This window comes from Notamacropus eugenii, chromosome 3 (assembly GCF_028372415.1).
Source record: "Notamacropus eugenii isolate mMacEug1 chromosome 3, mMacEug1.pri_v2, whole genome shotgun sequence".
NCBI lineage: Eukaryota > Metazoa > Chordata > Mammalia > Diprotodontia > Macropodidae > Notamacropus > Notamacropus eugenii.
The window spans coordinates 19,834,061-19,906,149 of NC_092874.1; the positions used below are offsets into that span (position 1 = coordinate 19,834,061).

Below are 72,089 nucleotides of genomic sequence, written 5' to 3' on the forward strand. Positions count from 1 at the left end.
CATGACTATTATGGAAGTCCTTTGCATAACTACACTTACACAGCCTATATTGAATTGCTTGCCTTCTCGGTGGGGATGAGTGGGGAGGGAGGGAGGGAGAGAAGTTGGAACTTAAAGTTTTAGGAATGAATGTTGAGAATTGTTTTTGCATACATCTAGGAAATAAGAAACATAGGTAATGGGGTATAGAAATCTATCTTGCCCTACAAGAAAAGAGAGAAGATGGAGGGGGGATAAGGAAAGGAAGGGATGTGATAGAAGGGAGGGCATATTGTGGAAAGGAGTAATTAGAATGTAAAGTGTTACGGGGTGGGGGAAGGGGGGAGATTGGGAGAAAATTTGCAACTCAAAATTTTGTGGAAATGAAGTTGAAAACTAAAAATAAATAAATAAACATTAAAAAAACCCCACTAACTAGAGAAATGCAAAAAAAGAGTAAGCTATGTAATTAAAAAAAATTAAAAACACTTTTGCAAAAAGAATCTTGTGTGTTTAAAAAATGTGAGGGAATAAAAATCAATAAAAATCAAATTTGATAAGTTGGAAGGACTCTCCTCTCCCCTAGCTCCCCACCTAGAAATCCCAGTGAAGATCTGGTCTTTCTAAATGTCTCAGAATAGGTAGTATTTCCATAATGCTTAAAGGTCTGCAAAGCTCTTTAAATATATGATCTCATTTGCTCCTCACAACTTTATAAGGTTATTCATTTTATGGATAAGGAAACTGAGGCTGAAGAGGATTATGAGACTTGTTAAGTAAGTGTCTGATGCAGAATTTGAACTCAGGTCTTCCTGCTTCCATTACCAGCACTCTATCCATTGTACCACTTAACTGCCATCCTGAAAAGGGGAGAAAGCAGCCGAGGGAAGAGCAAAAGATGGCCAAAGATTTATGAAGTGTGATCCCTGCCCTCATGGAGCTAACCTGACTATGTGAGTTGCTGCTTTCAAAGAAAAAAATATTCCTGGTTACTTGCTAAAATTGCTGGTAGAGCAAGAGTGTGCTTGGACCCATTGATAACTTTTCAGTGGGAGTATTTACACTTCCCAAACTGGCAAACAAGAAACTCCGAACTTGACTTGGTGGATTGTCTAGAATTCTAGGGATGGGGAACCTTCAGCCTTGAGGCCACAAGTGAGCTTCTAGGGCCTCAGGTGCAGCCCTTTGATTAAATCCAAACTTCCAAATCCCCTTAATAAAAGGATTTGTTCTGTAAAACTTGGACTTAGTCAAATAGCCAAGGACCTAGAAGGCTACATGTGGCCTCAAGGGAACAGGTTCCCCACTCCTGAACTCTAGACTTAACAAAGTGATGGAAAAAATGTTAATGATTCGGATAAATTTAATAGTGTGGTGCTTGGATTTTTTTTTCTTCGGAGAACCAGTTGTTAAACATGGGTGCCCCAGGGCAAATTATTAAGATGGAGGAGAGGGGAAGTATTCAGCAGCACAGAGGACAGCTTACTGGCTTTTGAAGGACCCTCTTTTTACAGATGAGGAAACTAAGGCTCAGGGAGGCCAATCAGTGCCAGCTGTACTGGGGCTAACAGAGAATCCCTTCTAATGTCTTTCTGACCAGTTGTCAGATGCCCTTAGCATCCCTGGGCCACGAACTCCCAATGTGGCTGCTGCTGCCGCTTCTTGTTTCTGTTGCCGCTGCTTGGTTTTGCTTCTACTGTTGAGGCCACACAGCTTCTACCGGTGCTGCCATCCCCACCCCAGCGAAGTCATGGCCTGTACTCCACCATCTCACCTCTGGCCCTTCTCTGAGACTTTGGAGAGTTTGTTATTTCACCAGTGCACAGATCTAAGACCTTCCACCCCCATCCATGCATGCACACCCATTCAAATCTTTCCATGAATGTGGCAATTTCTTAAGCTGGAGTCTATGAACTTGACTTTTTAATAAATATTTTGATAACCCTATTCCCATATCATTGTTGTCTATAAATTTTGTAATTTTATTCACTTAAAAACATGATTCTGTGGAGTCCACAGGTTTTACCAGACTGTCGAGGAGCTCTGTGACATAATAATGAAAACAACAACATTAAATAGAATTTGGAGCACCTACTATGCACCAGGCATTGCGGGAAACACCTTACAAATATTATCCCTTTGGATCCTCACAACTATCTTGGGAGGTAGATCCCATTATGATCCTCATTTTAAAGCTCAAGAAACTGAGGCACGCAGAATTTCAGTGACTTGCCCAAGGCTAGGAAGTGTCTGAGGCCAGATTTGAATTCAGGTCTTCCTGACTCCATGCCCAGGGCTCCATGCACTGCAGAATTCCCTAACACACACACACACACACACACACGGTAAATGTAAGCATGCAGGGTGAGTTCTTCCTGAGGAGAAATGAACCACACCCCCCAGTATGCAGGGCTAGGGCTCCCCGTGGGAGCACCCTGTGGGAGTCCCCTTCTCCTCCCTAGGAGCAAGGAAAAGAGAGGAACCCTCAGGCTTTCCTGTCCCCATTTAAGCTCTCCCCCTGCTAGTTCGCTCGTGGACACCGTGCATGCTCTCAGTCCTTTAGCCAATTAACAACAAGTGTGCTCAGATCACGGACCAATGTCAAGGGTGGGATGCTCTCTCCAGCAAGTTTCCACTGAGAAGAGGTGGAAAAACGAGATAGCTTGTGTCTCACTCCTCAATTCCCAGCTGTTCTCTGGGGGGGCCTCATGAGAGCTCTGCGGTTTAAAAGCCCTCACCTTTACCTGACCCTAGACTGTTCACGTGAAAACCGAGCTTACACCCCAACACCTTATTATGGTAGGTGCTTAATAAACACATTTGTTGGATAGAATTGATTTGGACAGAGTGGAATGGTTTGTGAACATACAATACTAGTGACTACCTTATCCCAAGCCCAGGGCTTGAAGCTGGGAAAAAGAAAATTACCATGACCTTTCTGACAATCCAACAAGGACTACATTTCACCAACCAGGAAGGTGAATAATCCTTGAGGACTGGGGCTATTTTTCATTTTTTACTTCTTTATTTTCAGCACCCAGCACAGTCCCTTACAAACAGTAGGTGTCTAATAGTTGCTTGTTGAATTGGATTTAATCAAATGGAAAAGTTTTGGTCAGGTGCTTTTTTTTTTAACATGATTTGTGGGGGCTGATATTGGCTTCGTTAAGGGAGCAAATCAGTCAGGTAGAGTTGTGGAAAGAACAAAGTCTTCGCCTCCTTAGCCCAAGAGAGTGAACTGGAGCAATGGAGGAAAGCCTCATGAAGGCAAGTTAAGGTCAACGTGAAACAAAATTTTCTCATGATTGTTGTGGTTTGGTCATTTTTCACTCCTGTCTGACTCTTCATGACTCCATTTGGGGTTTCCAAATGGGGGCGCAAAACCTCTTAAACAATTGATATATTTCAACAAAAGACAGGACTCAGGAGTTCCCATGTCTCAGCTTTTTCCTTCTTTCCTCTCTTCCTTACTTCTTTTCTTTCTTTTCCTCTTTCTCTTCTTCCTTCCTTCCTTCTTTCCTTCTTTAACAGGTAGGTGATGCGGTGGATAGAGACCTGGATTTGAAGTTAAGAAGGCCTGAGTTCAAATTCTGCCTCAGGGTTTACTAGCTGTGTGACCCTAGGCAAGACACTTTACCTCTGTCTGCGTCAGTTTCCTCATCTGTAAAACTGACATACTTATCAAGTGCCTACCTCCCAAGTTTGTAGTCAGGATGAAATGAGGCAGCACATGTAAAGTGTTTTGTGAGCCTTAACTAATGCCAACTCCTTATCTCCTTGGAGTTGAGCTACGGTCCACTATTCAACCCTGCCTCCCCAATTCTGTGTCCTCAGACCTCTGCCTGCTGTGATGCCTGGAGCTGGACCCCATCCTAGCCAAGCCATGTCTGGTGGGCCATGCCAGACCAGATGCTTTACTCTTGGGAGCTGAGGGGATCAGAGGAGCTTTGACTCTGTCAGTTGGACTGATCCCTCCTCCACACTGCTACCTCGCCTTGGCTCCTAAAGGCTTTGATTCACAATTCACTGCTTGTGGAGCAGTCAGACACAGGGGTCTCTACTAGTCTTTGAAGCTGTCTAGCCATTACCTAGATGGAGAAGTCTGATGAACGCAACCTCACTTTACTGTCCTATGTACAGGAACACTCAGCAGGATCAAAGACCAGTGAGGTTTCTATTTTCAAAGGCATTTTGCCCAATTTTCTCGTGCTGTCTGCAAAAGGAAACTTTAAAGGTCCCACCTACCTGTACTCATGACTTTGTTTATTTACGTTTCCAGTCTCATTTGGAGACCTGAATAGTCCCTTTTATAATGCAGAAGTTACAAGCATGTCACAGCCTGAGATGGGGCAGTACGCTTTGGATGTCTGGACAGATGCCTCAGTAGAATGTTAGTGTACTGAGGCATGGGGAAGTAGAGGAGTGGCTGGCCCCAAGTTCCCCAAGGGCACTTGAAAAAGATGGTGGTGTCATAGTGGACCACATGTCAAATAAGAATGAACAATCTGCTGTCCTTAAGAAGGAAAATAAGCCATACCAATAGGAATGTAAAACAAGAGATACAGTATATATGAAGTATATATAGCATATATACTTACATATAGATGAAGTACATATATACACACATATATAGATATCTATAAACATAGACATATGTACTCATATGCATATATGTAAGGCTATACTATGCTTATTTCCCTGTCTTCTGTTTTTCTGAAGGTGGACAGCATCTTCCTTTGTAAGTCCAAATAGTTCTATGTTTTTCTAAATCAACCAGCTCATCATTTCCTATACCACCACAATATTCCAACCCAGTCTCATCCTATCTGAGAGACTGTTTATGAAATTTTTCCCTCAATTTTCTACATTCCTTCTATTCTTGGCTATATAGGTTTTATTTATACAAGAAAATTTTTATTTAAAATAATCAAAATTATTCTTTTTGTACTTCAACAATGCTCTCACCTCCTAATGTGGTTTAAGGTCTGATTCTGCTGAATCTACTTCCTTTACATTTCTTTCTCCTAGTTTCTTTGAAGTTTTTGACTTTTGGTTCTTCCAAATGAACTCTGTTATGGTTTTTTTCCTAACTCGGTTAAATACTATTTTAGTAAACTAATTGGGACATTGAATAAATATATTAGGTAAAACTGTCATTTAAAAAATTATATTGACTTTACCTACCCATGAACAATAAATATTCCTTCAATTATCTAGATCTGAGTTTATTTGTATAAAAAGTGTTTTGTGTTTGTGTTTATATGGTTCCTGTATCTGTTTTGGGAGGTATACAGGTATTTTATATTGTCTAGGTATTTTAAATGGCCTAAAACAATATTGAATAATATTGCAATACATAATGTAGTTTCTCTATTTTTCACTTTTGTTTAAATCTATTTAAACTTTAACTTTATCTGAGATCATGATTACTATCTCTTCTTTTTTAAATATTGAATTCCACTCCTCCCCCCTATTTTTTTATGTCTATCTCTCTTTTTATAATGTTTCCTGAAAACAATATACTATTGAATTCAAAATTTTTATATATGAGATAAGCCTGAGTAGGGGTTCTTAATTTTTTGTGTGTGTCATGGACCCTTTTGACAGTCAGGTGAAACTGAAAGGTCCCTTCTCAGAATGTTTTTCTTTTTAAATCATATTTGAAGGAAATGCTAATTTTCAATTAGAGGTTAATGAAAATAAAGATGTAATTTTTCTCATCCAAATTCATGGACCCCTGAAGTCTGTCCATGAGGAGAGCTATGGACTTTTAATTAAGAATACCTGCTCTCAAGGAAAGCTAAAACTGAAAAACAGGATCCTTTGTCTAGTATTCCATAAGGGCATCATTAGATGGTGAGAAACAGAGGCGATGTGGTGTAGTGAACAGACTTGGAGTAAGTCAGGAAAACTTGGGTTCAAATTCTATCTCTGATCCTTTCCATTTCTTTGGCTTTGAGCAGACCTCCAGTCTCCCTGAGCCTCAAGCAGTCCTATAAGCCCTGGCTACTAAGTTATGCATGAGTTTCCGTCTGACATCACAGACTCTTTTGACAGCTGAGTCGTGCAGTGGGTAGAGCACTTGATGTGGAGTCAGGAAGATCTAATTCCAGATCCTGCCTCAGAAATATATTAGCTCTGTGACTGGATAAGTCACATCACCATTCTCTGACTCCATTTCCTTATCCATATAATCAGGATAAAAATAGCGTCTGCTTCACAGGGTTGTTGTGAAGATCCAATCCTAAAGTTCTAAATGAATGCTCGCTTTCATTAGGTCTTCTTATATTATCCAACAAGTACTCTGCATTGTATACCCTCTATCACCTTGGCAAACACCTTGAATGAGTGTACATCTCCCAGTTTTATTCTTCACTCTATAATCAGGTTCATAGACCTACACTTGGAAGGGACCTAAGAGGCCACCAGGTCCATTCCCCTCGTTTTTCAGATGAGAAAGCAGAGATGTTGAGTGACCTTGCCCAAAATCACAGAGTTTGTAAATATCAGGGTCAGAATTTGAACCCAGATCCTCTGATCCCAAGTCCAGGACTCCTTTCATTGTACCATGAATGGATCATCCAAGTTATTTCTGTTGACTTCTATTGTGTGATTCTGCCTTGCAGGTAGCATTTTGCTCTTCTGAAATAGATTCCACTTAAAAATAATAAACCCAACTAAATCTTGTTTTTCCTATACATTTTGGTCAGTTGCATGACAATAAAGGTAAGGTCTGCTGACAAATGTAACTGGGCTAGGTAAACTTTCTTGTTCCCCTCTCAAATCTCACTGAGGAGGCCCTTGATGCTTATATGGGTTATTTTCTTAAAGATTTTATAGCAATGGGAAATAAGGTGGTGGTTATATTTTTCCAATTTGCCTTTTTCTGGAAAGGGCATCTTCATGATTCTTTCCAGGAGTTTGATATCTTCCCCCCTTTCAACTATCTAGACAACAAAAATAGTCAGATTCCAATATCCCTCCCCTAAAGTGGTCCTGAATCTCTTTTCTTTGTTATTCCCTATGCCAGAGTCCCAGAGCCTTCTACCTCCACCAAAAAGAAAGTATTTGATTTGTATTATTAGCATTAGTAGCATCTGTATCTGATTTCAGTCGCAATCCCAGCTTGGCCATAAATAAACTATGTGACTTTGGACAAGTCTCTTCCCTTTTCTGGGTCCCAGTTTCCTCATATGTAAAATAAGGGGTTTGTCTAGGTGACTTCCGAGTTCTCCCCCAGCTTCTATAAATTCTAGACTCTTGTCCAAAGCAGACCCTAGTGATGTCAGGAACTTAACTTGTCTCATGATGTGTGGTGCCATTCCCTTATATTAACTGAGTCGTGATGCGGTGAGTAGCTGTCCGAGCACACGAGGAATTGGACAACAGCTTTGTCCTTGGTACATATAGGACCAAATTCCAGAATCATTCCCATCAATTTCCCACCTGGCCACAAGGGGGCAGGGCGAAGCAAGTATTCACCACTTAATATACCTTAAGTGAAAATGGTGTCAGAATTCTAAAAAAGACAGACTGGATGGAAGACAGAGACCCCGTGAGAAGCATATGCAGTCCAGTCCTGAGGAGTTCACCTGAGTCTGGGCTTCCGTGAACATAAACGGAGGTTTTATTTTTCTAGTATGATGCTTAATAAAAATTAATAATTATGGGTCCTTTTCTATCCCATTCTCCTTACTCAGCAGAAAGAAAACTGTCTCTTGAGGCAGTATCAAAATTCAAATCCTTTCCCCCTCCCTCCAATATTATTATCCATGCGGCCTTGGAAAAGTCATTTTGATTCTTTTAATTCATCTGTAAGATGAGGGAGTTGGGCTACATGGCCTCTAAGATCTCTTCCAGTCTTAAAATCTATGATCTCTGACTTCTGTAGAGTCATACAACTAGTAGGTATTAGGGGATGGGGTTTGAACTCAGGTCTATATACACTGTACCATGTTGTTGTTTAGCTGTTTTTCAGTCATGTCCAAGTCTTTGTGACCCCATTTGGGGTTTTCTTGGCAAGGATACTGGAGAGGCTTACCATGTCCTTCTCCAAGACCCTCATTTTACAGATGAGGAAACTGAGGCAAACAGAGTTAAGTAAATTAAGGGTCACACAGCTAGTAAGTATCTGAAGCCAGATTTGAGCTCAGAAAGATGAGTCTTTCTGACTCCAGGCCCAGAGCTCTATCCACCATGCTGCTCTATTAAATTATATAGCATGTGCATGTATCTTACAAATTCATCTTAAAATTTTATCACACAAAATATTATAAATGTAATATCATCAGGTGATATAGTTTCTAGTATGTTTGCATCAAGATGGAATGCTAGATTTGGATTCAAATTTGGCTTCAGGTACTTAGTAGCTATGTGACCATCTACTAATCACTTAACCTCTCTGAATATTAGCAGCTCTCCAATACTCATCTAGAAACAAAGGGCTATCTTCATTTTCATAAAGTCCAGGAAAATGACCAATTTTTGACATTTGTATTTTGATAGCTAGATCTTGGAACAGGTAAAAGAACAAGGAAAATGTATAGCTCCTCTGCTGGTCCCTTGATCATGACATAATTGAAGCCTGGATAATGCAGGAGAATGTTATGGAAAAGTTTACTTTCTGCAGGCAAACCAGACAGACTCATAGAGGAAAAACTTTCTTTCCAAACTCTTTAGTGAGACATCATTGGATTTCTATCACATCCCATTATCTTTATATTCCTAACACAAATGAATTTCAAGTGCTTTATTGATGACAGCACTGAAAATAGATTTCCCCTGGAATTTGCTCTCTAAAGATAAGATCTGGCAGGAGATTAAAACAAACTGAGCTATTTTAGAGAAAAAGGACCAGCTGCATGCAAGGATTGATCATGCCACAGGGTGGCACCAGATTCCCATTGCATGAAAAGAAAACTTCTCCCATATCATAGTGGACATTTACAAAGAACCTTAAGGTCTACAAGGTGTTTCCCATTCCAGATATCATTTGATCTTCACCACAATCTGGTGAGGGCAGCAGTACGAGGCTCACATCTGCTCTAATGGTATAATCTCTTAGTGGATTTGATAAAGGGAGGAAATACTCAAGAAAACAGGGAGATGCTAAAGCTTTGGAGGGTGAAATGTTCTCTCTCTAACTGGAAGGATCCAGCCCCCTGAAAACCTTAGAAATCGACATTATGGGTTTCCGAAGGCTATCGTCTTAGGGAGGACCACCTGGGGCATTTGAAAATATTGAGTGATTGCTCTAAAGTTGCACAGAATCAGAAGAAAGAGAAGGAAGAGAAGAGACCATTGTAGAATTTTTTACATATATTATTTGATTCCCACAACCCTAAGAAGATGGTACTTTAAAATAGTTTCCCCCATTTTGCAGATGAAGAAACCAAGGCACAGAGGTGAAGCTGTGTCCATGGTCTTATGACCAAAAGTGCAGTGTATTATTCATCTGGAGGTAGTATGTGGGAAAGGCAGAGGAGAAGCAGTCCAGAGAGATCTCAGGCTCATTGGGTTTGAAGCTGAAAAGGACCATGAGATCCTTTAGACCAACTCTCTAATTTTATAGAAGAAGATACAGAGGGCCAGAGAAGGAAGGGGACTTTGCCAAGGTCACATAGGCAGTAAGTGACAAAGCTGGAATTTGCTTCCAAATTCAAGGCTCCCCCTTGTAGAGGTCTCTTCCCCTGACTGGGCCTTAGTTTACCTATTTTTCAATGAGTTAAGAGTTGGACTAGGTGACCTTTGGGGACCCTTCTTTTCTGACTATATTCAGATGCTGAATATAGTCAGAAAAGAAGGGTCCTAAAGGGTACCCTTGGGATGGCCATAGTCGCTGCTCAGACAAGAGCTTGTTCATTACCTATTCTTTACCACGCTTCTCCAAAATAGGACAGTTCAGTGAGTGCCTGATTTTTCCACTTGAGAACTAGAGCCCAAGGTTTTGAGATCTCAGCAGGGAACCCCCTTTGTAGGCTTTTCTAGGACTAGAGGAATTTAGTGTCTCATTATAAGAGAGTTCAGTGGAGATTATTTCTTTCCTGGGTGTCTTTGAGGAGTGTGTTGAACTGAACTCCCTAGCCTCATTATGATAATGGAACACCAAGGGAAACTATCAAGTTTCCAGAGGCCTTGGACACATTTGGGATATTAATAACTAATATTTATATTATGTTGTGAGCTTGATAAAGCACTTTCAATAATCATATGGGATTGGTGATTCCAGTATCACTGCCATCATTTTACTGATGGCAGAGAAGCCGAGAAGACTTTCAGAGAAGTGTAGGGGTTTGCCCCGGGTCCCAGTTCTAATAAGAGTAGGGAGATGTGTGCATACCTGTGCTAGATTGATGCAACCTCTCCATGTGGAGGATCCTGGGACATGACTTCCAGTAGAATTATGACAGTATGTAAGGGAAGTGTCTGGAAAAGACTGTGAAGCATATGAAGACATTCTCTAACTGACTCTGATTGGCTAACTAGACCCCAGCATCTTTCATATAGGAAGGTGGCCTCAGGAGAGCATGTTGCTGAGGTCTGTGTACATGCCAGACCCTCATTCCAAGGCTAAAAAATGACAAGAATCAGGACTGAGAACTGGGTCTTCTGAATCCAAACCTCTTGCTGTATGTCCTCTACTAAGCACAGTGCTTAGCACATAATAAGTACTTAATAAATGTTCTTTCATCCATTCATTCATCCACCTATCCACCCATTCATCCATCTGTCCATCTATTCATCCATGCATGCATCCATCCATCCACTCATCCATCCATCCATCCACTCATCCATCCATCCATCCACTCATCCATTCATCCATCCACCAATTCATATATTTATTCCCATATATGACGCCACTTCTGATGTCAGCACATTTTGTCTTTAGGACCCTACTACTTTTCCTCTCAGACTTTTCTCTCTTTGTCCAGCTCCCCTCCCCTCCCCAGCCCAATGCCATGTTCCTTCTAAGAAAATAATCAGCAGCTATCTTAGGTTCCTAGCATAAAGAGCTAGAGGGGATCTTGAGAGAACATCTAGACCAACCCTCTAATCTTGCAAATGAAGGGACATCTAAGTGACCTACCCAAATCCTATAGGGAGGGAGGAGGGTGAAGTGATTTTCCAACCTGGCTCCAAAGGCAGGCTTCTCCCACTCCCACCCCACCTCTCTTTGCACCACAAGGCACCAAACTAAGGCCTTATCTGTTTGAAGGCACCGACGCTGTCCCTGCCCTCAAAGAGCTTCCATTCCGCTGAGGAAGACAACACACACATAAGGAAGTATGTTGTTATTTGTTGTTTAGTCATTTCAGTCTTATCCAACTCTCTGTTACCCATTTGGGGTTTTCTTGGCACAGATACTGCAGTGGTTTGCCCTTTCCTTCTCCAGTTCATTTTACAGATGAGGAAACTGAATCAGACAGCATGAAGTGGCTTGCCCACAGTCACACAGTTAAGTGCCTGAAGTCAGATTTGAACTCAGGTCTTCCTGACTCCAGGTCTGACACTCTATCTGCTAGGCCAGGCACCATGTAGCTTCTCTAAATAAGTGTGTAAATATATTAAAAATAAATCCAAGGAATGTTTCATCTAGGTACCACCTAGGCACAGTTTTGAAGAAAACAAGACATTTTAAGAGGCAAAGGGGAGACAGGAGTGGGGGGCATTTCAGACAGGGGACAGCCACACACAAATGCCAGAAGTAACTATAATTTTTATCTGTAAAGAAAATTATTCAAACCCTGTTGATGACTCAGTAAATAAATCGTAAGTCAGAAATCCTTAAGTTTTTTGTGTCCTAGACCCGCCCTTGGCAATCTAGAGACACCCATGTAGTCTTTTCTAAGAGTAATGTTTTTAAATACAGAAAAAAATACACAGGATTACAAAGAAAAATGATCATACTGAAATACAGCTATAGAAATGTTTAAAAAACAAATTTATGGACACCAGGCTAAGTGAGAGGTGCCCAGGATCTCATAACTTATGAACGTCAGAGATAAGCTTTGGACCCAGGCCATCTTGATGCTTTTTATAATAACTAGATAATGGGCCCAAATGCCCTTTGGACTGTGTAGACAAGATCCCCCTCTCTTTTTGTCATGTCCCTGCCCCCTCCTTCACTCCCCCTCCAGTTGCTCCTGCCACCTTCACTATGGTCTCCATGGAACATTATGTCTAACAAGGAGACAAAACAAACTGAATGAACTTTTTAGAAATTGAATCATTCATGTAGGAGATTTTTATCTCTGTAATTTCCTTTTCCTTACCTTTCCATAAACGATCTTTGCTCTCTGATTTTAAACTATAGATTTCTGACCAAAGAAATCAACTCTTGAAATCCATATTGAGAGAAGAGAAAAGGCAAAGGGGAGAGAGACAGAGACAGACAGAGACAGAGAACGAAAGAGAAGGGAGGGAGGGAGGGAGGGAGGGAGAGAGAGAGAGAGAGAAAGAGAGAGAGAGAGAGAGAGAGAGAGAGAGAGAGAGAGAGAGAGAGAGAGAGAGAGAGAGAGAGAGAGAGAGAGAAATGGGAGCTGAGGGGAAGAAGGAGAGGTCAGGAAATCAGAGAAAAAGAAGCTGATATTTTGATCATTGAGCCATCCCCACACACCCCAGCTATTGACATTCCAGCTTTCTGCACACTCACTCCTGTGACTGCAGAGATGTCCAGCATGCCCGTTTTGGCTTTAGTCATTGTTAGGGCCTGAGACAGTAACTGCATTAAGAGAGACAGCCTGGTATAGTGGACAGGACACTTCACTCAGGTTTCAAACTGCCTTTGAGATTTATTGTGTGACCTTGGGCAAGTCACATTACTTCTGTCTGTCTCAGTTTCCTCATCTGTAAAATAGAGATAATAATAGCACCTACCTAGTTGTTGTGAGGACCAAATGCATCATTTGTAAAGTACTTTTCAAACTTAAAATCACTACAGAAATGCTGTTATGTTATGTCATTGCTAAATACTCCCCTCTCAGATACTAAAAGAAAAGGTAAGTTAGTCAAATCTCTAGTTATAAGAAATGACTTTATTTCTCTTTCGCTGTGCACATGTTTTTCCCCCTTAGACATTCTAAGCTCTAGGATGTATTTACAGAGGTCTTTGCCTTCCTGCACCTCAAATAGTGCCTTGAAAGTAATGTGTACTTAAGAAATGTTGGTTGATTGATTGTCCTTTGTATCCTCAGAACCTTGGAGAGTTCTTGGCTTCCACTAGATTCAAATAGTTCTTAGATTTTGAGCTGTAAGGGACCTCCAAGGCTATCTTGTCTAGTCCTCTCATTTTAGAGAGACAGAAGCTAAGATCCAGAAAGATGAAATGACTCATAGGACTCATATGATCTAGAGCTGAGGTTCAAAGAACCAGTTTGGAACCTTCAGGAGCCCACCGTTAAATTTTCATTGAGATCATTTGCACCTCAGAGATTACTTAAGTTATAAATCAGGGCTTAATTTATTTTTTCATTTTATAGACTTAAGAAAGTGAATGATAAATTGTTAATAATATGGACTAAACTTAAAAATGTATCATGTATACATTTTTTCCTTTCGAGCTGGTTGTTGAATATTTACCAGTACACCGTTGCTTATAGGTCATGTGGTTCAACCCCTTCATTTTTCAGATCAGGAAACTGAGGCCCTACAATTTAAATAACTTGCCCAAGGTCACAAGGCAGTATCAAAAGTAGGATTTGAACCCAAATGCTCTGATTTCAAAACAAGTGTTCATTGAATTGGATTGGATTTTATGTATTTACAGTGAGGTTTTAGCCCAGAGAGCTTGGTGTAATTGGGAACTCAGGACATTTGTGGAATAGCACAGACCCTTGAAAAGTATAAGGACACAGGAAAACCCAGTAAGAGCTTCTGTCTTGGGATTGCTTTGTTCATGACAAGGGAAAGGTCAAGGTCAAGGGAAGCCCTCCCAGCAGCTCCCAGAGCAAGCTGAGTCAAAAACCCAATTCTTCAGGACAAAGAAAGTAACCCTTTGGACCCAGAAGGTTCTGTTTCTGGTCAGGACCAGCTTGCTTAAGGCAGCAGAGGCTCAGCAGCAGGACGTCTGCCTGGAAATGAATGTTCTTGACCACAGCAACTTCACAAAAACTGTCTGCTAAAGCAGAGAAGAGCTGTGTCTGGCACGGGAGAGGCCAGGAGGTCCTTGAAATAGTGAAGATTCTTCTTCAATGATGCCATACAACGAAATGACCAGTAGAGGGCAATACCAACCGCACAAAGCAGAAAGCAAACATCACTTTCCAAAGGAAGGGGCTCTTAAGTAAATGAACAGCAATGGCTCACATTAATATAGTCCTTTAAGATCTGAAAAATGCTTTAGATAGATTATCTCATTTGGTCCTCAGTCCTGCCACGTAGATTCTATTATTATCGTCCCTATCTTACAGACAATGAGACAAGTTGGGAGAGGGTAAATGACTTGCCCAGGGTCACACAGCTAGTAAGGGATCTGAGTCAGGATTAGGATTCAGGACTTTTTGATTCCAAGGCCAGTGTTCTATTCACCATGACACTTAGCCACCACTGTATGGAAGAGTCCCAGGTAGAGGGGGCAGTCAGGAAGGTATCCTCAATCTTTTTTCCTGACTGAACAATCCAATCCAATAAGTATTTATTCCATGCCTGCTACGTGTAAGCCACAGTGTTAGATGTAGGGGATACAGAGACAAAATTGAAAAACAGTCCCTGTACTCAAGGAACTCTCTTTCCATTGGGGGATCCAGTGTGTTTGGATGAAATAAAGAAAAGATTCATGATTCATCTAAGATTTCCTGGATGCCCCAGGTGTCTGCTTATCTGCATGTATTTTGTATCTCCCGGGAGAATACAAGCTGCAAAGAGGGCAGAGACGTTTGTTTTGGCTTTTCAATCACAACATGGTTTCTGGCACATAGAAAGCCCTTAGTAAATGCTTGTTGAATGAATGAAGGAGAATGAAGATAGTCTTGTGAAATCCATTTTGACAGTGAGGGAACTGAGCACGCCAACCATTTCTCCAGCTGGAAGCTAAATCTAGCCATTGGGTTTAGGGTCACTCAGAAAATTATTTTGAAAGCCTACAGATGGTCCACAGAGGTGGTGGTGTGAAGAGCAGCCTTTCTCCTTCGAAGAAAGTCCTTGGGGAATTCTTTTCACTACGGCATCTAGGAAGCACTATAAGATTGTGGAAAGAAATGATTGGGCTCCACTGGCCAGCTGTGTGACTATAAGTCAGCTTCTCTGTTTGTTCTTTCTCTTTAAAATGGAGACAAAACTAATCAAATCTGCTCTCTCTGACCACAGTCTTGTGGGGACACTATGAACTCTGAGGAGGGCATCAGTTGAAACAAGTTGGAATGGGAGGAACTTGACACTTGAAGTCAGGACCACAGCCCAGGTGTGGAGGCTACCTTCACGACTTTCCCATTGAATGAGCTTAGAAATGACCTTTCATCTTTCTGGGCTTCAGTTTCTTCATTTGTACAATGGTGTTCACAAGCCTTGTATCAGCTACCTTGCTGTGTTCTGAAAACCTGAAACTATCCTCAAAATGTGAATTAATATCATGAAGATATGGGTATAAAAAGTGCCTTAGAAATCATTGTAGAAACTAAGGGAGACCAGGCACCTTAATGCACTGTAGGTGAAGCTAGGAAGTCATCCAACCATCTGGGAAAGCAATTCAAAATGTCACCCCTAAAGTCACTAATTTATAGGTCCTTTAAACCTTGTAATACCACTACCAAGTATGCACCAGGCAGATCAAGACTGGAGGGAAAAGATCCATATATATTCAGATATTCAGATCCACTCACTGGGTTGTAACAAAGAAATGGGAACAAAGTGGGAGCCCATCAACTGAAAAATGTGGGATGGAATCCATAGAACTGGAAGGAGTCACACAAAGAGTGGAAATAGAAAAACCTGGGATAAGCTGTATGAAATGATGCAGAGTGAGATAAGGAAAATCAGGAGAACTGTTTATATGATGACTAAACTGATGTTAAGGGAAACAACTCAGAGACTTTAGAATTCTGATCAAAGCAAGGACCAATTATGATTTTAGATCATAACTGGCCCCACTTCTTGGCAGAGAGGTGGTGGACTGGGGGGAAGAATGAGACATACATTTTCACATGTGACGTACATGTCACTTTGCTTTGTTTGAAACAAACATATTTCTTGTTACAAGGGAAGGTTTGGAAGGAGTGGGATGAGTTGGTGGATGATGAGTAGAAAGGAAAGAAAGTATCAATGAAACATTCAACAAGAAAGAGAGAAGAAAGATATGGAGAGGAAGCAGACAAGCTAGGCAGCTTTGTTACTACTGTGTGAAACTGAATTGAATAGGAAAGTGTTTATAATAGGAGTTCACAGAGTCATAAAATCTTCTCTTTTCTGTTTTTCATATATATCTAAATGTTCATACTTGCTAATGTTTATGAATTTCATAATAAAATAGAAAATTTATTTTTTTTAAAAAAGGAAGTACATAGCAGGGAATGCTATGAGCTGGACTCAGATGAGATGAAAAGGTCAATCCTGGGGAAAGGAGAGGATGAAGTTGATTTAATTTTTCTCAGGATAAAGATAGAAGACTATGCCGACAGGACATTGTTGCTGGTTAGCTGAGGAGGAGGGGGGGATTGTTTAACTATTTTTTTGTTAACAAGAGTGGGTTATGTGGGTGGGGGTCAGTATACTTGAAAATGACTCTATATCTACAGCTATATATGTACTCTATATGTATGCATATGTGCATACAAACATATATACACATATATGACATCATTCAATTATCTTTAAATATTGTTCAGTCATTTCAGTTGTGTCCAGCGCTTGTGACCCCATTTAGAGTTTGCTTGGCAAAGAAACTGGAGTGGTTTGCTATTTCTTTCTCCAGCTCATTTTTCAGTTGAGGAAACTGAGACAAACAGGATTAAGTGACTTACCAAAGGTCACACAGCTAGTAAATGTCTGAGGTCAGATTGGAACTCAGGAAGATGAGAATTCCTGACTCTGGACCTGGCACTCTATCCACTGCCCCACCTAGCTCATATGCATATACATACATATATGTACATACATACATATATACATATATGGTGTCAATCACACTTTTTAAACAATCGTATAAAATGCCAGACACTTTATTTAAGTCGTTGGTTCCTCTGTGCCCAGTTGCCCTTGCCTCTGCCCCCAAACCCCCAGGTTTTTAGGTTGTGATTCAACCCCATGGGCTTCAGCTGAACTGACTGGGTGCAGAGGGATGGATCCATGTACACAGACAGTGTGGGGGCGCTGCTTAGCAATGGAGAAACAAGCATTGGAGAGTGGGAAGGAAAAATGATACTCACCAGGGGTGAGTGGGAGAAGAGGAGGAAACTGGGGAAAGGAGGCGGGCCCTGGCTTCTGCCAGAAATGGAGAGCGTGAGAGAAGTGCTTAGAGGCTGGGCCAGTGGGCCTTGGAAGAAAGCAAGAAGGATCTCTAGGGAGAGCCAGTCAAGTGCCAGAAAAGGGGCTGAGGAGCAGGAGAAACTGGCATTGGATGAGGGGCTCACTAGGGGTGTCAGCTGCCCAGAGAAGCTTTGCTTCTCTGAGGAGAGCCTCCACAAAGGCATGCTGGTAGGAAGAGAGAGCAGAGCGAGGTTCAAAAGTAGGGGCCCTGATTAATTTGATTTAAATAAACCCATTTAATTTCATTTATTTTTTATTTATTATTTAATAAAACTCATTTTAATGCCCCCCCTCCAATTCCCATGTCCCCCAGCAGAATTTCCAAGCTGAAAGGGACCTCAGGCCATTGCGTCCAACCCAGTTCTCAACATTGGCAGCCTTCTCCTGTCCCATGGGCAGACATTTCTGTCTCATGTACTTCAGATGATGCTCAGAGCCTTCAGGAATGGTAACACACAAGGAAACAAAAACATACATGTATCACTTAGGACAGAAAGGTGGCATATCCCTGGCTCTGAGTTTCTTCCCCATAGGTCTCCAGGGAGCCTTGCTCTGCCCCACAGCCAGCTATCAAACACCTGTCCCTGGACACCTGCCTCACAGACACCTGCCCAAGAAGAACCAGGTGAGACAGTAAAGCTAGTTTAGAGAAAAGCTGCCAGTCAACCTCAGGGGCAAAGTGACTCAACATACCCTTCCTAGTACCAATCATCCTGGCAAGGGCTAGCCCATTATCGATTTCAAAGAATCTAAGGTCTGAAGGGTCTAAGAAACCACTGAGACAAATCTTTCATTTTACGGCTGAAGAAACAGAGGCCCAAGGACTTGAAATGACTTGCCCCAGGTCACACGTAGAGTGTCTAGGGCTCAAACCTATTCCACATCTAGTGCTTTTATCACCAAACTAGGCTGTCTTTCACTTCCTGAACTGAATGGCTCTAAGGTCACTTCTAGCTCTAATTCAATGATATTAGACTTTCTCATGGTAAACGTGACTTCATCGTAGGAGCACAATAGTGGCAGTGTGGAAAGAGCCTTGTAATTGGAGGATTTGAGTTCAAATCCAGCTCTACTACTAACTCGCCATGTTATCTTGGACAAGTGACTTCCCCTCTCAGGTGCTCAGTATTCCTCATCTGTAAAATGAGGGTCCCTTCCAGCTAGAGATCTGGGGCCCTATGATAGTAGACTGGAAAGACTTCAGAGCAGCTCTGCCATTTCCTACCTATGTGACTTTGTATTAAGTTCCTTAACCTAAACCTGAGCCTCTGTTTCCTCACCTGTAAAATGAGAAGGTTGGACTAGATGGTCTAAAAGGTCTCTTTCAGCTCTAGATCTAACACCCTTTGAACACTTCCACAAACAAGAATTAATCCAGAGCCAGGTCTATCTTTTTTGTTCTTAGAGAGTAATAGTCCACCTTAATAGACATCAAGTAGAGGCCATGTGGATGGTGTGAGAACTCCATGTGTGAACATTCCCTCCACTAAGGCAGGTCACAACTTAACAACAATTTACAGTTTTAGAGAATTGCCTCAGGCTCATAGAGATTAGGTAACTTACCCAGGGTCACATAGCTGTGTCCAGTCATTTTCCAACATGTCCCACTCTTCCTGACCCTATATGAGGTTTTCTTGTCAAAGATTTTCTTCTCCAGCTAATTTTATGGACGAGGAAACCGAGCAAACAGGTTCAGTGACTTGCCCAGAGTCACACAGCTAGTAAGTATTAAATACAAGACTTGAATTCAAGTCTCCTGATCTACTCTACAACATGGGTTTATATTAATAGAGATGAGCTAAAGGAAATTACAAACCTGGAGAAAGAACTTATTGTTATCCCTTGTAAAACTGCACATATATTTAATGACAGTGACATTTTGTTTGAGTATGTAAGTACCTATTTCAGTATACATTTAGTTCTCCTTTGTTCCACTTCATTAGGTTTAATTTCTTTCCAGAGAGAAATTAAAACTACAGTCCCTATTGAGTGATGTTACTTTGTCAAAAACATATTCCTATTAATGCTAAATGATTCAGCAAATAGCCTACGTGCCAAATTGTCAAAGGATTGTAAATGGCAAACAGAGAAATAGACATTTTATTCTAGAAGGAATAGGGAGCCAGTGGAGATTCTTGAGCATGGGAGCAACATGGCAGGACTTCTTTCAAGATTTTGGCACCTGTATAAAGGATGGATTAGAAAAGGGAGAGACTGAAAACAGGGAGACCAGTGAGGAAGCTGTTGTAATAGTCCAGGTAAGAGGTGGTTAAATTCATCAGCTAGGGCTGTGGTTGTGAGAGTAGAGAAATGCAAAAGTGATTATGAAAGTAGAATTGGCAGGATGTTAATATTAATTATGTAATATAATATAGATGCCAGATATGTAATATAAAATTGACACCACATATGTATGTATGTGTGTGTATGTATATATATATGTGTGTGTATGTATGTATATGTGTATGAATGTATAATATCAGTTGCTAGGTGGTGCAATGGATAGAGTACCAGGTTTAGAATCAGAAATTGTCACCTTCCTGAGTTCCAATCTGGCCTCAGATATTTACTGTGTGACCTTGGATAAGTCACTTAATTCTGCTTGCCTCAGTTTCCTCAGTTTCCTCACCTGGAAAATGAGCTAAAGAAGGAAATAGCAAACCACTCCAGTTTCTTTGCCAAGAAAACCCTAAATAAGGTTGCAAGCACTGGACACAACTGAAATGACTGAACAATATTTAAAGATAATTGAATGATGTCATACATATGTATATATGTGTGTATGCATATACATATAGAGTACATATATAGCTATACTATATTATAATATAATAAATAATAATTATTAATAATGATATTAATGTTATTAAGAGATGGTACTAACATTTCCAAAATCCAGCTGAAAGAGACGTAAAAATATGCAGAAATCCAAGCAAGAATTGCCTGATCCCCAGGACTCCCACGTCTCCCAGTGTTTAGTGTTTTTTCTCTCTTTAAATCACCCTATTTGGGGCAGATGATATTTTAATGTGATACTTTTGCTAAAAAGGAGAGCCTCCGAGGGTGCTGATTTCAGCTGTATGCAAGGAAGGTACACAAGGACAATGAAGTGGAAAAACAGAAGACAGCACAGGCATACTTTACACTCTCGAATTACAACTGTCTGAACTGTTTTAATAAAGGTTTTTTAATGCCTTTTTCCTCTTACACCATATTGTTCAATATACCTCTCTTCCTTAATTAACCCTTCTTTTTAAGAAAAAAGAACCAACTGAGAAGAAAATGAAGTCTGATGGTCTATGCCTCATTCCTCACTCATGGCACTCCATCTCTCTGCCCAGCCATTCATTCAATTAGTAAGAATTTGTTTAGGGCTTACTATGTGTCAGTCAGTGTGCTAGGAACTAGAGATACAAAGAAAAGCAAAACCAGTTCCTAGCCTCGAAAAGCTTAAATTCCAGTGGGGGAAACAACAAAGAAATAGCTCAATGCATACAAGATATAGACAGTGCATATTGGAGATAATCTCAAAGGGAAAGCATGAATATTAATGGCAGCTGTGGATGGCTTCTTGCAGAAGGCAGGATTTAGATGAAGGAAAGGGAAAGGGGTCCAGACCTGGGGGGCAGCCAGGAAAGATGTATGGAAAAAAATCTCAATTTTTTTTTAAATCTGGGAAAATTGGAAAGTAATCTTTCAGAAATTAGGCTTAAACTGATACTATACACCATATTTCACAGTAATTCTAAAGGATATGTGACCTTAATACTAAAGATTATTCCATTAAAAATGAGAAAAGAAACAGATCATAGACCTTGCATAGCTATGGGTGGGAGATGTCTTCTTAACCAAATGAGATAGAAGCAGTTACAAAAGAAAAAATAGATAATTTTGATTATGTAAAAGTGAAAAGCTTCCGCACAAACAAATACAATGCATTTAACATAAGAAAGGAAGCAGTCAAAGGGGGAAAAAATCTTCATATCAAATTTATCTGATGAGGATTTGGTATCTAAGACATGTTAAAATAATAAATATATGTAAAAACAAAAACTTATCACCAATCGATGAGTTCAAATGATGTGAAGAAATAGTTCTCAAAAAATTTCAAATTATTAACAACCATATGAAAAAATGCTCCTAAAAGCTAATAATAAGAGAAATGAAACTCAAAACAACCCTGAAGTTTCACCTCACATTCTGAAAATTGACAAAGATGACAAAAGATAGTCAATATTGGAGGGGTTATGGGAAGATACGCACACTAGTGCATTGTTAGTGGAGCTGTGGATTGATAGAACCATTTTAGAAAGCAAAATGGAATTATGCAAGCAACGTGACTAAAATATCTTTATGTTTTGAGCCAGAGATTCCACTACTAGGCTTATACGCCAAGGGGATGATTGATAAGAAGAAAGTCCCTTTACACATCAAAATATTTATAGCAGTACTTTTTGTAATAGCAAAGAATTGGAAACAAAATAGGTGCCCATCAATTGGGTAATGACTAAACACATCATGGTACATGAATGCAATGGAATATTGTTGTTATAAGAAATAATAAATTTGATAAATACAGAGAAGCATTGAAAAATGTATATGAATTGATGGAGAGTGGAGTGAACAGAGCCAAGAAAACAATATACATTTTATATGTGTGTGTGTGTGTGTGTGTGTGTGTGTGTGTGTGTGTGTGTGTGTGTGTGTGTGTGTGTGTGCAGGCTCTCATTACCTCACTCCTGGACTATTGAAATAGCCTGCTGGTTTGTCTCCCTGCCACAAGCCTTTCACCACTCCTGTTCAACCTCCATTCAACTGTAAAAGTGATTTTCCTGAAGTGTGGGTCCAACCATGTCACCTCTCTCTCCCTATTCAGTCAATTTCAGTGGCTCTCTATCAACTCTAGGATTACACGTAAAATCCCCTCTGTGGCATTCCAAGCTCTTCACAATCTGCCCCCTCTTTCTACCTTTCCAGTCTTCTTATGTCCCCTCCTTTACTCTTTGATTTGGTGTCAATGACCTCCTTTCTGCCCTTCACACAAGATACTCCATCTCCTGGCTCTGAGCATTCTCATTGGCTGTCCCCCATGCCTGGACATGCCCCCCATGCCTCCTTCCTTTTCTCAGCCTCCTAGATTTCCTGACTTCCTTCAAGTCCCAGCTAAAATGGCATGTTCTATATACATGAAACCTCTCCCAATCCCTCTTAATTCTGCTGCCTTCCCTCTGTTGATTATCTCCAATTCATTCCGTGCATATCTTGTTGTACATAGCTTATTTGCATGTTGTCTTCCCCATCAGATTCAGCTCCTTGAGAACAGAGACTGTCTTTTGCCTCTCTCTGTATCCCTGGTGCTTAGCACAGTGCCTGACACAGAGTAGCAGTCTCTTTGTATAAAAAGAAAATATCTATTTCATTCAATATTTCCCAATTACACGTAAAATTTTAACATTTACATGTAAATTACATGTAATTTCATGCAAAATTTACATGTAAAAATTTAACAATCTTTTTTTAAAAATTGAGTTCCAAATTCTCTTCCTCCCTCCTGTCTCTCCTCTCTCATTTCCGCTTGAGAAGGCAAGTAATTTGATAATATTTATACATGTGAAGTCATGCAAAACACATTTTCATATTAGCCATGTTGCAAAAGAAAACACAAATAAAATAAAACTATAAAACTAAAGAAAGCTTTTCAAAAGCACGCTTCTATCTGCATTCAGAGTTCATTCGTTCTCTCTCTGGGAATGGATAGCATTTCTCATCGTGGGTCATTTGGAGTCTTGATCTGAGGAGCTAAGTTTTAAACAGTTGGTCATCTTTACAATATTACTAGTGCTATGTACAATGTTCTCTTGGTTGTGCTCACTTCAGTTTGCATGAGTTCAAATGTCTCCCCAGAATTTTCTGAAATTGATGTTTGCCATTTTTATAGCTCAACAACCATGCACCACACTTTATTTAGTCATTCCCCAATTGATGCACATCCCTTCAATTTCTAATTCTTTACCACTACAAAAGAAGCTGCTGTGAATATTTCTTTTATCTGTTTGGGATACAAACCTAGTAGTGGTATTGCTGGATCAATGGGTGTACACAGTTTTATAGCCCTTTAGACATAGTTCTAAATTGTTCTCCAGAATGGCTGGCCTAGTTCACAACTCCACCAACACGGCATTTGTGTCTCAATTTTTCCACATTCCCCACAGCATTTGTCATTTTTGTTTTCTGTCATGTTATCTAGTCTGGTAAGTGTGAGGTGGTATCTCAGAGTTGTTTTAATTTGCTTTTCTTTAATCAGTAGTGATTTAGAGCATTTTTCATGTGACTATTGATTGCTTTGATCTCTTTTTCTGAACACTGCCTGTTCATGTCCTTTGACCATTTATCAACTGGCAAATGGTTTTTTAACAATATATTTGGCTCAGTTCCCTATATATTTGTAAAACAAGGTCTTTATCAGAGACACTTGCTGTAAAATTTTCCCAGTTTCCAGTTTTCCTTGTAACTTTGGCTACATTGGTTTTGTTTGTGCAAAAGCTTTTTAATTTCAAGTAATCAAATTATTTAATTTCCCATAATCCTCTCTGTCTCTTGTTTGGTAATAAACTCTTTTCTTATCCATAGTCTGACAGGTCCCTTTTTCCATGCTCCCCTAATTTACTTATCTTGTCAACATAAGTCTTTCAATAAATTCTTATTTACTGACATGGTGTAATTCAGGGGATCATTGAATATTAAGCCTCACAATACCTAAGTGTCAGGAGCAGGATCTGAACCCACATCTCCCCATCCTCAATCGTGATAAATTATCTTCTGCCTCAGTGCCTTTGTATAGGATGATCCTCATTCCTAGAATATATTCCCTCCTCACCACCACCTTGAAGAAGCCCCAGTTTCCTTCAAAGTTTAGCTTAAGAGTTATCTTCTACATGAGACCTTTCTTGATCTTTCAGGCTTCTAGTCCCTCCCCCGCTACACACACTCACACACACACACACAATTATTCACTTTTGTACAGATGTGTAGTTGTACATGATGCTGTCCCTGTTGGAATATAAGCTTCTGGAGGACTGGGATGGTCTCATTTAATGTCTTTGTCTTCCTGGTTTCTAGCACACAGTAGGTGCTTAATCAATGTTGTATCTCCCAGTAGAGTGTCCCTTCATTGAAGACACGGATTCTTTTGTTTTTATGCCCCCAAATCTAGAGTAGTGCTTGGCCCACAGGAAGACCTGAATGTAGGGAAGAAGATGTCCCCAAGATATTGAAAAGAAATGCTTGTACTCATGTTCATGTAAGAAATAAATATCTGTTTGTAAAAGTTGATTGATGTTAGGTGGTTAAATGGAATGGATTGCCAGTCAATCACTGGCATCTAACAGTAGAAGGAACAAACTGGTGAGACCAAGCAATGGAGACCCCCTAAAGCCCTCAGGGTACCCCTAGAATCCTGAAGAGTGGAGATGGAGCCAGCGTTGCTTTGGGAGAGTGAGGCTAGAGAGAGCACACTAACTCCATTAATAAATGCCTGTTTTATGGTTGAATGAGGAGGATTGAGTCATTCTTTTCAGAAGTTAGGGTTTCCACAGCTGCCCTATTTGCTTGAGTACCCAGGAAAGAAGGGATCCACACAAGGCACCTTTGGAGGTATGTGGGTGGAGAGGGAGGCAATAATGAGACATGGCCTTTGCAAAATGATATTTGGTTCCTTGGAGTTCACACTTCAAGCATTGGTGGTTTTCCAAAGCTTTTGTGAACCTCAGGCTTTTTTGGCAATGGGATTGAGGGTCCCTGTTTCAATCCAGTCACCCTTTAAGGAGTATTTCAGCCAATAAAAGCATGGAGACTCAGTCAAATTCCTCCCAGAGATGCCTCTTCTGATGACCTCTGAGAAAATGACTTGGCAGTAATTATATCATTCCTCCCTGTAGGGTTTTTCTTTTTCTCACATCCCTATTCTATTCCAGGAGAAATCAACCGTTCCATCTGTCATCAGAAAGCTCCCGCCTTATTTAATTTAATTAATAAGCAAGATAAAACTTTTCCAGCTGAGTCAACCATTTTTCCTTGAATGATTGACTACTGTCTTTTGGTCAAAAGAATTCTACAAACTCCATTCCCAATTTTTTTTTTTTTGCCTTTGGGTTGATTTGAACCAGGAGAAAACGAGTTCTCCCTTTCCACCTGCCTTTTCTGTATGTGTATTCCCACACTTCCCAGGTCAGTGTGGCCACTTTTGACCTTGGCCCTCTCTGTGACCCCATAGAACAGAGATTGTCTTTGGAATTCTAACCCAGAGAGTAAGAAGTCCAGCCAAAGAGCTGGGCATTATCCAAGTTCTCATTCACTCCCCTGCTCTCCCTAAATCAGGCATCCAGTGATGTAGGAGAGATAATCAGATGGATTCCTTCTTTTTTTGTCCCTTATAAGGACAAACTATGCCACTTAGAGCCTTTTCCTCCAGGGTACGCTGAGAGTCAGAGTTCTCACATGAAGGACCCGGGCCACCACTTACCTCCTCCCCAAGTGGGTTTTGCAAGGATCCAAGGGAATCCACAGAAGGACAAAAGTATTCTTCTTGAAGTGTGAGTCTGTCTGTTGCCCTTTCCTGACTCTGTACTCCCAAGGGCAGACATATTGATTTCTGTCTCCCATGGTAATGGTGATAAATTTGTCCAGGCCAGAATCCTCATCCATGGAGACCACTCTCTCTCTGGAAATAGAGATAACCTCCTTACCTGGTGATATTAGTCATTAGTCAGTTTCAACTCAAACCACACAGTGGGGAGTTCCATGTCTCTTATCTTATGCACACACTTGTCTCATTATGTCTTACAAGACTGGAGAAAATTATGAAAAGGAATCCTTAATGTATTCAAGTCTTTTGTTTTAATCCCTGATATGGTTTTGTCAGGGAAAGAACTGATGACACAGAAGGCTGACAGATGAGAGAGAAATAAAAATATCAGGCTGGAACGGGAAGGAGAATTACCCTCAAGTAGAACATCCATTCAGTTTAATTAATAAGCATTGATTAAGTAAGCACCTACTATGTGCCAAGACTGTGCTCGGTGCTTGGATCAGAAAGGAAAGAACAAAAGAGCTTTGACCTTTAAGGAAATGATCATTTACAAGTTGTTTATCTAATTTACCTCTTCTGACAATTTTCTTTCAATGGGACAAATATTATTGAAAGTCTTGCATACTGATTGGAATCAATCATTGATAAACATTTACTAAGCACCTACTGGTGCCAGCCATCATTCTAAGTGGCAGGGATACAGAGTACAAAAACAATAATTAAATAGTTTTAGGGGTTTTGTTTCTTGGAATAAGTAAGCACTGAAGCTGATAACCCATCCTACAATCTCTCAGCCACCCTTCCCTTGGCCCCATGTGTAGAGGCTGGTACTACTTTAGGGCAAACAGGAAGAGAGAGAGAAAGAGAGGCTCTCAAATTTCTCCCATTTCTACATTTTCAGAAATACTCATCTATTTCCAATATGGCAAGAAGAGCCAGGCCAAACCCATATTCCCATAGTGCTATTCTTTTAGGTATTTATCAGCAACGTGGTAGCTGGCTTTCAAGTCCAAGGATTCAGGTTCAAGTTCCGGCTATGCTACTTACTCCTTGTCTGACCTCAGACAAATCATTCCACTTCTCTGTGTTTCTGGAATATAAGAGTATTTATATACTCTTTTGGAATATAAGAGTAATTAGGCTAGATATACTCTGAGATCTCCACCACTTCTAAGCTGGAGATACTCATTATTCACAAAGGGTGCTACTGGTCTAGCATTTTGATTGGAGGCCCCCAAAGAAGAATAAGATGGAGCCTTTTCTTCAAAGGGCTCATGGATTGGAAGCACTTAGTGCATAATTGACAGCAGGATGAAGTGACTGAGGCTACTTATTAGGCAAGTATTCTTGGTAAGCCACCTTCAAATGGTCCGCATCTCATGTGTGTGTTTGTCCTTCGTTGCCTAAGAAGACCATGCCATCAGAGAAATGATGACATGACTTGCACTTGACTTTGTTTTGAGTGAGGGAGGGCTGACCACATCTCATAGGACATCCAGAAAGACTGAATTAACCAGACTTCATTCACTGGGAGAAGATGTAGGGCTATAGGAAGAGCAGAGAATCCCTGAGCATAGTAGGAAAGAGGGAACATCTGTTCTCCTCCTCGATGGAGAGAAGCCAGCACATCTCCAAGAAGTGAGCCACAGGAAGATTAATAGGGATACTATGTAGACACGCATATTGCTCAATACTTCTAGGTCTGTGGTCTCACATCCACAGGTACCACATTTCCAATCTTCGTGATTCTTGTCCGTGTTCACCCAACCTGGCCATCTGTGGCTCTTTGGACAGTGTCTGGGGACCAGCAGACCACACAGTACTTCCTATTGGTTATCATCCCCTGCTCTTGGTGATGAGAGCATGGGGTGAAGAGAGTACTAAACTTGGATTCAGGAAGATTAAGCTTTGAATCCTGTCTCTGACTTGTATGACTTTGGGCAAATCACTTTGCCTTGTTTTCCTCATGGAGTTAGGCATCTAAGATCCCTTCCATCTCAAAATCTATGATCTTAGGACATTTTCTGGCCACAAATTGCTCCGATAAAATTCTTTCCACCATTTTTCTAGCATAGTCCTTCCCTGGTAAGGTGTTGCAACCTGCTCCCACCCACACTGCATGCCTCCTCATTGCCCTGTGGGTGACTTCCAACTTCTGTTCTTTGGAGCCTGGAGTCCTGCATGACTTACAGCTCTGATTGTTGTCCTTCGACTTCGAAGAGGACCAAAATGACTTCACCACGATAAAGTGAAATTTCAGTGTGTCTGACAGTGGCTGATCAGACCAACACGAGCTCGGAATGCTCTACCACAGGTTGGGCACAGATAGTTTGTGGGAATATTTGGGGTAGATATCCCAAATTTGTGCACACTGTGTTTACTTTGTACTGACTTAATTCTGCTTTGCTCAAAGAGCACAGCACTTTCTCATAGTTCTACAGCAGCACTGAAAGACTAGAGATATACAAAGGTGGTTCTATATTCCAAAGTGTGCATGTGCATCTATGTCTCATCAGGGAAGGATAACAGTCAAACAGAAAATCAAGCCATGTTCTGGACAAAAGTGAAAACACACACACACACACACACACACACACACACACACAAGGGAGGATGCCAATAAGAGCTCCTGAACTGACTCTTGTCTCTTAAAATGCCCACGTGCCCCTCTCAAGGTCTGAAGCCAACAAACAGCTGTGTTGTGGGCAGTGTCTCTGTTGCCCAATCCCTCTTTCAAACTAAGACAAACACTGTACCATTGAAGTACTGGGAGCTAACCTGAGTCTCCACCTGGGACCTCCTCTCTTCCCACTAGGCAGAAGCATTAGGGCAGGGCTCCTACCTCCCCCTGCCCTCCCAACCCAAAGCTGTGGAGTAGGATGAGAACATGCTAACTGAGGAAAAGGAGTAATAGGAAAAGAAGAAGCCAAACAGGTAGCAAGCAAGCAAGATAAAATCCAAATTATGTATCAGGGATTTTTATTTTACTGTTAAGGAAAATAGCCAAGTGAGACTGCATTTTCATCTTTGTTAACAAAGCAATAAATTTCTGAGCTGGGACCCTGGATTCAAATACTAAGCTAGCTACTTACTCCCTTGAATACATTACTTACTCTTTGCGGGACTCGGTTTTCTCAAGTGTCAGAATCAGGGATGTTAAAATTCCCCTCTAGTTATAATTCTGGGATCATAGGACAGTCATGTGACCACAGGCAGTCACTTTCCCTCTCTAAGCCTCAGTTTCCTTCTCTGTTGTAAAAGGAGATTAGGCTTGGGTCACTCTTGCCTCTGCCTCCTAAGATGGATCTTCTGAATTTTCTGAGTTGGCATGATTTCAAAGAAGTGTTAACAGTGGTGAAGGAAATAAGGAGAAGAGCCTCAGGGGACCAGTGGAAGGCAGGAGGAGGTGAGGGAGGAAAGAAGACAATGGCACATCAGAGCATAGCATAGGGACAAGGCTGTTGGACTGGGAGTCAGCACCTGGGGCTGAATCCTGAGCTGTGTAAGCCTGGACAAGCCTTGGAAAAATAGACACCAGAGCAGAACAGAAGGGACCTTAGAGATCCTCTAGTCTAACCTTTTCATTTTACAGATGAGGAAGCTGAGGTCCAGGAAATGAAGTGACTTGTTTAGGATCAAGTAGGTAGTAAGGTGCAAGGTTGAGATTTTAACCAGTTATTTTGACTGGAGGCAATGTGATTCAATGAGTAAGAGGACCTTCATCTTACCTATAATGTGATCCTAGACAAGTCACCTAATCTCCCAAGGCCTGAACTTAATGGTAGAACTGGACTAGCTGCCCCCTAAGTGCCCTACCAGCCCTAAACCTGTGATTCTATGACTCCAGTTTCAATGACCTTTCCACTGCCAATCTCATTTCACTTCTCAGATCTTCCATTGGCCTATCTGAAAAAAACATGGGGCTAATAAGACAAGAATGCTTCAAAGAAAGCACTTCATCAATGTGCTTTGAAAATGTGAATTATTAGTATCATTATGATGGCAGAACAGCAAAGGGGATATTAAATATAGATCAACGAGCAGCAAACAGCTGATTGGGGATAACCTCAGGGGCAGGGGGAGGGCAAGGATAAATGCAGAAGAAAGAAAACATCACGAGGGGAAAACCACAGACCAGGAAGGATGTTGTCCAATGGAGATGCATTTACTGCATGAAACAAAAGACAGATGAAAAGATGAGTGCACTCCCCCCACCCCCAGCCACCCACCAAGCAGGCTGACTGCCATTGCTTCTGACTGATTCGTCTGGGCTGTTAGACCTCCTGACTAACCCAGAGTTCTGTCTTAGTGCTTAATCTCCTAGAAAACCCACTTTGAAGTATTTGAGAGTCTGGGACAGCTGAAACAGAGGCAGAGAAGAGAGAAGTGGAACTCGGAGCCCACCTCAAAAAGCACTATCCATTCTGCCACCATAAAGTAGGGAAGACCAGCTGAGGCATCAGAAAGGTGACTTCAAGTCTGGCCTCTGGCTTAATTTCCTAGGCCACCCCTAGGAAGTAACCTAGCCAGTCTAGGCCTCAGTTTCCTCAACCGTAGAATGAAGCATCTCAAACCAATGGCCCAGATGGTTTCTTTGAGCTCAACACCTTTCAGGCAGATATGTATCCTGGGATCTTTAGTATTCTTCCCCTTCCAAATGAACCCAAATTGAATTGATCATTTGGAGGACTGACTATAAATGGGCTTCCTTTCCAAATTGATCAGCGATTCAAATCACTTGAAACAAGTCTCTAATTGTAATCTATGATTTTGTCAGCTCCCACTCTGGGCATCCCTTCTCTCAGTCCAAATGGCAGCCCATCTGTGAAATACAGACTGTTCCCTTGGAGCTGGAGGGGAACTTAGGGGCTATCCAGTCTCACCCCTCCTTGATTTTATGGAAACAAAAACTGAGGCCCAGAGAGAAACGGATTTGCGGAAGATCACATAGTTAGTGTCAGCGACAGGATTGAACTTCTGTCAGGGGGATGCCAAACCCAACACTTGATCCAATTCTCCCTGTCCCTTCACTAGATACTGCCATAGGGATGAGGACCAGATCTGAGATTCCATTGATATAGGAGGAAGTTTCCTCCTCCAGTGTACATTGGCAGCTTCCTTTAAATTTGTCGTCTTTGTGGATTGCCTAGACTCAGCAATGAGGTATTAAGTGACTTGCCCAAGGTAATAAAACTTCTATATATCCGAGTAAGAACTTGAGTCTATGTCTTCCTGGGTCCAAGGCTAGCTCTCTGTTTACTCTCCCACCCTGTCTCTCCACTAACTCCTAGAATCCCTAAGTGCTTTGTTTTTCTTGTATAAAAAACAACAATGAGCCCTTGCCTCACCACCCTCCCAGGGGTTATTGAGAAATCTAATGAGGTAAAGTTTTTTGAGTTTTTTTTAATGCTTGAAGGTCCATCAACAAATGGCATTTGTAAATGCAAAGAATAAGCTTTTAGTAGAGTAATAACAAAAGACAGTTTCTTGGCATTGCCAAGACTAGAAGGAGCGGGCAGAAATGTGCACATGCATGTCCTAACTCTTGAAGTCTGGCTAAAACCCAGAACAGGCCAGAACTAGATTTTAGCAGGCAAACTTCCCAAACGTGCTCGAGACTGAATGAACTGACTTTCTGTGATAAAGAAACAGAATCGCCACCTGAATTTCTGTGCCTGTCTTTTGAGTTCACACTATCAAAAATATCTTTTCTAGAGGCCATACAGAATAGCAGAGACTGGGGATACTTAGCCTGGAAAAGAGGAGGCCTGGAGCTGAGAGGAGGAGAAGGAGGAGGCATGATGTCTGTCTTCTAGGATTTAAAGGGTTGTCATGTGAAAGAAAAACAGATAGACACACACATACACAGACACATAGATACACGCATAGATAAATTCATATATGTATATGTATTTCTATCACTGATGTCAAGAAATATATATACATGTGTGTATATATACATATACATATATATGACAGTCTGGATTTCAAGAATACATATATGTACACATATACAGACACACACATATAGATATTCTTAATGTCCAGTGTGTTCAAGAAATATGTATATATGTATGTATATGTACATATATTTCTTGACATCAGTGACAGACATATATACATATTTATAAATATAGATGTGTAGTATCTATGTTTACATGCATACGTAGATACACATATGTATCTATATATACATATCTATGTATTTATATCACTGATGTCAAGAAATATATACACTGTACATATTTTTGGACTTGTATATCAAAAATATGGGTGAGTATTATACATATATATTTTTTTTCTTTACATCAGTGATAGAAATAGAAGCAAAGGTGTAAGTTTTGGAGATGCAGATTTCAACTTGATATAAGGGAAGATGTCCTAATGATTCACTTTGTCAACATATGAAATAGGCCACCTAAGGCACACATGACATTTGTAAAACCCATAGTGAACACTAATTCCCACTGTAACAGACCTGACATGTGACTATCCAGCCAGCTTTTACTTGAAAACTTGCAAGGGTGGGGAACTCACCACTTCAGAAGAATGTTGTCAATCTCTACGCTGGACAAGTGGGCAGCCAGCATCTAGGAGATGTTTGAGAGGCAGGTGGCTCTCAGGACTGAGTTGGATTGGGTAGTCATGAAGTGCCTTCCAATCCTAAGAGAGAGCCGTGATGCTAACAGTCATAAAAGCATCCAGAGAAATGCACTGGGGTCAATGACAGCAAAGCATTCTATTTTAACTTCATTTTCTGATCAAGCAGGGGCAAACCAGATATTCTTTGTCCAAGCCCTTGCTGTTGGAAGTCCTTCTAAAGCTTCTCTCATCTACTTGCCTTGGTTAGAACAGAAAAGGAGAATCATTTTTCTCTGCTGATTTCAGTATCTCTGGGTCAGCATTCTGAAGACTGTGTTCAGTGTCTTATTGTCCATCCCCAAAGATGTGGAAAGTTTGGGAAGATTGGATGGGATTGTATTGAGCCCAGGACATAGCCTGGAATGGAACATTTTGAACAATCACCCTGATTTCAGCTTCTTTTATAGTCTTTGGTCCTACACATGGAATGCCTGGGATTGAGGAGATGGGGGTGGAAAGGGAATCAGGAATTAAATGTTCCAATTATCTAGATTCTATCTAATTGAGAATTTAGTTAACTATTTCTTCGAATACAGAAGCTGTTGATGTCACTATCTAAGAGGCAGCTTGCAATCGTGAATAAAATGTTGGACTTGGCATTGAGCGCCCCAGGTTTGAATCCTGACTGAAATACTTTCTATCTGTATGACTGTGGGCAAGTCATCTAACTGCTCCAAGACTCAGTTTTCTCATCTGTGAAACCAGGCACAATAATTACTGAAGAACTTGTCTAGCAATGTTCTCGTGAGAGTCAGATTAAAAAATGCGTGTCAAATGCTTTCAAATGTCAAGCACTAAGTGTGTGTGTGTGCGTATATGCTAGTATCTTATAACTATTACTATTATTGTTCAAAATCATGTCCAACTAAATCCTCAGTTCCCTTACCCATCTCCTTCTACCCCCTTGCCAGCTGTTACACTGGACTTTTTGAATACAAAGTTAGCAAAAGAGATTAAATCTAGCAACACCGTAAGTTGTTAAATAGCAATAGTAATTGAAAAAAAAAAACTTTCCCAGAGGTCATTTTGTTTCTCTTATGCTTTTTATGGGTCTGCTGCTTTAAGAGGCTGCAGCAGGAGTAATGACCTTCAGTTCAAGCTACTTCCTGCCTGTTAATGACCATCTGGGTGAAAGGCCCCAGACTTGAATCCAGTTTCCTTCCAGCAGACAGTGGTGGCTGGGAACCCATCACCTTGTTACCATTACTGCTCAAATCATGTTATTTCCACATTACTGTCAAATTAACTCCTTTTCTCAGTGATTTCAACATACTTTAGGCTGTTTCAAATCACCCATAGAATTTTTTTCTTCCTCTTTTTTTAAGGACAAGTAAGACAATGTCAACACTCACTGTGGAACTGGAAAAGTATGGTGGGCAGTTGTGGAAAGAAAGCAGTCAATCCTCGGTGTGGTCTGAGTTAACAGGACAACCAGAGGCAGAAAATGCATTGCATTGTTATGGAGACGAGTCGGAAGAACATGTTCCAGCCTTTAGACATTTCTATTAGGAAATGGGTTTATTGACATAACTAACCATTAACACATACAGCATGGGTGCATTTCCCATTGAAAGATGAGCCAGGGTGAGGATTTGGAATGGGGTGCATGCCTTGCTTATACAGGGATGGTCTACCATGGAATTTCAGAGAGCAAACATTGGTTTTTTCTGTCACTTTTCCTTTGAGGCTCATGATTACAATCCTAAGGAAAAGAAATGCGTGAGAGTCACAGGGGCTGATGGGAAGAAAAAAGTCAAACAAATCTGGAAGGTGTTGGACTGAAAGGACCAATCCAAGTTTCCGAATCTGGGATGGAAAGGGAGGCCTGGGAGATGCTCTTCTGGGCTCTCTGATAAAACTGCTCATAAGAGCAGTGAGTCTGGGATGAGGGTGAAACCAAGTGGCCTGTGAGCTCCATGGTCCCCAGAACAAGCATTGGATAGCAACGCTGGCAGTCCAATTCCATCTGGACCCAATGGGATGCCCTGGACAGGAGCTAATTCCCTGAGTCATTTAGACCCCCAGGCAGTTTTAAAGGCACTAAAAGAAAAGATCAAACAAGGAGAAGCACCAGTCTGCCTGTTTCCACAGCATCCTTTCCTGACACAGATCCATAGTTTTGTACCGCTAAAGAACAGTATTCCCAGAACATACACACACACACACACACACACACACACACACACAGTTATTCATGTAAACCACAACACTATATTTAGTGTCAGATGCAGACTTCAGTAAATACAAAGGAAGGAATAACAATCTCATAAAGTTAGAGATCTCCAAAGTTAAAGAGTTTTTTAACCTAAGATCTGGAAACAAAAACATATTAAAAAAAGACTACAAGGATTTTCTAAAAGCTAGGATGTAATTTTATCAATATACGATAGCAGAGTCAAACACTGGGCATTTAGTGTATGGTTAATTTTTAAAAAAATAATTTTTTCACAGTGAGTTCTAAATCATTTTAAGATTCTGCTGGTTTTAGTAGAAAGACACTCATTGGCACAAGGTCATTTCACATGGTGTCCACAGCTTCTTCCATTCAATATAGGGTAAGGCATGGAAGGGCTCACCCATGGCTGCAAACAAGTGAAGAGTCAGCCTCTTCACCCACTTCTACAATTAAGAAATTAGGTTTATCATCTAACTATAGACTAATGGGAACTAGGGCATGTGGATGATTTCTGTAGAATCCTTGATCAAGTACCCCATGATGTTTATTCTAATGCCAGCTGGTAGAGATGCAGTGACCTTGAGAAGACAACCAGATGTTTTCCAGTGACCATCAAGTCAGCTGCAGGTATTGCCACTGCATTTTTCTTTGCCTCAGGCAGGTAAGAGGAGATGGGCAAACTCCAACAGAGAAGTCTGGTCTCCAACTACAGGTAATGGATCCATTCCCCCTTGAATTTGCTGCAAGGAAAGTATGCAGCCTTAAGTCCTGTTCCCAAAGTTTAACTGCTTTGTTATTTCATTACTGAACTTTAAACAGCTTCATGCCAACCATGGCTAGAAAACCTCTGGTGCTCATTAGTGGTCTGTTGGAGTTGATTCAATGTCAGGACTGGCAGAGTCTTCTTCACAGTTTAAAAGAATTCATGTGTATTTGTCTCAGCAGATAAAATCTGAAAAGCACCTGAATGATGCCTCAGCAAACAGGAATATGATGCCTAAGGGTGAACCTAGAAGTTTCCCCACCTCTTCCTAGCATCAACAGGGATTCCAGGGCCAGAAGGGGCTGCTGCCTTAACCTCCCAGGGAGGCTCTGAAGTTCCTTAGGTTTAAAAACGAAAACAAAGGTGTGTCTTTCTAGTGGGCAGTGATTAAAAACAAAGGCTTGGCCAAAGACCTTTGGCCTGGCCTGTGGCCACGAGGGAGTAGAGAGATCCAGTTGGTGTGAGAAGCATAATTCAACTTTTTTTTTTCCACTCAAACAGAAGCAAAGTTGACGTTTGAGGGTGATAGAAAGGAAGTGGTCCCAATCCATTCACATGTCAGATGTCACCCAGGCTGACACGACAGTAACTCTTCACACCAGCTATGCTCTATTTTTTTTCTGGCTTGGACAGTCTAGAACTTCATGTACTGGGGGCTGCAGGCCTAGGACCAAAAAGATGGGGTGCACAAAGGGAGAGGTGAGGGAAAGGAGTTTTCCAGTGGAGAGACTTCGAGGAGAAAGTTTGCCCCATGGAGACCACAGCGTTCCCTGGCCCCATTCTCAACCACTGACACCTCGGCCTTAGTCAGCAAAGCGCTGCATAAGATGGTCGTCCCGTCTGCTCCCTCCGCTGCCACCCCCACTATCCATGAAGCGGTCACAGGGGAACTCAATGAGGTCCGCCTCGCTCAGGGCGCACACGGCCGTGCGAGGCCGATGGGACTGGAAGCCCGAAAAGTCTGCCGAGACCCCAGTGCCCATGGAGCGAAGAGGCCGTCGGGTGGAATACATCTGACGCACGTGGACCGGGGCTCCCCCTTTCCGGCGTCCTCGCAGCTTCCTCCGAAGCCAACGGGATGCCCAGGCTGCTAGTGCCAGGAACACCAAAAGGGCGTTGACAGCCAAGAGTATCAGGGTCAGCAGCTGGTAGTCCACGCCTCCGGCTCGGGCAGCGACGTGCCCGGCTTCTGGCAGGGTGACCAGCCCCGCGCAGTGGTCCCGGGGAGCCACGGGGCAGACTCGACCCCCGAGCACGGCCTCCACGCACACCAGGTAGGGGGTGTCGCCTCGCAGCTCCCGCAGAGTGGCAGTGTCGCTTCGCTCAGGCAAGTAAACAAAACGGTGGAATTTGGGCTGCTGACCAAAGCGGTCGAACAGCAGACGAAAGCGGGCGCCGTCCAGCGGCCGTGGGCTGCGGTGCTCGCGGACAGCCCAGCGTACGGTGGCTGTGTCCGTGCCCACTGCTTCCACTGTCAGGTTGCAAAGGATATATTTGTTGAAGTCGCACGGGTCCGATACCAGCGGGGGCAGCATCTCTTGGGCCACAGACGGGGCAGGCCGCTCCTGATGCTTCGCGGCCAGGCGCTGCATCTCCGCCCTCTGCCAGGAGTCGCTGGCGGGCGATGGGGCAGAGCTAGACGGGGCGTCCCTTTGGAAGCTCGGGGTGGACGGGGAGGGACCATTATCTTCCCAGTTTGGGCTCGTCCGCTCGGGTTTCTCCAACAGATCCACGGGTGGGGACAGTTGAAACATAGTTGCCGAGGAGGGGGATGGATGCTGGAGGCCTGGACCCCTCCGGCTAAGCCTCAGGCCGCTCTGGTTGCTGCTGTGTGCCCCGGCCCCCTCGTCCCAGGCCACTCCGGGGTGGGCGCGCCAGCGCTGCTGCTGCTGCTGCTGCTGCTGCTGCTGCTGCTGCTGCTGCAGCAACTGCTGCTGGGGCTGGGGTTTCCCAAGACCACCAAGAGGGGGCGCCCCCTGCTCCTCCCCAGCTCCAGCCGCTGTAGAGACAGGCGGCAGGACCGAGGCTGGGGAGGAGGAGGTAGCCGGGTCAAGGCAGGAGTCGTCTTGCAACTGCATGTCGTCCAGGTAGTCGAGGTACTTGCCGCGCAGGGCAGGAGGGTGACGACACTGCACGAACACCGTGAGCAGGCGGCCCTGCGAGTGCCAGTGGCCCATCCAGCGCTTCAAGCCGCGCAGGCGGCAGTCGCACTTCCAGCCGTTGCCGTCCAGGTCCAGACGGTAGAGGGCCGGGCTGGAGGTGAAGATGTCCCCAGAGAGCGAGCCGAGCTCGTTGTCCCGTAGATTGAGCTCGCGCAGCCGGGACAGGTGGCGGAAGGCGGCCGGGTGCAGAGCCGAGAGTTCGTTGCGGCTCAGGTCCAGAGTCTCCAGGCTGCCCAGCGGGTCCAGCAGCGCCGCGGGCAGCTCCCGCAGCCGGTTGCCCTCAAGGCGCAGCTCCCGCAGGGCGCTCAGCCCCACGAAGGCCTCAGGCGCCAGTTGAGCTAGCTGGTTACCGCTCAGGGAGAGCAGGCCGAGCCGGGGCAGGTGCTGGAAGACGCGGCCACCCAGCTGCTGCAGGTTGTTGGCCGACAGGATGAGGGTACTGAGCGAGCGCAGCGGCCCGAAGGTGGCTGGGTGGCGCAGCGACGGCTGCAGCTCGTTGCCCGACAGGTTAAGGAAGCGCAGCTTACCCAGGTGTGCGAAGGCGTTCTTGCCCAGGAAGCGGATGCGATTGGCCTCCAGGTGCAGGTAGAGCAGGTTGCCCAGCGGGGCGAAGGCCGAGTCGGGCAGGGAGCCCAGTGAGTTGCCGTCCAGTCTCAGCTTGACCAGGCTCTCCAGGCCTTCGAAGGAGCCCCGGCTCAGCCTACCGATTTCATTGCCGTTGACGTAGAGGATGCGCAGCTTGACCAGAGGAGCCAGCGTGCCCGGAGCCAGACCCTCCAGCAAGTTGTTTCCCAGGTAGAGCTCCTCCAGCCGCGAGAGTTTCTCAAAGGTCTTGGGGTGCAGGGAGCGGATCTGATTAAACTGCAGGTCGAGGCGCCGCAGCTGCGCCAGCCGGTGGAAGTCGAAGGCGGTGATGTTGGCTATGAAGTTGCCGCCGAGGCTGTAGGTCAGCACTTCCTGGGGGCTGGGCAGGGCGCTAGTCTTGGGTACTACCCTCAGCCCCCGGTTGGTGCAAAGGAGGTGCTGCTGGTGCTGGCAGTCACAGCGCTCCGGGCAGATGGGCTCGGGTGGTGGAGGCAGAGAGAGGCAGCCGCCCACCAGAAGCAAGAAGCGGACTGTCCAGGCGACCTCCATCCCCGACAGATCGCGTGATGTGCTCGCGGATCTCTCTGCTTAGCCCACAACCCCGCTCATGCCCCTCTCCCTGCCTGCAGCCTCCGCCAGTCGCCCGAGTCGCTCCGTCGGGGTCCTCCCTGGCGTCGGGCCGAGTCCTTTGGACCGGCTCAGCAGCTGGCTGGACGCGCCGGGAGAATCGAGTTTGAACCAAGTCCCGCTGTTCGAGCACCATCCGCGCCCCGGCGGGCGCCTGCCAGCTCGCCTGCCAGCCTGCGGACCGGTACAGCAGCCCCTCTGGGCGGGGCTGGGGAGTGGGGAGGGAAGCCGGCCCCTCTCCTCCTTTTGGTCCGCTGCTGGCCCGCAGCAAGGCCTGATTCCCGGCCTCCCAGACTGCCCAGGCTGCAGGCGGGAGAGAGGTCGCTTAGCGCTCCCCTGAAGTCCCGGCCCGTCCGCGTTCCGCCCAGCCCGAGTCTTGGTCAGCGAGCAGCCTCATGGTTTCAGTCCCTCCTCCCGCTGCCTCTCTTCTTTCTTCTCTCCCTCCTCCTCCGCCGCCTGGCCCCGGGGATCCACGCGGAGGGGGGGACAAGGGCTGATCTGAGAGGGCGGCCCCCACGCCGCTGCCTGGGGAGAGGCGAGTGAGCAGATTCCGGGGCTGCCGGTCGGAGTCTGGACTCCCGAAAGTGCAGAGGGAAAAGAGGAAGAAAGAAAAAAAAAACTGGGGCCGGAAATTCGTACTTCCCACACTTGGTCCCCCCCGGGACCCCAGGCGGGAAAGAGGATCCGGCGGGGCTAGGAGCGAGCCCCCCGCGAGGGGGAGCAGGAAACCTTGGAGTCGCTCGGGCAGCCGCCGCTCTGCTTCTGGGCAGCTCCGGGGACAGCGGCCTCCGAATGAGAAAGGACGTATTGGAACCAGCTGCGGCGACTGGGACAGGCAGGCGGAGGCTGGGGAAGGAGGGCTAGAGGGGTGGGGGAGGGGGAGGAGTGGGAGAAGAGGGAAGGCTCTCGGGGTGGAAGGAAGGGGGACGGCCCGCAGAGTGGGGGCAGGGGGACAGCCAGCTGAGGGCGGGGGCGAGGAGGGAATAAACTAGGCGACCAAGTACGTCCGCAGACACAGAGCCATTTTTATTTGAAAAGAGTAACCTGGCCCCTTCCCGCGAGCAGCAGGAGCGAGTGAGCGTCCCTTCGGAGCAATCCGGTGGAAATCAATTGCCTGGAGAGAACCCCCCTCCCGAAGTGGGGGCAGGAAGTTTTCCCAGATCTTGGCCTAGGGCCATAAGCATTATATAGGAAGTTTTTGGCAGGCACATCAAGGCTGTCTGGAGAGGGCTGGTGAGCGGGCGCTGTCACTATTCTACTACTAGAAGAGGCCGGCCCACGAATAGATGGCCCTGTGTTCTGGTCTTTAACATCTGGGGAATGAGACTGGGGTGGGTGAGCGTGGCATCAGCCCTGGGGTAGGGAGCTCTTGTACAACATGGTTCCCAGAGAGCGTGAGCTGGCACCGGTAGCCAGGCAGCCTTAGGCAGGGACCTGGCAGGCCACCGTGGGTCAGTTTTCCTAGTCAAGTTTTGTGAATTCTGTTACGACCTTTTAAGCTCTCGAAGTCAGCTTCTGGGGGGTCTAGAATGAATCTCTGGAGGGTGTTTTTAAGGCCCATGGCATCGCTTGCTGGAGACATTTGCCAGATTCTCTGTTGCCAGCCTGCTGCATTTTTGCTTTGGAAGAGGCAAGCTGATGTGACAGAAAGAGTGCCGGAGAGATACAAAGCTAGAAGGCTGGACTTGGAGTCCGGAAAACCTTGAGGTCAAATTCTGCCTCTTACTTGTGTGACCATGGACATGTCACTTAACCTATATCGCAGCCTCAACTTTCTCATCTATGAAATGAACTCAATAAGACCAGTGGTACCCATCTGTAGATTTCTGTGAAGTTTAAATGAGATAATGAGTGAATGAAGGAAAACATTTATGAAAGTACTTACTATGTGCTAAGTACTGGGTTTGTAGATTGTTTTGCAAACCCTGAAGTACTCTGTACTTGGCAGTTATAAACCCAGTGGAAGAAATGAAATAGTTATGAAAAGCAGTACACCATGAATTCTCTATGCAGTGCAGCATAACAACAAGTATTAAATGCCAGGTGTTAGCTGATACACTAAGTTCAGGTAAGACAAGTTAGTGCTCTTACCTCAAGAAGCTTCTGGTCTAGAACCCACATTTAGAGCTTAAAGGGGTCTTAGAAGATACCAATCTAGGCCCCTCATTTTACAGATGAGGAAACTGAGACCCAGAGAAATGACCAAACAAGGATCCAACAGGTAGCAGGTGGCAGAGCCCAGGTTCAAATCCAGGCTCTGTTACCTCCCAATTGATGCCCTGCCCATTGATTGTAGGAGGCGACAGGACACATAGAGAGAGCAGTAAAACACAAGATGCAGTGTTAGAAAGCAAGGTTCTAGGTGCAGACTGAGAGGGGATGTTGTTCCTGGCAGACTTCCTGAAAGGAGCAGTATTTAAGCTGGAGAATGGACAGAATTTGTCAAATGAAGGATAAAGCTAAAAGAATTCAGAGGAGGGAGACGTTTATGGCTGGGGACTGGAGCAGGGAGGAGAGACTTCTTCTTGAGGAGCAATTTGAGCTGACCCTTTGAGAGAATTTGGAGAAGCAGAAGGAAAAGGAAGCAGCATTCTAGGACAGGAGGAACCACCTAAGCAGACACTGGAAAGCCGAGGTCCACTGAGAAGTGGGCAACAGTCTGTCCACAAGGCAAGGCATTCTGTTTCACTATCATTTTCTTCATTGCTTAAGTCCAAGCAATCAGCAAAACAATAAATGAAGCTCTATATTGGAGTTTGCTGATTCACGTATCTCTATCACCTAACTACACTGAAAATTTAACAATCTGCTCTCTCCAGTATGAGCGGGCTCAAGCACACTCTTGATTCTAGGAACTGAGGGAGAGGGAAGGGAAAGGGATGTAAGTTCGCCAGTAGGAACCCTGCTGCCTCTGCTGGGTGGATTCTAGAATGGCCTTGGGTTGATGGGAATAGGGCTAAAAGGAAAAGGAGGGGGTAAGGCACCCCTGGTGGTGGTAGAATTTAAACTCAGGTCTTCCTGACTCCAGAAGGGCAGGTAGGTGGCAGACTGGATAGAGCACAGGGGCTAAAATCAGGAAGACTCGTCTTCCTGAGTGCAAATCTGACTTTAGACACTTACTAGCTATGTGACTCTGAGCAAGTCACTTTATCCTGTTTGCCTCAGTTATCTTATCCGTAAAATGAGATGGAGAAGGAAATGGCAAACCACTCCAGGATCTCTGCCAAGAAAAGTCCAAATGGGGACATTAAGAGTCACACATGACTGAAATGACTGAACAACCTCCTCACTCCAAGTCCAACATTCTATCCATTGCACTTTATTTCCTCACAGTGAAGGGTATAGTGTAGAATGGAAGAAACCACCAATTTGGCTCATCACATTTTTCTGACTCTTTTACAAGAATTTGACAAAGTCTCCTGTGGCCCAGGATTAGGGATCAAAAGTCATAGGTATAGAGTGCAGATGCCACCAACTGGGAGATGAGACAGAGGACTCATCTTCTCTCTAAGGCAGTTTTTTCTATCTGCCTGACTTTTCTTCAAAGTAATCTGGTCGGACCTGTTGTGACTTTGGCATGATCTTTAGGTTGATGATATTGATGAGGAGGCTAGTGAAAGGGACGAAAGAGGAGAGGAACTTTATTACCTTCCCAAGTTACGAAATCACAATTGGTGCATGGCTTTTGAATGTCTGCTGCTCTATACCTGTGGAACTAAGTATTTATTATTTCTGCCAGGAATACTGAGACTATAAAACACCTTCCTGAGTGTTTTGATGTCAGAAGATGATCACTGCTCCATAACATTTCATTTTCTGGAAAACAATCCATCTGCCATATGTAGTTAGCGCCATTTGAAGTTAATACCGTCTGCCTATTTCAAATAAGTATAAACAGTTCTTGGTGCCTCAGTTTATTCCAAATTACAAAGAGGCGTCACTTAAACTCCTCAGCTCTTATGGTGAATGAGAGCAGGAGTCCCTGATCCACAGCTGAAAGCGATATATTTAGTCTCTTTCCGGAAGAGAAGTAGAAAGGAGTGGCTACCAGATGTTTCATCAATGCTGCTTTCCCTAAGGGAATCCATTTCTGTAAAGTGTGGCCTTTTGGATGGGAAGGTTTTTGAAATCCTGCACATACACCCCCAAAGAGTATCCATCCATCCATCCATCCATCCATCCATCCATCCATCCATCCATCCATCCATTCGTGTATACATACATACATGCAAGGTATGTTTAGTATGGAACTGTTAGGAGAAATTTCTGTGCCTGGGGGTGAGTGGCACAAAATTTGCTCAGGGTACATAGAATAAAACAGCTTCAGAGGCTGCTGGAGAGCAAGGGGAAAAACAGCTGAGTGGGCTGGGCAGAGTCCCCCCAGGGCATGACCAGAAGGGGCTGAAAGCATCTGGCGGCTTCCTCATTTCATTATTTATTCTTGCTAACTGGATTCTAAACTCAGTTGTTTCTATGTAGTAGAAGAACTTCCAGGTCTGTCAGCACTCTCAAAATTCCAGTGTCTTATGGCAAAGTCCTAGTTTCCTCCACCCTAGTTATAGCTCTGGTGCTTTGCCTATCTGTCCTCAGTGACCTGGGTAGCTAGGAGGCACAGGGGATAGAGCTCTGGGTCTGAAATCAGGAAGACTCATCTTTCCGAGTTCAAATCTATCCTCAGACACCAGTTGTGTGAACCTGGGCAAAGTCCCTTAACCTTGTTTGCCTCAGTTTCCTCATCTGTAAAATGAGCTGGACAAGAAAATGGCAAAGCACTGCAGTATCTTTACCAAGCAAACCCCAAAATGGAGTCACACATGATTGAACAACAACTTCAGTGCCCTACATACAGTTCTTGGATGCTTGGCACTTTGGCATTTGGTTTATTTCTAGAAGACATACCTCTTCATGGAGTGAAAATAGTACTTTTCATGAATTAAATATGATCAAAGAATCTAATAATTGAAAGAAATCACACATGATCCAAAGATGTATTTTCATAATCTCCATGACCTGTGATGATAGTTCATCATCATAAAATAATTACTGCCACTACTACAATATCAACAATAATAATGTTAATGTGGGCTGACATATAGGACTTAACATGTATTATCTCCTTTGACCTTCAGGACACAAACGGGTGGGGAGAGGATGCCGCCATGATGATTGTCCCTGTTTTGCAGATGAGAAAACTGGCTCAGAAAAGTTGTCAGTTGCCTGTGGTCACACAACGAGGAAGGGTCAGAGTCAGGCTTTGACTTCAAGTTGAAAGGGACCCCAAATTCAGAGCTTTACTGGTACCCATTCTTTGTTGCCTAAGGTGCAGGTAGTCTAAGGCAAAATACTATTGGGGAATGCATGAGTGGTTCATAGTGACATAGAATGCAAATATCAAACCCAATCCTTCAATGTCTGCAGAATCTTATTTTGTTTCTAGCCCCAAAGCAAGAGTATTTCAGGGGTAAAAGTAGGGAAAGTATTTATTTGAGCTAGATATGAATGGCAATAGTCAGGTTCTTTAGGATCTCTGCTAGACCTGCACTTATTGCCTCCTTCCTTCTTTTCTAAGAACACTCTTCAAGCTCCGAATTTTCCCTACCATGCCACAGAAACCTATTTATCCTGGCAGTTCGCTCCGTCCTTGAAGTCCTTCTCACACTGGAAGCACACCACATCTTTGACCTCTTCCTCCTTTCAGAACCTTAGTCTTAAAGAGGCTACACAGGCTGTCGCAGTATTCCTCTTTCTACAGGCTGCCCCCTGATCGCCCATACTTTCTCTCCTATGCCCAAGGGCTGGATTCCCCTCCCCTGTTCCCTTTTATGTGTGTCTCTCCGCTTTAGAATGTGAGCTCCCTCAGGGAAGGACTGTTTTTGTGCTTGGGTATTTGTCCTTGGCACTTAGCACAGTGCCTGGTGTGTGGTGTTTAATAAATGTTTGATGACTTGACTTGACTGGACCCATCCCACAAATGCAGGATACTCCAACACAGGTGTACAAAAGGCCCTGAGTGTATATGAATATTAATTAATTTATGGTATTTATTGCATGCTTTAAAGTCTGAAGACTAGATTAGGAGAGTTAAGGAGTTAAATGAAGAGATTCAGACCATGAACAAACTGTCACCTTTGTTATTTATTTTGCCATGACCCCTGTCATAAACCAACAGCCAACTCTGTGAGAGATGAGCCCCTGGGGCCTGGGGAAGCTTCTCAGAAACAGCCGAAGTCAGGGAGATCAAGCCCCAGTCTCCATGAGCAAAGGCTTGAGTTAGCTCTGGAATGAGTCAGTCTTCCTTCTCACCCCTTTATTAGTAACAAGACTAAAGGTTCCCAGGGAGCCGCTCAAAGAGTGGAGGCGAAGGGGACAGACTTATTTTCCCCACTATCCACTGCCTCAGCCCTTAGGAGGCAAGGAGAACCGAGTAGCATGTCAGAGAGTGGCTCTTTCCTGTACAAAGGAGAGAGCTAGAAAGTCATCTTTGGGTGCTTTGGTCTCCTCCTGAGACCTGTGCTGTTCTCAGTCTTGGAGATGCTCGGCCATCCCATCTCAAGACATGTACAGAATATCCTTCAGTTAATATCATTTGGATGTCACAGTAATGGCCATGAGTGGTTTGTTTTTTTGTTTTTTGGTTTTGCTTCTCTTAATTTAGGTGCTATTTTATTAGTGCACTAGAAACTACATTTTTCTCTGCAGATTCATTTGAATATGAAATAACTGGAGTTTGGGTACTATCTCTACCACTTTTTGCCTTTGTGATCATGGACAAGTCACTTGGTCCTCTGGGCTTCGGTTTCTTCATCTGTAAAATGAGGGGACCTCAAAGGTCCCTTCCAATCCAGACCTATGATTCTACAGGGATCCCATTAATAACGCTCTGGTCAAGTCATGTGACCTCCCTTGGCCTCAGTTTCCTCATCTGTTAAATGAGGGGGATGGACCAGATGGTCTTAAAGGTCTCTTCCTGCTCTTGATGTAAGATGTACTCATCTGGAGAGACATTTGCCACCAAAGTTGTACATTAAAGTTGATGGGAGAAATTGAAAAAATATTTTCATTTGAAAAAAAAGACTGCAAACTCAGAAAAGTAGCAGTAGTTCCAGGATTGGGGCCAACTCATCATAGGAGATTCATGTTTGTATGAGTCAAGGGAAAAGAGTCATACTTTATTTGCTTGGTTGGAGAAGAACTAATGGAGGGTGACTCTCAGGAGCCGTTTAACCCTTGGGAAGATACAGGCTAGTAGGTATTCTTCTAGAGCTGGACAGAAGGCAGGAGTGGGTTGTGTAGACAAGGAAGGCTCTTGGGGAGAAGAAGTCAGCACACAAAGGGGATGAAATTAATCCTGGTCATTTCAGAATCCTAGAGTCGGGAGCAGTCTCAGTGGTGGTCAAGCTCAGACCTTTTTTGCCTAGAAATTCCCAATACCAACATCCCCAACAAGTGGTCAGACAGTGGCACCATAGTGCATGGAGCGCCAGGTCTGGAGTCTGGAAGACTTGTCTTCCTGAGTTCAAATCTAGCCTCAAACACTTACTGACTCTGTGACTCTGGGTAAGTCACTTCACCCTGTTTGCCTCAGTTTCCTCATTTGTAAAATAAACTGGAGAAGGAAATGGCAAACCACTTTAGTATCTTCCCCAAGAAAACCCCACCTGGGGTCACAAAGAGTCAGACTCAACTAAACAAGAAGAAAAAGTGGTCAACCATTGAAGACTTTATTCAAGCCCCTCTCCCCAATTTGGCCTTTGGGGAGTTCTCTCTGTTAGCAACTTGCTGCCCCTACAATTCCTAAACTCCCCTCTAATCATTGCTCCAAGTTATGCCTTCAAGGAAGCTTCAGGAAAGAAGTGGGGTTTGAGCTTGATTGACTGAATGAGAACTTCCCCTCCCTCACAGAAGAGGAGAAAGAAGAGGCTTCTGAGAGAGTGTTGCAGTTGGAGTCAAATGCCCTGGCTTCCAGTTCTGATTCTGCCATTTAATATCTATGCCACCATGGGCAAATCATTGAACTTCTCAGAGGCCAGGCCTCTTGGTCTGTAGAATCAAGGGATTGGACAAAACAACCTCCAAGGCCCTTTTATGGCCTAAATTTAGAATCTTTTGTTCTGTAAAATCTCAGTAGAATAGCAAGCTGGCCCGTAAACAATTATAGCCGTATGGGGCTCCTCATGCATAATGCAATCCCCCATTTCTCCTCCATTCTAGACTTACTCACAGTTTGCCCTTTGGGAACATATATTTTACAAGTTAACCAACAGAAGGGATCATTTGGTGATGCTGCCCTGATAGGAGAAAAGCCCAGCAGGAAGCCTAACTTTTCCTCTGTTGTCTCTCGAGTTCTCAGGACCTGCTGACATTCAGAAAAGGGGATTAACCCCTACAAGTGTTATAGGGCACTGGATACAATTGATAGATAAACACGAAGCACCTACTATGTGCCTGGCACTGTGCAAAGGACTGGTGATACAAAAAGAGACAAAAGACAGTGTCTGCCCTCAAGAAGCTTACAGTCTAATGGGACAGACAACAGCTATGTACAACTAAACAATATACAGGAAAAATGGGAACTAATAAGATGGTCCCTCTAGGCTGGATCATCAGGACTGTCTAGAGCCCTGGGACCAGAGTCTGAAATGTTGGCATGAGCCCTAACTTCATCAGTTACATCACTTAGTGGCCCCCAGTCTCAAGCTCTGGGCACTGTTTCACCCAAACTAACCACCTTGCTCTTCCCTGAACTTACCATGCCATTTCCCACCTCTGAAACTTTACTCAGATTTCTGCCCTGCACACACACACACACACACACACACACACACACACACACACACACACACACACACACACCTGGAACGCACCTGGCGCTCACCTTGTCCCACTAGAATCTTGAATCACCTTCTTGGCTGACTGCTCACTTGATGGGACCTTTCCACAGCCTCTTAATTTCCTCCCTAATTTACTTTGTATTTGCTTCTCTCTGCCCATGTGACCTTTTCTTAGTAGAAAATAAGTTCATTGAACCTCAGGGCTGCTTCCTTTTTATCTTTATGGCCAGCACCTAGCTGTGCCTGATGTGCAAGAGGAATTTACTGCCTGTTTGTTGAGTTGAATTCCCTAATTGACCAGTCTAAAATATCTGTCCTTCTCCTACCTCACTGGCAGGATGACCTGGGAACCCTTCCAATTCCTTCAATGCTATCTTCTGAGAATCAGATTTTGTGCTTTCTGGGAAAGGGATGGAAACTGAAAAGGATTATAGAATTAAATGGTGATGGATGAGGTCTTGGAACTGTGGATATGGATTCCCAGTATTGAGTACAGAGTTAGGTTAGGCACATAGTAGGTATCTAATAAGTGCTTGTTAATTGAATGATTGGTTTGTGACAACACGCACAGACACAGACAGAGAGCTACGTTAGATATGTCACAGACCCTTGGGACTTTTTTTAAGATTTTAATTTCACTTCTAACATTGGGAAAATATAGATTTTTCTAGGTGGAAAGTGTGTAATCAGCACATTACTCTTTGGGTAGGAAGAGGAAAAGGGAGGAAGGGAAGTAGAAGGGAAAGTGAAAAGGGGGAAAGAAAAAAGAGGGAAGAGGAGAGGGGAAATCTAGGAAGAACAGTAAGGAAGAAGTCTCTAGAAAATACAACTGTGTAGACATAGCCTGACTTTTTCATAAATATACTGTAAATCTTACCTCAAGGTTCTAGACATCCAGAATGTGTTAGATACTTGAGGCAGTGGCCATTGTCAGGTGTAGACCACCAGGGGTGATTACACAGAGTGAGGAATATTCTTACTTTCTTCCTCAACGCTTGGAGGGGTTGGAGAACAAGGGGCTGGTAAGGAGTTGATCCAATGAAGTGTGCTTAAGTAAGGCTCCAAAAAAATCCAGAGACGCTAAAATGCTGGGATAATCTGATAAAATGAAATTTAATAGAGAAAAACATAGTTTTACATTTGAGTTCAAATAATCAACTTCAAAAGCACATGGCAGAGGAGGCAAGACTATCTAGCAATTTACTGGAGAAAAAAAAAGTGAAGAGCTGAGAGAGTAAGCAAACTTCAGCTTCAGCAGTTTGATGTGTCAGCCAAGAAAAGCGAAGAGGATCTTAGACTGAATTAAGATGTTGCACGCCTCTGACCTCACTCTTCCAACTCCCACTGTCTTAAACAGGTTGTATCACTAGTAGGCAGCTGACTACTCTCCTCAGGGGTATAGGGATTATGGTTTTTAATACTATGGCTTACAAGTCCTCATCCAGTATGTACCGTAATTTCAACCAACTAGTTAACATCAATTATTTTTTACAAAAGTGTATATTTGAAGAAATAGGAAGAAAAATAGTTACAAAAAATCCCCCCACCTGGTGAACACCCTCTTCCCTTATACAAAGTGCCTAGGGAGAGTAGGCTGAGATTGACTGTATGACGGTAATGTAGAATACATTTATTGGACATACAGGCTGAATGATACTCTACAACACTGGATCCTTTTCTTCCTTCACAGAGTCCCCACCAAGTTCAATTCAGGGTGAGTCACTGGCAATGGGACAATTGCTTCCTCAATCAGTTGAGCTCATCTTCTTTCTCCGATGGGATGTCTTGGCTGACCAAGACTAGACTGAGTCATGCAGTTTGTGCAGATACCGCGATGACCTCTTGGAATCAGTGGCTGCTACCACTATTTCTGGGACTCTGATCAACAGTGGGACCTCAGGTATGATGGATCTGGGCTTTGCCATATCAGAATACACATTAACCTAGAAGAGAAAGAAGAGACATAAAAGAAATGTGCACCATGTGCTCAGGAGCACATGGCAGCCAGAGGAGAGATAGGGAAGTTTGCTCTTTCTCTTAGGATGGTAGCAATGGGGAAGAAAATGAAGGAGACAGCACGGAAATTAGCTTAAAGGTAGAATAAGTAGAACTTAGCAAGTGATCAGCTGGGAGCAAATGAGAAAATATACATACCATCACCTCATAAACCTGAAAGTACAATCTTAACATCTCTTTTCTTTGTTGTTATGCACCAGGATGGGGGCGGGGGAGAGAAGGAGAAGGCACCAGACACCTTGCTGAGCACTTTACAAGTATGATCTCAACAACCCTGAGAGTGAATTACTATTATTTACCCCATTTTAGAGAGATATGTGATGGATAAATGAAGGTTTTAGCCTGAATAACTGGGAGAATGCTTTAATAGAAATAAAACTAATTTACTGGCATAGATAACCAACATCTGAGTGTACCTCACAAATAGACTATTAAACCACAACTATTTTCAGGACCACACACTCTGGAGCCAGATGGATTTAACTACCCCTCATGTGAACATCTCTGTATGAAATATTATGGTATTAAATTTACTTTTATATAGCTATCAAACAGCATTAGAGAGCAAACTCTAATGCCTAAAAATCATGGGCAGGCAAAAAAAAAATCCTTCATTTTTATCACCTCAGACAAAGTTAACAAGACCATAAATTAAGGCCTGAAATGGACCTCAGAGGCCCTCATTACACAGATAATCATTGTGTAGTTGTATTCCAACACTTAGCATGTGGCTGCTGCTTAATTAATGCTTTTCATTTTTCAGTCATCCATCCATCCATCCATCCATCCATCCATCCATCCATCCACCCATCTACCCAACAATTCATCAGGAGCAAATTGAGGGACAGAAAAGTGGAATAATTTGCCCAAGAAATTTATCGAAGTGGGATGATTTGTGCATTTGTCCAAGAATGATTTGTTGAAAAGATAGTAAGCAGAAGGACCTCAATTTGAGCCATAGCCCTCTGATCCCAAATTCAGAGCTTTTTCTACTCTGAATGTCATACTGCCTCCTTGGAGGAAGTTTTCATTGACACTACAAAATAATAATGATAATGATAATTAATAATAACTAGTATGGCTATAGTGCTTTAAGATTTACAAAGCGCTTTCCATGTTAATTCATCTGATCTTTACAACAGCCTTATGAGGTAGATGGTATTGTTATCCCCATTTTACAGACGAGGAAACCATCTCAGAGAAGTTAAGTGACTTGTCCAGGGTAACACTCTATCCCCTGTATGACCTAGCTGCCTCTGGAGAAGAGTCAACCCATTCTCTTCCACCACCACCCCAATTAACATGGAAGAGGTGATTAGAGGAGTTCTCCCAATGAAAATGATGATTTGGTAGGACAGGGAGTCTTTCTTTGGAAATTTTGATTGTCAAGATTTGTCTCTCTAGAATGTGGGCATGCCTTCCCCCAGCACATTGTTAAGACAAAAAAACAACTTCTGATTAAAGCTCAGTAGCCAGAACTACCCTGGGATGAAATTATTAATTTGGAAATGTTCCTTGGTTCCTCCTTGGGCAGAAGTCCCCATGACCAGCACACCTTCTAAGATGAATCTTTGCACTTTGTCATTTTGGAGTATGAGAGGGGCCACCCCTTTGTGCTGCAATGGAGGACTGAGGGTTAGGACAGATCTACTCAGTCCTTTGGGCTTCTCTTCCTCTTTTGTTTTCTTTTCCAAAGGGCTAGGAAGATTTCTTCTCCTCCCCCCTCAGGAACTATCCACCCATGCCTTGGCATACAAGTACTTTGTTATTACAAGAGTGTATGCATAGATTTAAGAGTACAAGTAATACCAAAAGCTGGAGAGTGGACTTTCCCAATCAAGGAGATGGCAGAGGACAAAGCAAAAAGGGACTAGCCCCACAACATGGAGGGAGGGATATGAAATTTTAACTTTGCCATCCCCTCTCCTAGCAACTATTACACTGAGTTAGTCAGAGAGTGTAGGTCTGATGAGGAAGGATTGTATGTCCAAAATCCTCAATGCTGGTTTCTTTACTGGAGGAAAAGCAAATAACAAGGATAGACCTACTAGGTTGGGAAGGATTGTATAGGACTCTCTGCAAGAGCTAGGGATTTATTGGAACCTCAGGGTATTTCCTTGATTCCAATACCAAGTTCAGTTATATTCCAAGAGAGGTCTAAACCATGGGGTGATACTGAGTTGGAATACATTGGTGAAGAAGTAGTTGCCACTAGAGGAGGTAGGGAATGATGAGAATGGCATATAGGCTATCATAAGTGCTTTATGTGTTTTCTATATTTGCTTGTGGACTTCTGGAAATCCACTGTACCTTTTGCATTTTCTGTGGGAGTAAATAAAGGTTTTCATCTACCTCTTATGTATGTGTTATTTTCAGTGTTCATACAGAAGTTGGGGTTCTTTTAATCACATTTGGGAAAACCTAGACACAAATTGTATATTAGCTATATTTGGAAATTTTCCAGAGTACACTCTAGGTGGACAACAATAAGAAGCTAAAAAAGATGCCCTTTTGTGGAGGACCCCAAGGTTGTATCCAATCCATGTGATCCCACAGTTTAGATTGGCCCTGGAAACATCAAAAGAACCAGCTGAGGCCCAGAGAGGTAGATTGACTTGCCCAATGCCACATAGCTAGTTATTAGAAGATCTGGATTTAGAATTTCAGTTTCTTCTTGACCCCTAGCAGCTATTTCCCCACTGCATCACTTATTTTCCAGGCATATACCTTTCAAAATCCTGATTTTTTTATCTTAGAAGAAATCCTCATCCACCAAGCCAAAGATTCAGCATTATCTAGAAACTGACACATAGAACAGATTGTTTACGTCAGGGAGGGAAGTTAGCTGAACCGACTCTAGGCACATCTGGAAGACTGCAGCAAACAAAAACTATTGACTAAGCTTCTTCAGCTAAGAAATAGGGCAAATCCCCCTAGTTACAGTGGTAATGTGTGTTTATATGTAACTAAAGCAGTAGCGGGACTGAGATCTTCCCTACCCACAACAATGAGATTCAACAAGGACTCTTAATGGATACAATAGTGTTTCTTTCTCCTAGAGATAATATTGTCTTTCTAAAACGTTCTCAGTGTGATCTAGGTTTTCCAGCACATCTTTTCTACTCTTCTTGTGGCTATTTAATAATGCCTCATGTTTGCCCATTGCTTTATCCTCTTCTTTTCCCTTTCTCTACCCAGTAAACTTCCTTACCTGGTATTCAAGACCCTTCACAATCTCAAACTCGCCTTTCCTTTCTAACCTTATTTCATGTAGTACACTTACCTCCATACTACACTTTAACTGAATCAAATTCCTCTTTGTCTCCTGAATATCAATAATGAGCTCACACCATTATGTGCTTGCTGATACTGTCGCCTATCCCCAGAATGCCTTCTGCCTCTCTATTTATCCTTTAAAGCTCACTCTACATACCACTTCCTCTAGACAGTCTTCATTGATTCATCATGGTAAGAAATATCCTTCCACCTTGAGATCACAGGGTACTTATCCTGTCATACTCTACTGCATGGAGACTGGTGTTGGTGTCATATTTCTTTATTAGACAGTAAGCTCCATGAGGACAGGGACAATGTCTTATCGAAGCTTTGGGTTCCCCAATGGTGTAGCATGATACTTTGCACACAGAGAAGGTGCTTAATAAATGCTCATTCGAGTTTTTAAAACACTTTCACACCAGATTTGTCAGTTCATCCTTGTATTAGAATAAATAAAAACATGAATAATATGTTTATTGACTGATGATCAGTTGGCAGCTCACTTGGTTATAGGCTTATTATGGCAGCTTTGCAGTGGAGTGGATGGAGTGTTAGACCTGGAATCACAAAGACTTGGGTTCAAACCTTGCCTCAGAAAATTACTAGTAGTGCGATGTTGGAGAAGTCACTTAATTGCTGCCTGTCTCAGTTCCATCATCTCTAAAATGAGGAAAATAAGAGGACCTACTTCCCAGGGTTGCTGTGAAGATCCAATGAGATAATATTTGTAAAGTAGTTTGCAAACCTCGAAATACTCTATAGACACTAGCTACATATCTAATCTAAAGGTTCAGTAAATACTCGTAAGAGGTACTTCAGGGTGGAGTTTTGAGGTAGGGCCATTGCAAGGATACATATATTTGTCTTTCTTAAGAGAGTGACTCCATTTGGAGAAGAAACATTGTGCCAATCTTGGTCCTGGAAATGATCTTGAGTAACCAAATAATTTACTATATCCCATGTAAATAGTTGGAAAATGTTTGCAGATTTCAACCAAAGACCAGACATTTTGTATTTAAGACCAAAGGACGTGGCCGGAAAGGAAATGAGAGGCAGGAAATCTCTTTCCACTTTTCACATTCTCTGTAATTTTCTATCAAGATTTGCACTTTGAGGCTACATCATCCCAGATGCTGAAATGGGAGGTTAGATCAAAGGGACCCATCATAGTTTCAGGATACTAGCTAGCTTGTGGGGAGGAAGATCAAGGATTTCTGTTGTAAGAACCCAAAGAGGTCCGTGGTGACATTATTTATTTTTCTAATTTTTTTTCCTTAACCAGGATATAATTGAAATAGTTGAAACATGAGTGTGTTCAGTGTCCCTCTTGTTGATTAAAGTACTTTGGAAATTAAGAGAAATCTGTGCTAGCCATTAGACTATTTGGAACTGACAAATTTCTGAAAGTCTTATGTGAGTTGCGAGAGTTGACATTACATGCCACTGAGATTGTACAATCAGGTCCAACCTTATACCACTTTAGCCTCTTTTCTTTTCAGAAACATCGATGAAAATGTGTGAGTTTAAACATATCTCCTATTACTTTAATAGTATTAGCTGACAATTAGACAATGCTTTGCATATATTACAGACAGCTCTTGTTTTACATATAATTGTAACATAGGGATTCATTCAACTTTATGTGAAGAATTCTGAAAGAAATCCATATTCCAAAAATAAACAAGCAAAACATTGATGTTAACTTTATTGTACAGTACTCTGCTCTCGTTCTGTCTGCTCCTGTCTCTCAGTTCAACATGCACAGCTTCCCACCTCTCCCCGCCAAAAAAAGCCTAAAGAAAACCCCTCTAAGTGAAAGCAGAACAGCTGTGCAAAGAGAAACAAGGGTGTGGCTCACAACCTTCGTTGTGGGGAGGGGAGACCTTTGCTTTGTTCCAGCTACCTGCTCTCCTATCTTCTCCATTTGTGTTGCTTTATGTAGAGGTCTGCACTGGAAAGACTTATATGAACTGATGCAGAGTGAAGTGAGCAGAACCAGGAGAACATTGTACACAGTAACAACAACATTGTATGATGATTGACTGTGAATGACTTAGCTATTCTCAGTAATAGAGCGATCCAAGACAATCTCAAAGGAATCAGGATGAAAAATACTACCTGTCTACAGAGAAACAAACAATGGAGTCTGAATGCAGACTGAAGCAGACTATTTTTCACTTTTTTTTGTTTCTAGTTTTCTTCCACAAAATGACTAATCTGGAAATATGTTTTACATGATTGCATATGTATAACCTATATTAGATCGCTTAAAATTGTTTTTACATGTAATTAGGGACAAAAATAAAATATCATTAAAAATACATGTAGAGGTCTGCACAAAGTTCCACTTACCAACTACGTCATCTGATACTCACAACAGTGCTGTGAGGGAGGCACTAGTATTATCTCTTTTTACAGATGAGGCAGACAGAGGTCTAAATGACTTGCCCAGGGTCACACAGCATTTCTGAGGCCAGGTTTGAACTCAGGTCTTTCTCACTTCAGGTCCAGTGCTCTATCTACCCAGCCACCTCTGCACCACTATAGCCAGCTCTGTGACACACCTAAGTCTTGCTCAAGAAGCAGTGTAAAGGAAAGATGACATTTGTCAGAGAAGCATATTACAGGGGGGAAAAGGTGGGAGAGCAAGAGAAGATGATGAAGAGGTCTAGAGAGAACCTCTAGTGGGTTGGCTCAGCTACTTGGGAGGGAATAGACCAGAGTAAAGAGATATGAGAGGGCATGGTGCAGACTCTGAACCTGAGATGCAACAAAGTGTGGACCAATTCTCTGCTGTCTGTGCTAATTTTGGCCTAATAATTAACACCAAGAAAACACAGGTGCTTCATCAGTCACTAGCACACCATCTATACATGGAAGCATCGGTTACAACAAATGGAGAAGTTTTGAATGCCATGGATAAGTTCACTTACCTTGGTAGTGTACTTTCCAAAGATGTACACATTGACAATGAGGTTGATGCATGCATTTCCAGAGCTAGCTCAGTGTTTGGGAGAGAAGAGGTATTAGACTGACTACCAAACTGAAGGTCTACAGAGCCGTTGTGCTGACCTCATTGTTATATGCTTGTGAAACATGGACAGTCTACCAGTGCCATGCTAGAAAACTGAATTGCTTCCATTTGAACTGTATTAGTTGGAACTTAATGGAACTTAGTTCAGAGGATCACCTGGCAGGATGAAGTCACTGAAGTCCTTGCTTGAGTTGAATTGCCAAGTATTCAAACAATGCTTCAGAGAGCAGAACTCCAATGGGCTGGTCACGTTGTTCAAATGAAAAATGTATGCTTGCCAAAAAAGACTATCTTATGGAGAACTCACATGAGGCAGGCGATCACATGGTGGCCAGAAGACACGATACAAGGACAATCTCAAGGCCTCTTTCAAGAACTTTGGATTTGACTATGCAACATGGGAGACACTGGCACAGGACTGCTCAGCATGGCATGCCCACATCAGAAAGGGTGCTGTGCTCTTTGAGCAAAGCAGAATTGAGACAGCACAAAGTAAATTCAGGATGCACAAATTTGTGATATCCACCCCAAATATTCACAGGGCCTATCTGTGCCCAACCTGTGGTAGAGCATTCCGAGCTCGTATTGGTCTGATCAGCGACAGTTGGACACACTGAAGTTTCACTTTATCATGGTGACGTCATTTGGGTCCTCTTCGAAGATGGACAACAACCAACCAACCACCAGCTACTGTTGGCCCAATTACCTTGCTCATTGTTTGTTGCTGCTTTTATTTGTTTCTTTAACTCTATTGTAAGATCCTTGGGGTCAAGGATCACTGCCTCCTATGACTCTGCTTCTTATCCCTCCATAGAGATTGTCAATTATGGTTGATTGATTGGATCTCAATCCTAAAGGAAAAGATAAAGTCCTCTGTGAATGTCCTCTTTCTGAGCTAAATCATTTCCGACCTCTCCTCATATTTCCTCCTTTGCCATTTTCTCATTATTTTCAGTGGTCTACCTACTCCAGACTTCTCCCCAAAGCTGCCACTGCCTGATCACCTGGCAGAGTTTATGGGTAGCATCCTATAGGGGTAAGAGTTTTGGACAGGATCTACTCCCTGCTCTCATACTAACTTACTTTTGTCCTCTTCAGTGCTCTGGGCCATCCATTAAATGATGGCAGTTGGATTAAATTCCTCACATTTGGCGAGGGAGGGAGTTTAGACTAGATCTTGATGGCATTTGGACTGGGTATCAAGATGAGGTCTAGACCTGATCTCTTCTGGCACTGAAATTCCTGGTCTGTATTTCTGCAGGGAAAAATCATTGTCTAAGAGCCCCATTAATGCTCATATAAAATGGTGAAGTTGGTTAACACTTTAAAGAAATAAGAAAATTATCTTTTTAAAAGTCTTTTTTCAATTCTATATGTCACAAGATTTCCCAGGCTACTTGACTGTCCCACTGATATATATGGACTATTTAAAAAAACCCTGAGAGGCAGCATGGGGAAGGGAAGACCTAAATTGCATTTCTGCCTCAGACAGATAACTGGGTCCATCACCAAAGGCAAGTCATTGAACCTCCAAGTATTCCCAGGAAACTCTAATGAATTAATTGATGAAAATTTATTAAAACCATCAGTTTGTGCCAGGGACTGTGCTAAGTTCTGGGCTTCAAAGAAAAAGGAAAGAGTTTACCTTGGGTAGGAGAGACAACATATATATAATTAAGTATAGACATAATATTTGCAGTTGCAGAGAAGGCACAATCTGTATTAGTTGATGGAGTTTCCTCACTCAAGTTTCCTCCACCAATAAAATCAATCAATAAGCATTTATTTCACAGTTACCACCTAAGGGATAAATGATGAAGATACAAAGCCAAAGCTGTAAATTTCATTAAAGAGCACAGATCTGGTTCCCATCCTTTGCCCCCAACTCCCAACAAGAGAAAAAAGCTTAGAAGGCAGTTATTCTCTGGAGAATTTGGGTGACAACATAAAGAATTGCACAAAAGGAGAAGCCATGTGTGACTTGCCTTCTTCTCTGATGGAATGAGTGTCGTGCCTATAAAATGGTGGATCCACTGAAATATAATTTAACTAAGATAAATTCCATGATCTGTCTGCATGAAAGCAGCAGCTCTCCAAAGGAATCTTACTGATTTAAATATCTGAGCAGCAACAGAGAGTCAGGCTTGCCACTAAAGTTTTGGTCCTTAGGACCTTAAAGTATAAATAACAACACAACTGGATATTCATGTAGTGTTCTTACCATTTATGGAGTGGGGTTTCTTTTGTGTCAGTTACTTCAACTGATCTCCTGAAATGGGTTTTTTCCATCCCACAAGGCAATTTTGTTCTCCACTGGTGAAATCAAATTGTCAAATTAGTCAGCTTCTCTTTTCCCCCTAGGTACAAGTAGTGGTCACATGATGTATGTGGGTGAAAGGAACATTTGGCAAGCTGACAAACCCAGGCTAAATAGTGATGGCGTGTCCAAGGGTGTGTGTCACCCTGGTTCTCATTCTGCTGGGGCTGCAATTGAATATCTTTTTTCTGGAAATCAAGCCACCTGGGCAAGTTATCAGCCAACCAACTCAGGGGCTAGAGTCTAAAACAGCATTTGGGACAGGAGATCTGGTGAGGATTTGGAAGAGGATTGAGTTATCCTTGGAGACAGGTTATGTGTGAACCTGCCCAACAATATGGCTGGCACTGCTCCCCCTTCTGAAGCAAGAGCCTGAAAGCCAATGGGAGTTTCTTCCACCCTTGCCTCTAGCCCTACCAATGACATCTTTTAAATGTTCAGGAAGAATTTTATACATAAACACATAGATATATGTATATGTATATGCATGTGTATGTATGTTTCCAAGTAATGAACAGGGTGCCCAACTTAGAATCTAGAAGGATCTGAATTCAAATCTAACCTTAGATGCTTACTATTTCTGTGACCCTGAGCAAGTCCTTGTACCTTTATTTATATTTCTTTATCTGTACAATGGGGATGATAACGGCACTCACCTCACAGGGTTCTTGTGAGGATAAATGAGATAATATGTAAAGTAATTTGAAAACTTTAAAGCCCTATATAAGTGCTACTTAGGATGAGAAGGGGGAAGAAGAAGAAGAAAGAAGAAGAAGAAAGAAGAAGAAGAAGAAGAAGAAGAAGAAGAAGAAGAAGAAGAAGAAGAAAGAAGAAGAAGAAGAAAAAGGAGGAGGAGGAGGAGAGGGAGAGGGAGGGGGAGGGGAAAGGGGAAGGGGAAGGGGAAGGGGAAGGGGAAGGAGAAGAATTTTTTACTGGTCTCTGAGGTCTTCCTTCTCTTTTATCTTCCTGGTGTCTCAGCACCTCCAGCCAGCAGGCTCCCAATTTTCTTTCTCTCTGGCACCCAAGAACTCCTGGGATCTTTTCTTTGCATACAATTCCCCATCCCTTCTTCTCCATGTGGATTTATTTTGAAAGAGTTTTTATAAAGTATTTTCCTTAAAAAAAAAAAAAAGTTAAACTGGGGTGGGGGCAGGGAATGGAGGAGTTGGGTATGTGGACTTTGGGCAGCAACCAGTTAAAAAAAATCCTCAGCATGACATACGCTTATATGGAGTCATTAAGGACATAAGGCCACAGCCCTAGGAATGATCATTTTACCTCATTATTTTGTGAAAAATACAAAGGACAATTTGGATATAATCAGGATGATTTCTGAGGGAAAATTGTTAAAAAGAGAAGAATGGCATTCTAGAGGTCAGCAATTAGTTAGAAATTAGTCAAGGTTCTCAAGGAAAAAGCCAAACAGCTCCCTAGAATTACAGGACTTTGTAACTAGTAGAATATAACCCAGTAAATACTTATCAGAGTCATTTTTGACTCCTTGCTTTTCATTTATGGTGGTAAATGAGGTCACCAAAGTGAGTTTAAAATTTCTCTTTCACAATGAATAAAAAATGATTCCACTTCTCTGTTTTTCACTTTTACTGACATACATTTGCATGTGCACAAATACAAATACATGCGTACACACACCTACCCACAGCCTGCCTCTGCATAATTCACACATACATGCAGACACTCGTGCACATATACATACAGATAAACCTCTGCAATCCACCTCCATCTACATACACACCTATGTGTGTGTGTGTGTGTGTGTGTGTGTGTGTGTGTATTCATGCACACATGCACAATACTTTTCAGCCCCATTAACAGCAAGTCTTTGGAATGAAGTCATTTGCAGCATGATCACTGTCAAGTCTGGAGATCCACTTACTTTCCCTTCCCAATCCCACTGCTTGCAGGGACCAGCTTGGTGTCTCAGAACAAACACCAGTTTCCTTCAGCATCAGTATTGAAACCTTGGAGCAATCAGCACATGTCTTCCTAAAGACCCTCCATGATGCCCTAGGGCGATTTTCCTATCCTCTTCCTGCCTTTGAAATTAAATCCACCAGATGAGGCCAATGTGTATGTGGGCTCTTGAATTTCCCTTTTCTTGGCATTTTTATTTTCAGGACTGAAGCACCCTGCTGAAGGAAAGGGAAACCCTGGCTTTCATCAGTTTTTGAGTTTGCTGTACTCTCCAATTTGTTGGGCTGCCAGGCTTCCAGGGACTTTTACATGCCCTGGTCATTGCATGCTTGCAAAGCTGAACCCCATTAAATACTCGCTCAATTTTTCTTAAGAGAGATGTATTTCATGGGGATCAGACTATATAGGAAAAGTCTTAGCTGAATGATGAACACTCCAATTTTGTGTAAGTAGATGGTATGAAAGTTATCTGATGACCTCTTCAAAAATTGACTCCTCTGTAATAAATATAGAATTCTTATAATAATAAACATATGAATAGATTTGGATTCTGGGAATTACTCAATTCCTTTTCCTTGACCCATAGATCTTGACCAAGCATGAGGACATGGAGATTTTACAACTCATAGCAGTGAAAGAAGAGTAAATGGAGAGGAGATAGGGGACAGAGGAGAAAGAGGAAAGGAGAGATCAAAGAGAGAGAAAAGGGATGGAAGAAGGGAGGAGAGAGGAAAGGAGAGATCAAAGAGAGGAGAAAAGGGATGGAAGAGGAGAGGAAAAACGAGAAAATAGAGCAGAAAGAGTAGAGAGAGAGGAGGCAGAAGAAAGGCAAGAGGAGAGAAGGGAAGATTAATTACCCCTCCAGTCACCAAGAGAGCAGTCTTCTTTCTGCTTCTATTCACAGAAAGGTGGGGAAGTTCTTACAGCTCCCATAGTCTCCACTTTTCAGCAGGTGACATTACTTCTGCCTCTGGATTCCTGGGAAAAATCAAAAGAGGAGCAAAGTTTTAAAGCAAATGTTCCACAGGAACTGGGGGCTCCCACTGATGCAATCCCACCCTTCCCCTTGAGAAGCAGAGTCTTCTTCAGCTAAACCTCCTTTACCAAAAGGTCGGAAAGGCCATTTTGGAGCATGGTCCCATGATAGAAACAGAAAGCTGCTTCTTCTAACTAGTCTACACGACTTTTCAGGGACTCTACCCCTGGATAAAATGAGTGGGGGTGGGGTGGGGGAACTGCTCTATTCGTGATAGAAAACTGTCTCCTCAATCCCGTAACCTGTTTGGTCAGGTTTAGAAACCAATTCCTATTCTTGTGAGCATTCAAATATCCAGAATGTGCTAGGTGACAACCACCATAGCATCTACTATGGGTAGAGCTAAGACCATCACCCCTAACACAGCAGCATGTGTGTGTGTGTGTGTGTGTGTGTGTGTGTGTGTGTGTTTAATTTACCAGCTCTGCCTGTGATTTCGTTTATATAGGAAACTGTAGGGAAAGAAACTTTCTCCTAATTCAGAAAATTATCTGTTCTGCAGTTTATATTCTTAACTTCTCAGTATAGCGCCAGCTCTGCGTTCCTTCCAAGAGGGCAGCTTCTATTTCAGCCTCAAGGTGTCTCCTCAAGGTGGGGTACTTATCTTCTAAAATTGTCATCTGAGATCCCTCAGTGAGGTTCATCCCATTATATCAATCAATTAATTGACAGAATTAGCAAAAGCATTTACTAAGATCACATAGTAAGAACACTAGTTCTAGAAGAGCCTTTATAAACCTGAACACATGTGGGAAGAGTGAGTAAAATGGTGATGAGATACAAATATAGGGAGCAAAAATTTGACCAGGATAACTCAGAGCTCTGGACCTAAGAGACAGTGTCTTCTCTCAAAGCAGTTATCAAGAGTGATTACCCCTGCAAGCAGTATCTCTGGTGCACAGCTTGCTCACCTGGACCCCCAGAGTCTACCCCTCCTCAAAGTTTAAATCTTGATTACCAGGATTAGCTTTCTTTGGAGTCCAAAGTCAGCTGTCTTCTCTGCTGCCAGAGGTTCTGTTCCTTGAAACTACTTCTATCCTTGTATCCTGCTGTATCCATATCTGTTTGGAGAGTACGTCTCTGATAGGTAAAAAAAATGTGTTGATTGCTACAAGGTTCTGCGTGCTACTTGGTAAACATGTTTCTTGTTAAGGCACAGAGAAGACCACATAAAATAAAATGGATAATTTTGATTACATAAAATTGAAAATATTTTGTATGAATAAATCTAATAAAGCTAAAACTAAAGGGAAACTAATAACTGAGGGGACATCTTTTGATCAAATTTCTCTGATAAACATCTCATTTCCAAGATATAGAAGGAATCCATTCAAATTTATAAGAAAAAAGAGCCATTCCCCCAAATGATAGTCTACAGATATGAATAGGCAGTTGTCAAAGGAAGAAACCCAAGCTATGTGAGAAAGTGCTTCAAAATCATAACAATGTGAGAAATGCAAATTAAAACAATTTTGAGGTTCTACTTCACATTCATGAGATTGGGATAGATGATCATAAAAAGAGAAATTGACAAATGTTGAAGAATCTGTGAAAAAAAAAGGCATGTTGATTTAATGTTAGTGTGTCCCACCATGAAAGCAATCTGTACTTATACACAAAAAAATTTACTAAACAGAAGAAAAGATCCTATACATAGAAAAAAAAAATACAGTAGTGGGGCAGCTAGGTGGCAGAGTGGATAAAGTGCCAGATCTGAGTTCAAATCTGGCCTAAGACACTTATTATTTGTGTGACCCTGGGCAAGTCACTTCACTCTGCCTCAATTTCCTCAGCTGTAGAATGAGCTGGAGAAGAAAACAGCAAATCACTCCAGTATCTTTGCCAAGAAAACCCCAAATAGGGGACACAAAGAGTCAGACACCACTGAAACAACTGAACAATAACAAATTTATAGTAGCTCTTTTAGTGGTGGCAAAAAAAGTGGAAACTAAGATGTTCAAAATTACAGAAAAGACTAGATGAATTGTGGTATATTGATGTGATGAGGTGCTAGAATGCGGGAGGAACTGAAGAAATAGATGATTTCAAAGAGACGTGAACATACTTGTGTGAACTGATATAGACAGAAGCAAACAGAATCAGAAGAACAATTCATACCATGAAACCAACATTATAAAAACAAACCTCCTTGGAAGCTGTAAGAGCCATGATTCATGGAACAATCATCCATGATTCCAGAAGACCAGTAGATAAAGCATGCTATCCAACCCCTGGCAGAGAGGTGATGGACTTGGTGTAGAATGAGAGGTATATTTTTGGCCATGGCAAATGAACAAATTTATCTTGCCTAACTATACATATTTGTTACTAGGAGATTGTTATTATTTTTTTCTCAGTAGGGTGAAGGGAGAGAAAATAGATTTCTATTAGTAATAAAAATACAATTTAATTTGAAAAAGAGACACAGCTGTGTTTCCACAACTTTCCTATTGCTTCCCTCCACCCCTTCCCTAAGACTTTGTGCTGCCTGGAAGAAAGTAAGAGCTAGGGAGAGGGCCAAGGAAGGCCCAGAACAGCCTTATTTGCCCCCTACTCTCCCCCACATAGTATGAACTATTCCTCTGCATCTTACTCTGACTGGGGCCCTGACCTACAACCCCTACAATAAGACATGGTGTCCAGCCTCACCCAGAACCAATCAGAATTTGTTTGTTTTTCTGTACAGAAAAGATTTCTTTGTTGGGAGACAGCGGGGCAGAGGAAGAAGGATAAGGACTGAGAAAGGGCCTCTGGATTTAACAATCAAGAAATTGCTGGTAACCTTGGAGAAAGCAATTTCAGTTGTTACAATGACTGTAGTTCACAGCCTAAATTTTTACACAGAGAAGAAACTGATGGTCTGAAGCAAGGAGCTCACTTATAGCCCAACATTTATGGTGGCCGTTTTCCTCGGAACAGAGCCATTTTGGTTTCCATGGACACAGTCACTTCTTTTAGTATCCAGTGGTTCCTGCTCCGGAGACTCAAGCCCTCCTGAGCATGTGCATAGGGCATTGGCAGTCATTGCTAACTAAACTTTTCCCTCTTCTATCCTTGTCCTTTATTTGCTTCCTAACGTGCAGCTCATTCATTCATATTTATAAGTTCATCAATACATGGATCCTGAACAGACATTACAGATGAGCAGTGAGCTGGACCCCAAATTAGCCAGAGGGAGGAGAACAGCCAAGCTCACATTTGAGAAAATGGGAGTCTTTTCAAGGATCGCAGACTGTTCCCTGCCTCCAAACTCCATCTGTTCCTTACCAACATTCTTCCAGTGGTGCCATATGGTTGCAATTCATGCAACAGCAAGACCCCTGAAGAATCAAAATGGATAATAATCCAAAGGGTAGTGGAGAGATGTTTGGTGGGCAGAATCAGATGGTGGGCAACATATCATCGACTTCAACTTCTGCCCAAGACGTTTCATAAAAGACATCGTCCAGGAAATGTAAGACTGGAAAAGGAAATGGGACAATCTCACCAATTTCACCAAAGAGGTGAAAATTAAAACTACTGAGATCCCCTCTCATACATTATGTTAAAAAAACTAATAAAAGCAATGAAACTCAAGGCTGATGGGATTATGGACAAATAGGTATACTCATTCATTGTTAGTGGAATTGCAAACTTCTAGAATCTATCAGAAGAACATTCTAGTGGGATGGAGGTAGCAAAAGCTGCAAAAATAATCATGCCTTTTGACTTCATAATTCCATTTTGGGGAATATACCCTGGTAGTTTTATCAGAAACAGAAGTAGAGCTAAATATTCCAAGATTTTGGACAAAGACATACAAAAACTTTGTAAGTAATTACAGAGAGAAAGAAAGAAAAAGGAAGCAAATGAAAGGTCCAACAATCACAGAGTGGTTAAGTAAATTGTGGTGCATTAGTGTAATGGAATACTATAATACTATTAAGATGGGCAGTTATGACACACACAAAGAAATCTGGAAAGACCTTATGGAATAATGCAAGGAAAACAAAAGCATAACCAGAAGAATGAAAAGTACACTCACTATAATCATGTGAGGGAAAGGGAAAGAGAAAAGAGTGGACAAACTGGACATCCTGATGGAATCTCAGAGTCTTAAAAAATCTTCTGATTCTTTAGGAGAAAAAATCAGTCAATTTCAAGGGCAAGACTCTACATGCTTATGCTGACATTTGAGGTTAAGTTCTTAATAAAACACTTACTTTACAAAAAAAGAAAAGGAGACAGGCTGGTTTTTGTAGGAAGGTAGAAACCAAACAGTCTGGGTGCTCTACTGGGTACCCACAGAATGTGTAAAGGCCACCAGCAAGTTGGGGAGAACTTTTACAGGTGACTGATGAGAGGACATGGACAAGTGTCACATGGGATAAAATGGTATATGGATGGGTTGGGATCTATGCCATTGGAGGGATTACCTCAGTTAATGAAATGATAATACAGTGATGATGGCGATGGCAGCTGTGGTGGTGGTGGTGATGATGATGATGGTACCTAATACTTATGTGATACTTTAGGTATGTGAAGTGGTCTACATGCATCATCTTCTATGATCTGTGCAACAGCTCTGGGATGTGCATGCTATTGATATCCCTGTTTTAAAGATGAGAAAAATAGAGGTTGAGACTTTCCAAGGGTCTCACAGTGAGTGAGTGTCCAAACCCAGGTCCTGATGTCTTCAAGTCTACTGCTCTATTGACTCTGACAAACTGCCTCTTGGATTACAGAGCTGCTGAACCTTTGAAATGTGCAAATATAAATTCTTTCAGAACTTGAAGTAACACATTCTGTGCATTTTTTATCACTTTGTCCTTATTCAGTGAAAGCTAACAAAGCTTGGCATTTTCTGAAAATGTTGGGCAGTTGTGTTTTCTACTCAACATCGGCCAAAGAGAGGAAAGGGAACTAGTAACCTATTATATCAATGTCAAAGATGCCTTTCTCTCTGGTGCCTTGGCTAAGCCTACAACCGTAGCATGTTAGCAAGTCTCTCAGTTTGTGCACTCAGCTGGCACTGGACAAACCATTTCCCATTATTCATAGACAGATTATTTACATTACATTTCATGCAAAGCAAATCTCGCTATTAAATACTTTACTTTTTGTTGTGGTTGTTCATGAATTGTGACTCCAAAGCATAGAGCTTATTGCTTACAAAGCTTAAAGGGAAGCCTTTTTGAATCCAGATCCATAATTGTCTTCTTTGTCAAAGGAAAAAGACGATGGGGAGAAGGACTAGTCCTGCCATTTCATTCAAAAGGTAAGAGCCACAAAAGCCAGACAGATGAGTGGCTGACCTGGCTTTGCATAAGCTGGTGCTTGGCATCGGTCTGAGAACTGAGGCTATCTTTTCCTACTCAAGAATGGGGACCAGAAAAGGGAAGCCCTAAAGTGGATGGCAGAGCCCCAGAGAAGAAGTTAGCTGATCTTTGTCCTGGATTTACTACCCTTTAGGTAGTTCCTTTCTCTCTCTGCCCCTTCGTCTCTTTATTTAGACCCCTAAGTTCCCCCCAAAATTCTATGATCCTCTTGAGCACCAAGAAAGAATGAGAGAGTTGGAAAATTCTTCAGTTTCCCCAGATGCAGATGCCATTTCATTCTGTTTGAATTTTTGTAAATTTCCAGAACTTCAGGCACTCCCAGATTCAACCACAAATATAAATCTACACATAAGTGAAGGACCAGTGGTTTCAGAACCCATTATCTTAAGGGACCCAGTCTGTGGGAAATCTCTTAATCAATTCAGATCCCAACAGGTCTATGATTTAGCGGCAAGGCTAGGGAGTTGTTTGAGGCCATGGAGATGAAATTATTTGTCCAGACTTGCACAGCCACCAACCTGGAGAGATATGATTTGAACTTGGTCCTCCAAACTCCAAGGTCATCTCTCCATGCCCTGTGCTATTCAGCTTCTGTTAAATAAAAATGCATAACTGTTGAATGGATCATTTTGGATAATGAGAGTCACCACCCCAAATTTGGCAATATTTATTTGTACTTTTTGACTGGTAGCATAATTATTGACAAGTGATTTTTATGTATATTGGTCTCCCCCCACAAAAAAATTAAACTCTCCTTAAAACTAATGCTATTTTTAAAAAGTAAATTTGATTCATTTAGTTCCTATCATTAAACTTGGAATCAGGAAAACCTGGTTCAAATTCAACCTTACTAGATGTGTGACTCTGGGCAACTTCTGCCTCAGTTTTCTCCTCTGTGAAATGGGGGCAGGGGTTAGACTCTGTAAGGTTTCTTCCAACCTTAAATACATGATCCTATGTTTCTTAAAATGCCTGAAAATGATGATCCCTTCTTCCTTTCTCTGAAGAGTGTCAAAGTTTTCCTCAAAGCAGGTGTTGATGCATATAATTAATATTATTATATATTTAGTGATAGTTCAATAATTAGAAGAACTCATGTAGCATGTGCAGTCAGGGTTTTCCTCCTCATTTGTTGGACTTGGCACCTCCCATAGTGCTCTCACTCAACATGATTAAGGATACCTTCAGGATTTGGGAAGGGAGGCATAAAGTCTGCTGGTTGGTTGCTAGATCTGGATCTTGTGAGCCCTTCAACCAATGCATGGCTGAGGCAAAGACGAAAGGGCTGTTCTGTTGTTCCACTAAGTCCCTTTATATTTCCAGGGAGATGATAATGATGGCAGTAGAATGGATATTGTTTCATGTTTTAGTATCTGTTATGAATGAGTCTTCAGTGTTTTCAGCATTTGTGTTATATTGGAGCAATAAAATAGCTGTCCTATACTTGATATTTACTTTGTACTCTTGAATGCCTTTTCTTGAAAGTACTTCATTAATTACTTTTGGGAGAGACAGGAGCTATACCTAAGCTTAATTTAAAGAAATTTCCCTGGAATTACAGAGTTGGGTTAAGAAGACAGAGAACAAGAGAAGCCTGTTCCACTCTCTTTGGCATCTGTCACCTACAGGACTGAAACTGGTCCATCTGAGCACCAAGTGGAACTGGGCACCTACTGGGCCACAGACGACACTGAATTTATGCAGCGGTTTGAGTTTGCCAGATGGTTTCCATACATTAACTCATTTGAACCTCCTGAAAACTCTATGAGGAAAGTATGGAAGGTATTATGATTCCCATTTTACATATGGGGAATCGAGGTTTAGAGAAATTAAAGAACTTGCCATGGTTACCTAGCTTGCAGCTAGGACTCAATCCATTATCCAATGCAATCTCTATTTATTAAGCTGTTCAATTAAAGGCGCTATTAGCAGAACTCTCTTCCTCCTTCTGACCCTTTTTCATTGAACAGTATTCCCTCGAAATAACTTTTCCTGGCTTAAGAATGATCATAAGTCCATGGGGTATATCACCTCTGGTTCTGCATTTTAAATTACTTCTATTCAAACTGCTCAGTAAGTTCTCTTGGCATACCTCAGTGCTGGAGGGCTGCCCAGGCTGACACAATCCTCTTAGCCACTGGAGGATGCCTGACCAGTCTCCTTAAGCAAAATGATATTCTATCTTGCACTTGCCTAAAGAATGAGGGATCCCTCCAGCCTTCCGCTAATGGCATCCCATATGTCCCCTTTCTCCTTTTATCTTTTCTTCCATTTACTAGCATGGATGTCCCTCACTTCTAGGAGTTTGTAGGAGTCTGGCTTTCTCTTCTAGTTCTCTCTTGTTCCAATTTTCCAAGACAAGGAAGAATGCTCTTCCCTGACAGTTGCCATGCCAACTCCCCATCAGAGCGTCAATTGGAAGGATTTTTCTGTAACCAGCCTGTGTTTTCACAGTGACCTGGAGTGTGAATGGAATACTCAAGCATCCTCAGCCTCTTAGCCAATGGGAAAGAGGGACCCAAATTCCTAACATGAATATCTTGCTTTGTTCTATAAGGCTTGTCCCCCTTTCTCCATAAACCCTTGAAAAGATGTGTCTTTGACATGCTCCTGTTTCTAGACATTATAATTCTTATTATGGGCTAAGATTAAAGCCCCAGTCACTCAGTGGCTGTACCATTGAATGACTCCCCTCCCTCAAATGTGAAAAATCTGTTTCTAGTGAGATTTCATGATACTGTAAGAGGAGAATGGGAATCAGAGTCAAAGAACCTGGTTTCAAATCCTGGCTCTGCCATTTACTTTCTGTGTGACCTTGAGTAAGTTACTTTACTTCCCTAGGCCTCAGTTCCCTCATCTTTATTTTTTTAATTTTTTACAAATTATTTTATTTGTTTTCAGTTTTCTATAATCACTTCCACATATTCTTAGATTTTTTTCCCCCTCCCTCCCTTTCTTTCCCCCTCCTTCTCCACTCCCTCCCCGAGATGGCATGCAATCTTATATAGGTTCTACACATACATTCCTATAACATACATTTTTACCTTAATCATGTTGCATAGAAAAATTAAAATGAATGGAAGAAACCATAAAACAAAACAAAACATAACACAAGAGAAAATAGTCTGCTTCATTCTGTAATTCAATTCCATAGTTATTTCTCTGGATGTGGAAGACGTTTTGCCTCGAGTCCATTGGGAATTTTTTAGGTCCTTGCATTGTTGTGAAGGACTAAGTCTACCAGAAAAATTCCTCGCACACTATGGTTGTTGCTGTGTACAAAGTTCTCCTGGTTCTGCTCCTTTCACTCAGCATTAGTTCATGTAAGTCTTTCCAGGCCTCTCTGAAGTCTTCCTGTTCATCATTTCTTATAGCACAATAGTATTCCATTACATTCATATACCACAACTTGTTCAGCCATTTCCCAACTGGTGAGCATCCAGTTTCCTCATCTTTAAAAGGAGAAGGTAGGACCAGATGACCTCTTACGTGTTTTCCAACCCAAGAACTTTGGTCCAAGAGCAAAGTCTATTTAGTTGCTATAAGCTTAATGGCCTTGAAATCAGAGAGTTGTGCTGAATCAGCCCAGATGTGTATAGATTGCATTTCTAAATACTCCAATGAGGAGTCTGAGAAGATCCAGGAAATTAAAATTTTTGAACTTTCACTTTTTACATTCAGGACCAATTTAACACTTAAGTTTCATTAGCCATAACACATTCCACCAAATTATACTGTCTCATTCAATACATAAAACAACAGGAGTCCAAGAACCATAGCCTTCTGATGAACTTGAATGTGACAGCAGCTCTTAATATGTCTTGCCACAGGTGAGTCCAGAAGTGAATCAAATACCCCATTCTGGGGAAATTGGTTTAAAACTGGAAGAATGGGGGAGAGGAGGGACATTTTATCATCCAATTCCCTACGACTTTTCAGAGAGTTCCTGGACATGACAGTCTCACCTTTCTTAAGATCAATATCCTTGGGTTGGAAGATGGAGTCAGGAAAATTAATAACTTTTTCTCAGGCATGATGAAGAATCAGCTGTCCCCTATGCCCAGGTTTAAAGGGAAATCATTATAGACTGAGGTCTTCCACCAACTTTTTTAGTCCAAAGAACCAGTTATTACCTCCTTTCCCCTCTCCACACACTTTGGGTCAACTTTCACGAAGCAATAACTATTTGCTTTCCTTAGAGCACTACAATTTGAGAACAGGCTTTTCCCACTGCAAAGATCTTGAGTAGCCGTCTGCACTTCACGTTTATCTTTTAATTATAAGTGAAAGCGGCTGAATAAAAGAGTCTCCTCAGAAGTGTTGCCTGCACAGACTCTCCTGGACGGCAGTGACCAGTTCTGCTAATTTCACTTCCTCCCAATCATGAAAAACACAGACTGAATTTTCCTTTTTTCTCAGGCTCTCAAGTTTTGGCTCAAATGACTCAGCAATGATTAAGGATTAGGGAATTCAGAGTGACTTCAGACTTACAAGTTCACTCTAGCTGTGTTTACACAGAAAATGGAGCAGAACTGAAACAATGGTATGGGTAATCCTGGACAAACCTTTGCTTCTCAGAAAAAAAAAAGGTACAATGCACTTTCAACCCCAAAGTATCCAATTCATTCCATTTATTAAGGTATTATGGTGAGTTATTCCAACTATCTTGATCATTGTCTCATCATATTTCATTCTGCAGGTCAAGACCCAATTTGAGACATTCTCTAAGTGGTGTGTTTTCTGTTGACCTGTAATAGTACTAGGATTCTCTCCATCCAGTTGATTGACAAGTGTCATTCAGTCATAGAGGCACAGAGTGCAAAGGGACCTTAGAGGTTGAGTCCAGCCCTTTAATTCTACAGATGAGGAATCCAAGGCCCAGAAAATGGAAGTGACCTGCCCAGGGTTACACAAGCGGTGTCAAAATGGGCATGGAAATCCCAGTCTGACTCTGAATCCTGAGATTTTTCTCTCTGTCTCATTTATTCAACAAACTTTTATTAACTATTTGTACGATTAAAGAGTATACAATGTTCATTGTTGTAGGACTAGAGGAGATACGAAGATGAGATATGGCTTTGCCCTCAAGGAGATGCCCGGCCTTGTAGGGATATTTACATGTTAGAGATTACGAAACAGCATTTCAAGGAGTACTCAGTTCAGTCAACATTATTAAGCCCCTACAGTGTGCAAGACATATTTGGAACTGCTGACAAAAAAAAATGAACCAAAGCAAAATAAAACCTTAAAGTACATGTTGTCCCTGTTATTATTCCAGTAGTATTAGAGGAATATATTCCCTTTAATTCTAGCACCTTCCCTTTGTTGATTATTTTCAATTCATCCTC

The 72,089-nt window shown here is 42.4% G+C and overlaps 1 protein-coding gene and 2 long non-coding RNA genes across 3 annotated transcripts in view; 2 read left to right on the plus strand and 1 right to left on the minus strand.

The window, feature by feature from the left end:
• LOC140531086 (uncharacterized) overlaps nt 1–1,915 on the plus strand; it is a 2,237-nt gene extending 322 nt beyond the window's left edge. Inside the window, exons 2-3 of the long non-coding RNA XR_011976269.1 lie at nt 808–932; nt 1,580–1,915. This is a non-coding gene — a long non-coding RNA (uncharacterized lncRNA). The remainder of the gene's footprint in view (nt 1–807; nt 933–1,579) is intronic.
• A 32,249-nt stretch (nt 1,916–34,164) lies between these two features.
• On the minus strand, nt 34,165–39,817 carry TRIL (TLR4 interactor with leucine rich repeats). The gene has a single exon (XM_072651027.1). The coding sequence runs from the start codon at nt 38,898–38,900 to the stop codon at nt 36,408–36,410; it is 2,493 nt and encodes an 830-aa protein (XP_072507128.1). The 5' UTR covers nt 38,901–39,817; the 3' UTR covers nt 34,165–36,407.
• A 9,803-nt stretch (nt 39,818–49,620) lies between these two features.
• On the plus strand, nt 49,621–52,183 carry LOC140532501 (uncharacterized). The gene is made up of 2 exons (XR_011976547.1): nt 49,621–49,709; nt 50,589–52,183. It is a non-coding gene; the product is annotated as an uncharacterized lncRNA (long non-coding RNA).
• The last annotated feature ends 19,906 nt before the right edge of the window (nt 52,184–72,089 follow it).

Excerpts from the sequence above, each read along its gene's own strand:
- TRIL (XM_072651027.1), bottom strand. The coding sequence starts at position 38,900 with ATGGAGGTCGCCTGGACAGTCCGCTTCTTGCTTCTGGTGGGCGGCTGC.